General features: G+C 37.5%; 1 protein-coding gene and 2 long non-coding RNA genes across 4 annotated transcripts; all 3 read left to right on the forward strand.

The window, feature by feature from the left end:
- The first annotated feature begins 2,115 nt into the window (after positions 1-2,115).
- On the forward strand, positions 2,116-35,086 carry LOC148802622 (uncharacterized). Its single transcript, XR_016082992.1, has 3 exons — positions 2,116-2,219; positions 30,262-30,495; positions 30,615-35,086. It is a non-coding gene; the product is annotated as an uncharacterized LOC148802622 (long non-coding RNA).
- Positions 35,087-50,665: 15,579 nt separating this feature from the next.
- LOC104611142 (protein neprosin) lies at positions 50,666-53,716 on the forward strand. 2 transcript variants are annotated; one of them, XM_010278073.2, is made up of 7 exons: positions 50,666-51,217; positions 51,552-51,638; positions 51,750-52,007; positions 52,146-52,310; positions 52,431-52,484; positions 52,592-52,738; positions 52,982-53,716. In XM_010278073.2, exons 1-7 carry the CDS (start codon positions 51,038-51,040, stop codon positions 53,357-53,359), a joined length of 1,269 nt encoding a protein of 422 aa, XP_010276375.1. In that variant the 5' UTR covers positions 50,666-51,037; the 3' UTR covers positions 53,360-53,716. The 2 variants fall into 2 exon arrangements, with proteins under 2 accessions (XP_010276375.1, XP_088753675.1); XM_088897549.1 differs by lacking the exon at positions 51,552-51,638 and having other exon boundaries at positions 50,892-51,217.
- Positions 53,717-64,963: 11,247 nt separating this feature from the next.
- LOC148802623 (uncharacterized) lies at positions 64,964-67,727 on the forward strand. The gene is made up of 2 exons (XR_016082043.1): positions 64,964-65,706; positions 67,180-67,727. It is a non-coding gene; the product is annotated as an uncharacterized LOC148802623 (long non-coding RNA).
- Positions 67,728-72,089: the final 4,362 nt, after the last annotated feature.

Genomic DNA, 72,089 nt, shown 5'->3' on the forward strand with positions numbered 1-72,089 from the left:
TTTATAGAAATATTAAAAATTAGAATTTGAGGCTAAAAATGTTTTTTTTTTTTTATTTTTTATTTTTTATTTTACGAAAATAGTGGGGCGGCGCTTTGGGACGCATAGATCTCGAAAAGTTACAAAAAATAAAAAGATCACTCAAATCGGACATCTGAGTGTAAAGTTATGACCTCCGAAAGTTTGCATACATTGAGTGTGCAACCCGCAACTTGGTGATCGAGTCCAATGGGTCAATGGTTGAATCAGACAGGTTGATCGATTCTTGACCAAGTCAATGATTTTTAATAATCTGACGGATCTTAACTGAATCAGACATAGAATCTTAACCGGGTGACGGTTTGAACGATTCGATCGGCCATATCACCAGCGGGTTGAAAAACATTGAAAAAAACAACTACGAAAAAAAAAATCACTTTTGTTTTAAAGAAACTAAAATCAATCATATTACCGAACACCCCCTAAACCTCAATTATCCACTTGAATTTTCAATAATATCATTATACATCACTAAATTTTAACCAAGAAAAATCAAACAAATTTTCATGTTTTTAATTGATAGATGATGGGCCTTTTAATTCATTTTATTTTTAGTAAAATAAATTTTTATACAATTTTATTAATTTTCTTTTCTTTCTTTCATTCTCAAATCCAAGTATTCGAAACCGGATCAGGGCGCCTCACAACGACTTCAAAGACACACCCCACCGTGCATTGCAAGCATCAGCAGACCCCAATTCCAATATCCACGAGGCAACCACATCACACGCTTTTCTACTTAAATGAGAAAATGACCGATCCATTACCTTGTCAATAAGATCTGACACCGCACATCTCATACATAATAGGTCCCATTTTTATGATGGATCCCACGTTTCAATCTTTACAATGAGATGTACGGTGTCAGATCTTATTGATAAGTGTTGGAATTGGAACGTGTTTTGATGGCAATGATAGGACATCCCACTCCGAATTTTATCCGCTAAAAATTAAACAAACAAACAAAAAAAAAAGGTCAACGAAAAAAAAAACTCAAATCCTCACGGAAAAAACCAAAATCCATTATTGGTTTCCGGGTTTCCCTTTCTTTTCCATGTTCTCCTTGGTTTCCTCTGTCGCAACTCGCAGCAAGAAGAATCGAATTATCGAAATGAAGATTTGAATCGAAACGAAAGAAGAAGCGGCAGCATCAAAAACACGAGAGGGCGAATTCAGAGGAGAGATGGTTTTCAACAGTCTTCTTGTGGTGGCTGTAGCAAACCTATCGGCGAATGTGTGTCAATACATAGCTTGCAATCCGGAGATATTAACCAGCCAACAAGTATTGGAGCTCGTGTGCTGTTTACCGTTGCGGCAGTTGGGCCGTCTAGCTCTTTGCTTGTGGACTTTCTTCTGTTTCCCGCCACCCGATTCCTACTACAGTTACTCATCCGATGATTCTGATTCCTCCTCTGGTTATGATTACGAGATTGACGATTCGCATTCCGATTGATTACGCCTCTCTGTACAGTATCTCTTTCTTGTTTTTTGTTTTGATTATGATATAAACCTAATGTCCTCATGATGTGTAATTTGGAAAATAGATATATAGCGGTTTTGGTTCTTGCTTAGAAGGGGGGGGGGGGTTAATAGCTGATAAGCTTCACTCCTTGATTGATGTATAAGGTTATTATTGGTTTTTCTATGTTGATTTTGTTGTTTGACTTGCTTTTCCTCATGACATGATGAAGATACTGACATTGGATCGAATATCCATATAGTTTTCTATTTGGGTCTTTCGTTTGATGGCAATTGTTCTCTAGATTTCGACGTGGTTCTAGTCACGACTATATTTTGATTGGATGACAATGCATCAGAATGCATCAATGTGTGGTGATCAACTTCGATGAGTTTACCACTAGTTTTTCCCATAGGAGCTTTTATAATTATAAAGACTTGGTAGTTTTTGTTCATTTTGAAGTTGAATGCTTCTTAAGTATTAACATGATAATGACCAGGACCATCAAGTCGTTTATGTAATATGTATAATTGAAGACAACAGCGACAAAACATACAATATATTTATATTCTAGTTTCTATCATTTATGTTTCAGGTATCCAATTTCTGATATTTATGCAGGTTCCAGTTCATTCTCTTGAAACCCTAACCACTTGAATTCTTGTCATTGGGGCTATTGCAGCTTTGGCCAAATTAATTATTGTGTTTTTTCACGTCCTTGGTATGTTTGCTATTTTTTATTTGTTTCTTTTTACCCCTTATACAAAGTATTACAGATAGAGTTTAGCGTTCTGTAGCAGTCAAGTGAACTACCATGTTAAACATTTCATCATACCTCAGTTTTTTGAAGAATTTAACTTGCTTCCTGTTTATTACATGTTTAATCATTATAAAAAGCAGTTTTTTTTTTTCAAGAATTTCCATTATGTTTACTTAGAGCCCCCCCCTATAACAGTGTAGATTATGCCATTCTAAATGCCAATGGCACAGTGAACATGGAAATCTAGGCTTGGCCAACATTAAGGCGGTGTTTACTAATCATAATGGTGTTGCTGTTTGGGCTTTTAGCTGTCCAATTGGGAGCACAGATCAACCATTAGATTAGGTGGTTGCCCTCATACATTCTAGGGCAATGCTTTAAAATGCAGAGGTGTGATGCGAGGCATTCTACTACCCTAAGGCATGAATGGTTCATGCCAAATTTGGAGGTGTCGTATGAGGAGAAGAACTGAAGAAGAGGTACGCTTGTTGCTCGAAAAAGAAAAGATTCAGAGTGGATTTGGGTGATTACCAAATTTGTGAGTTCTTGCTAGTCGAAAGAGGGACTAAAGGCTGTGGTTTCTGGTAAGTTCTTCCATGTTCATTCTTCCAGTCCTCATCAGCCAGTGGTGATCTGCGCTGAACCTTCTGATGGTGATCATGAGGTGGTTGAATGTGGGGCTTCATCTAAGGAGTTAGTTGTAAAGTCGGGTGATCCTTTTGTTAAGCCAATTAAGAAGGGTAGGGATGGAGGTGTTGATTCGAGTGGGGGAGGTTTTCAAGGTGTGGAGGTGGGCAAACCCAGGGATGGGAGCTTCTTGAAAGTATGGACAAGTTTTTAGTTGCTGAAGTGTTAATTGGAAAGCTGAGTGTTGATCTGTGACGTGGGAGGAAGGAGCTGGAGATTTGCACGCCAGTTGCTTCAATGTCAGCTTTTTTTGATCAGAAATGGTAACTTTCATCAAAATCATAGATGAATACAATAGTGTCAAACACTTAGAGCCTGAGTGTTGATGCCAAACAAATCTCAAATCGTACAATACAGCCCAAAACAAGCTTTCCCTAAGAGTCCCTTGCTTTGCCAAATTGGTAGCCACAACATTGGCTGATCTCCTTACCCATTTGAAAATTACACTGACTTCCCTTGCTAGGTAAAGTATTTCCCTCATTTGTTGTCTAAGGGTCCACACACCCAAGCTTTTTTGTCTGCAGCCATCCTAGTAGAAGTTTAGAGTCTCCTTCTACCTCAAGGTTTTGATATCCACATTGCTTAGCCAATCTCATACCTTGAAGTAGAGACAGAACTTCAACCGTTAAGGAGTCTCCCACACCTATTAGGCCAGAATAAAGTGCTAGCATCCTGCCCTCCCCATCCTTGGAAACTCCTCCAACTCTAGAGGGCCCCGGGTTTCCCAAAGAGCTTCCATTGAAATTCAATTTTACTCTTTGTTGTGTTGCAGGTGTCCAAAGGGGCTGAACCACACTTTGTGTAGCTAAAGAGTTAGCTACTCTGATCATCCCCTTAGGATACCTTTAACTGGGAAATTTTTGAACAACTATGAAGTTAATAACTTGCTCCTTAGTTCTTTACACTCCTTGGAATATCCTGTTATTCCTCTTTTCTCATAAGGACCAAAGGATAGCAGCTCTTGTTGCCCTCCACATTATTTTGCCCCTTTTCTTTGGTAATGTGAAGAAACTTGGATAAAAAGAGTTGTCACATTCAGAGGAGGAGTCCACCTGTAACCAAACAGAGAAGAAAACTAATTCCACACAAAAGAAGCAAGAGGATAGGATAGTAAAAGATGTGTAATTGTCTCTCCACAGCCCAAGCAAAGGCAACAAACATGAGGGGAAATGTAACAATTTGGTTTTCTTCTCTGTAGCTTATCCAAAGTGTTGATTTTCTAAAGTACCACTTCCCAACAAAAGGTGCTTATTTTTGGGGTTACCGGGCTACACCAAACTTCCTTTGTGGGGAAGGATCCTAACAGATGAGAGGAATGGAGGAGAGTGGCAAAAAAGGAAGCACAACTGAAATAGCCTGAAGGGGAAACTAGCCAAATTCTATTATTTGAACAAGTGGGGTCTAGAAAAATAGTACTGAGAAGGGAAATAAGCTCATCTACCAACCCTAATTGAGACTCTCTCAGTCCTCTCCTCAAACCCAAATCCCAAGAATTGTCATTACCATACATTGAGGATATTACTCTCCCTTTGTTAAGAGACAAGGAATAAATGGACGGGAATCTATCTTTTGGAGAAGTATCCCCAAGCCAAACATCTTCCTAGAACCCCACTTTATTGCCTGCACAAGCATCATACCTGATATTCAAGAGGAAGGAAGGTAGCAAGCTGCGAATTGCTTTCCAAGGAAACGACTATGAATCTGTGATGCCCTAGGATCAAGACCAGCATCCCATCCATTGTTTGCCATGCCATGAATGCTTACAATCACCTAATGCAACAAGCTTTCACGTTCCAATGGCAACCTCCAAAGCCATTTTCCAACAGAGTTGAGTTTCTTAATTTGATATTTTCTATCCCTAAACCTCCATTATCCTGAAGGAAGGTGAAATCCATCATATGGATGGCCGAACCATGCTAGATGGTTGGGCGAAATTTCAAAAATTTTCTTTCAACCTCTCGAGAATCGTATTCATTGATTTAGAAAAATTGCATTTTTCAAGGATCGTTCTTGCACCGAAAACGGATCAGATCTGAAACCAAACTAGAGGGAGAAGAATACCTGATACGGATTCCATAAATGTAGCTCCCAAAGTGGTAGTTCACGCCCAAATCAAAGCCCAAGAATTGGGGAGGTGAGCACGGTTTTTCTCTGTATTTTTCTTGCAAAAATTAGATGTGGAACTGATCAAGATCAATCCAAGAATTGGAGGTTGAATTAGGGTTTCTGGGGCGACAAGAGCAGAGAGAGAGCTGAAAGTAGAGTGATCTGAAGCAGATTGATCTCTCTTTTTTAATCCTTAAGAAGCACAACTCCTAATCGAATTAGGAGGTTTGTAATCCAAATCTTTATTTGGATCTGGACTCTATATTAAGATAGGTCTTATCCTCTTATGAAAATGGGTGCTCCAAACCCATATCCAAACCCATATTCGCCCAAATCACATGACAGTTTTAAGCAGTCATGCGACCACTTGATTAATCTAATTAATCATGGGCTTTAGGCCCATTTAGCAAGTTGCTCACGTCCCTAGGTAGTTGCTGACCCATTTAGGTTCAATTTGTATGGCGTGGGACCCCAACAATGACCTTACATAAGCCCACATGGGTTCGACGCAACCTCTGAGAAAAGGCCTGGCCGAATTCACTGTTAAGTATAGTGAACCCCTGAGTCCATCAGTATGGGCTCTTAATGGGCCCAACATTCACAGCTAAATGATCCTTGAGTCCAGCCATCCTATGAAGGCCCAAGGATAATGGACTTAAGTAAAATATAGCCCATCAGGTAAACAACCATTAATGGTCTCTTACACTTAACCTCTTAGCCCACAATGATCAAACATTGCCCAATAGGGAAGGACCTCTCCCTTGGCTGCAAGGTGCAGTGTTGCACTCTTTGATTGGATGGGTCCCGGGAATTAAAACCTTTTGCAAAACCTTTTTCTTAAAACATAATGTATATATTTTCATATAAATATATTTTGCAAAACAAATCTCAAACACGGGTGAAATCGACTGTCGACAGTTTTGGTTTCCATTAGAGAGAGTGCAGTCCCGATCATTCACTTTGTTCGACAAAGGGCTGATCCTGTCACTATGATCACCCACTAAAGTGAATTCTCAGATTGCCCCAACATACCCAGGTTTTGACCCCCAAAGGATCTCATTGATTGGTATATCAAAGACAGTCCAATCAGTGGTTTAAAAGGCGCACCTAGGCGCTCAGGCGAGGCACATTTTAGGGTAGGCGCCTTGCCCAGGTCCTAGGCGTAGCCCATTCAAAAGGCGCACGCATGGTGTGCCTAGGCGTGCGCTTGGTGCGCCTTGCACCTTAGCCCAGGCATGCGGCTTTTGAAAATTTGCCGCTTTTTCCCTTTTTTGAGTCTGGCCGCTGGGCCGGGGGCTCCGCTCCCAGACCCCCGTGCCATGCCCCTCGAGGCTAGCACAAACAAGTCCATGTTAGGTTCTTAAATTCTTAGATTTCACACAAAAAATAATAATTTTATAGTTTAAATTGCTTTTAAGAAGATATTTTATTAAGATGAATGAATGGACAACATTACCAAATAGGGGGTTCTTGAAGCTCACCAACATGGACTTGTTTGGGCTTGCCTCGAGGGGTGTGGCACAAAGGTGGCTCATAGAATTAGGAATGTAATATATCACATTAGCTACTTGATGCAATTGAGAAAAAAAAAGAGTGTGGGTTTTATATGCTTGAAAATGTTTTATATGTTTGATTTCATTTTTAAATTCTCATTTGAATATGCTTTAAATATTATATTTATGTATTTTAATTTTAGATAATAGGTTTTTTGAAACATTTATTTTAAAACTTAAGTTAATATATATATTAATATTATGTTTTATAATTTTTTGATTTTTATTGAATTTTTGGCATTTTTTTAAAATTGTGCGCCTTGCCTAAAAAAGGCGCGCCTTGCCTTGCGCCTTGTGCCTCAGGCGCAAAATGGCCCTTGCGCCTTGTGCTTTTAAAACACTGAGCCTGATCCGACATGTAGTGCAGTACCACAATCAAGTCTAGGGGTTAGGTGTAACTTTCTAGTTTTGCCCATCAGTCTCCAAGGTCCAGGGCATAATTGGGAAGTGGTCCGGGTTCAGTGCTTCAAACAAACACACACTACATGTGCTTTGGTTCCAACCCTAGCAGTTGAGACAAGCTGCCCCAACTTCTTTGGCAGCACATTAGTGTTAGCCTTGGCAGGATAAACTCCTCAAGTCTATCCAATGGCTAAGAACATTCTGAACTAACACGAGTCTCATAAGTGTTTAGTTTAAGGGGTAATTACACAGAAACACACCAATCATAATATGAAACAATTATGTACTATGATTCATTTACAATAAATGTATCTGTACATCAATCTGATTGGAGCTAAGGGCATACTCTGTCTAACATATCCTTGCTCCTAGACACTACCTTCCACTTCACCAAGTGATCATTCTTTGTATTTCTTGGCTCCCACAAAAAAGTCCCTCGTTAGTTTCTCTAGGTGATTGGTAGGCTTGTTCATGGGCCGGGTAGCTCGACGGCCTGACCCGACCCGTTATTTTTCAGGCTTGGACAAAACTTCAGGTTTGCGGGCTTGGGCTCGGGCTTTAAATACTAGGCCTGATCATTTTTCGAGCCGGGCTCAAGCTTTCTCAAATAAGCCCATCCGGGCTTGAGCCTAGCCCGATACTATTACATATAATAAAAAAGCATTTATATTATAATAAATATATAAAATATATTTATTTCTTAAATTATTAATAAAATAATAATTTACTATTAGGAAATACAAATTAGTTTATTAATTTATTAAGTTATTACTACACTAATATAATATTAATTTATAAAAGTACACTTAAAATAAGACATTTTGTGTACAGGTCGGGCTTTGGGCTTTATATAAGGGCCGGGCTTGGGCTCAAGATCTAGGCCTGATGGTTGGGTCGGGCTCAGGCTTGGGCTTGCATACTTTTTGTTGATAAAGAGGCAAAGCTCGACCCGGTCCGATACATGAACAGGTCTAGTGATTGGCTACTTTACTGGGGATCCTAAAGGTAGATAGGTAGTAAATTGGTAGATTAATCAAAGTTGACTTTATTAGAGTTATTCTACCCTTGAAAGAGATGTAGCTTCTCTTCCACCCCACGAACCTCTTTGTGAATCCTTGGGTTCCTCCTAAAGGTAGTTCCAAGTACTGTAGTGGCCAATCCTAGCAAGGTTTTCTAGTTCCTCTCTCTCTCTCTCTCTCTTTATTAATCCCTACTAAACAACTTTTGTTCCAGTTCACTCTAAGATTGGAGATCCTTTCAAAGTGTGTCACCAACCTTTGGAAATTAATTATTTCCTTCCTTACCCCTTCACAGAAGATAATAATATCATTTGCAAATTGTAGATGAGTGACCACTATTGAAGTAGAGTTAGAATCCATCAGATGGATGACCGAACCATGTTAGATGGCTGGCTGAAATTCAAAAATTTTTCTAACCCTTTCGGGAACTGATTTCTCGGTAAAATTTGAAATATGAAATTTCAGGATCGTTCTTGCATTAAACCGGACTAGATTTGAAACAAAGGAGAAGGGAGATTATACTTGATACGAAGACCACAAATTGCAGCTCTCAAGGTGGTAGTTCACACCCAATATCAATCCTAAAACTGGCCTCCAACAGAGAACCGATTCAACAATACTTGATTTAAGCAAATCTGCTATCCAACTTGCTTGGATTGAGTAGGGTAATTGAGCCTGCTATTCTTGTGTGTTTTTCTTGCAAAGACAGAGAAGAAAACTTATCTAAATCAGTTGTTGAAAGCCTAGGTCGTTCTAGGGTTTCTTGGGAGAGGAGAGAAGAGAGAACAAGAGAGAGAGGTGTTCAAGTCTAGTTCGCCCTCTTCTCTTTTTATCTCTTAATGGAGCACTCTCCTAATCTAATTAGGAGATTATCCAGATCTGAATTGGATCTGCACTCTTTTAACAATTAAACATTATCCTCTTAAGAAGATAGGTGCTCCATACCCAATATCAAATCCAGATTAGACCCAAAGCACAACTGTTTTATTAATCTTATTAATTTTGGGCCTTTGGCCCATTTTCTTCAAAGACTCACGATCTTAGGTGTTGCATGGTCACTTTAGGCATGATATTCTATGGCGTGGGACTCCACAAAGGTCTCACTTAAGTCCATAAGGATCCGACCCCACCTTTGAAAGAGGCTAGGTCAAATTCATTGTTCAGAGCAATGAACCCCTGAGCCAATCAGCATGGGCTTAGTCTGTGGCCAACATTTACACCTAAATAATCATTGGATTCAACCACCCTATGAAAACCCAAGGATAATGGATTTAAGTGAGATAAAGCCCATAAGGTAATCAACCCTATAATGGTCTCTTACATTCAACCTCTTGGCCCATAATGATCAAAACACTGCTTGACAAGGAAGGACATCTCCCCTGGCTGCAAGGTGCAATGCCACACTCTTTGCTCAGATGGATCCCGGGATTAAAACCTTTTGCAAATCTTTTTTCATAAAATAGTAGTATATATAATGTATAAATACATTTTGCAAAACTAGATTTCAAATACAGTTGAAGTCCACTACTGACAATTTATGTTTCCATCAAAGAGTGTAAACCCTGATATTCACTTTGTTCGTCAAAGGGGCCAATCCTATCACTATGATCACCCACTCAAGTGATTTTTTAAACTGCCCCAACATGCCTAGGTATTTGACCCTTGATGGATCTCATTAATTGGCACATCAAAGACAGTCCAATCCAACACCTAGTGCAGTACCATAATCAAGTATGGGGTTATGTGTAACTTTCCATTTTTGCCCATCTATCTCCAAGGTCTAGGGCATAACTGGAAATCTGCCCGGGTTCAGTGTTTCTTCCAAACACACACTACATGTGCTTGGTTGGGGTCTAACACTAGTAGTTGAGACAAGTTGTTCCTATTATTTGGCAGTACACCAGTGTTAGCCTTGTTAGGATAACTCCCCAAGTCTATCCGATGGCTGAGAACATTATAAACTAACACGAGTCTCATAAGTATCCAGTTTAAGGGGTAATACACAGAAAACATACCAATATCAACATGAAACAATAGTGTACTTTATTCATTTACAAATAAATATTTATGTACATCAGTCTGATTGGAGCTAAGGGCATACACTGTCTAACAACCACCACATTATTTCGCTTGACTCTTCATCCTCTAAGACAGTTATTTGCATAAGCCCTTGGAGTTGCTTCAGTGTCAGATTTGAAGAAGGCAAGATCTTTGAACAAGACTCATATTGTTCACATTACTAAGCTTTTCCCGCGTCTTAAAGATGGTATCGTTTGGGCTGGGCCAACTAGTAAACTTAAAAGGATTTACAAAAGGGGAATCAAACCCAAAGGGCAAAGATCTGATTTTCTTGGAGGGAACGACCAGGGTTTGAAGGTTCTAGAAAGGGAGTTGGATCTTTTGGTGATCCCTTTAGTGGAGGAGTCAATTAAAAGTAGAAAGTTGGAGCAATCTAGAAAGGAAGATAAGGAGGAGGAGGGAGAGGTGGAGTCAAAGGGGGAGGAGGTGAAGTAAGGAAGCATGGATTTAAAGAAGCTTGTTGATAGGAAGGTGGAGGTTGGCAAATCTTTGGGGCTGTTGTTGTTGTTCTTTTTTTTTTTTTATCAGCAAGGAAGGATTAATTTTATTAATATGTGAGAAAACAAGTTACAGAATTACAATAAATCCCAAGTTATCAGTCCAGCCCCAAAAGGAGACTACATTAATGCCCAAAACAACTTTGGGGATGTTCTTCTTAGGAGGTGATGCTTTTGTTAGAAGGGCTCTTGAGGAGTTTGAGAAGAAGAGTAAGGAAGAGAGTCTTTCGAAATCTTTAAGAGGGGATGGGGGAGGAATTTGGAATGAGGAAGGAAGAGAGGAAGCTTTTTATGTTGATTAGGTATAATTATCCATGTTAGGGATCTTGTTGGGCAATATTCTGGCGATTCGGTTGATCTCATGTGTGGTTCCTGTTGCTGCTTAGTTTGTGTCTCTTTTGTTTATTGTGTGGGTGAGTTGTTCTTGGTGAGTGATGGAGGATATACCAAGTTTTTAATTTGTTTTTTAATAAAATATTCCTTTTACTTATCAAAGAAGAAGGCATGAAATATAGCTCAGAACAAGAGGCGTAAGCCTCCTCAAGAGGAGGAGGGGGAAGAGGAGGAAGGGAATGGAGTTGTTGTTGTCTCGAGGCATATCCCTCATGCAAAAGGTGCTTGAGGCGTACATTGCAGAGGCTTCTATGCTTCCAAAGTGCACCTTGCCTTGGGCCTCCATGTGTTCTAGGGTTTCCAGGTATATGCAATCTCCTCTTCTTATGATTCTGAGTGATTCAGTAACGCTATTATGTGGGCTAATAGGCGTGAAAGAGGCCTTGGAGATTGAAATATTGCCTTGCTGAAATCAAGGGCATTCTTAAATCATCCTTAAGGCTCAGTTTGGAAAGAATAAAAATACAAATATGTACAATATAAATACATACGAAATAATACAAAATACAAGGTTTTGCATTCTACAAATTTGTATTTGTACTCCTTCCAAACTGAGCCTAACTAATTGGAGGTGGCTTCTTAGGGTGGTTAGTGGAGAATTAGCTAGCACTGGTATGGAAAGAACTTTTTTTTTTGTTATGGTGATAGCTTTGCCTTTCACATATGTGTACATTTTAAAGATGGAGCCTAACTAATTTTAATGCAAATCTTTGTTACTTCCCACAAAAAAAAAAAAAAAAGGATCATACTAAATTTTTTGTACGGAAGTTCACCTCTTTTGGGACTTGGAGGTCATAGCTGTACCTTTTTTGCTTAGAAACTTTGTCAATTAATGCAACCCTAGTAGCATTAGATTCATGGAAAATGGAGAAACCAAGAAATAGTTTAAGATTAGGGGTTGAAGACAACATCCATGGAGTTTTCTAATCCAAGTTTTTGTTTTTTAACTAGAGTTGTGTTAGACTTTAAGTTACTTGTCTTAAAGTTGCTGTATGTTTAACGATCTTGTTTTTAGTAGGAAAAAAGGCTGGCCAACCAATGATTTAAAGGCACACAGGCGAGGCGCATTTTGGGGTATTGGCCTTGCCCAAGTCCTAGGCGCACCCCTTTCAAAAGGCGCATGCTTGGTGTGCCTAGGTGTGCGCCTTTTTAAAATTTTGCGCTTTTTGCTTTTTTTTTTTGAGTCTAACAGCTGGGCCTAACATAGACTTGTTCGGGCTTACCTCGAGGGGTGTGGTACAAAGGCAACTCATAGAATCAAGAATGCAATATGTTTTACATCACATTAGCTACTTGAAGCAATGCAATTAAGGAGGAAAAGAGATTGTGGGTTTTACATTCTTGAAAATGCTTTATATGTTTGCTTTTATTTTTAAAATTTCATTTCAATACGCTTTACATGTTATGTTTATGTATTTTAATTTTAGATAATAGGGTTTTTAAAATATTTACTTTAAAATTTAAGTTTATATTTTTTATTAACATTATGTTTAATATTTTTTAAAAAAAATTGGCATTTTTTTGAAATTTTTGATATTTTAGCTTTTTTTTTTTTGTAATTTTGCGCCTTGCTTAAAAAGGCACGTGCCTCGCCTTGCGCCTTGTGCCTCAGGCGCAAATTGGCCCTTGCGCTTTTTTTGCGCCTTGCGCTTTTAGAACACTGGGCCAACCCTCTTACAGTCTTTCTAAGTCGATAAATATGCATCGTATGTAACTAGATAGTGAAGAGATCTGAATATGCAATAGAAGTTGAATGGTTGCTTTTTCTTATGAGATACCATCTCTCCTATGATATTTGGATACAAGCCTAGCATACTATGATACTAGTATTGGATGTCATGGGTGCTCAATATGAAACCATGCACACGCATATTTTATAATGTTAATAATTTTAAAATGTCTATGTTTGATGTATTTTAACAAATCATATAATCAAACTTTTATATATTAGAAAAGGCCATTACTCAGTGCTGATCTCAGGTTCTCAGCCATCTAGGGCCCTGGAAGGGTGGACTGCATATGGCTCTAACCTTTAGGATTTTAGAACAAAGTGGCCACTTTCAGACTTGAACCCATATTCTCATCTCTGTTAGCCTGAAATTTTACCATAATGCCAAGCAATAGCCCCTTAAATACCTGTATTCAAAAGAATATCCCCATTTCATTAGGAAATGAGTACAGGTATCCTATTTAATATACTTAACATGGCTAGGGAGGAGTGCGTTACGTTGCAATTGAGCCCTCCCAAATTGGCTTTTGGAGCTTTAGTTTTGTTGTATTACATTAATTATTGGTCTTTTTGAGCTTATCTTAACTGATATTTAGCCTTTATGGTCTTGCTATTCCTTCTTTTGAGGGGATTTGACGCTGAGTCTGGATCTGCTGACCACAAGATCCTACAACCTCATATCAGGAACATCAATTATGGGGAGGTGTTCCTGATGTGTGGCTGTAATGTTTTGTGGCCAGCATTTTATGGTAAGTAGATCTGAACTCCTTGATGATAGTGTCTTGTTGACTTTTTTTGATCAACTAACAAATTCTTTATTACTGATAGAAAAGAGTTTCAAAATCTGTAAAATATGTAGTGGAAATTCCTTTAGTGGGTTATGGAGACAATGTGCATTGGAACAAAATGCAAAGAGTGATTTCATGCTTTTATTTCACTGATGATGTTCTCAGTCTTGATTAATGGATCACCATAAGGATCCTTCCCTAGATTAAAGGGGGTTGAGACAAGAAGATTCATTGTCCCCATTTTTGTTTATTCTCGTAATAGAGGTTTTTAGCAAACAATTATAAAGCTGGAGATGGACCTAGTTGAAGGCTTCAATTTGCAAATGATTCTATTGTTTCAATGGAGCCACAGATTAGTGAGATAAATGTGGCAAAGGTGATCCTAAGGATCTTGAAGCAGTTTTGGACTTTAGTATCAACATAAGTGCATGCTTGCATGGTGATAGGTTTGGAAACATTGGATGAAGATGTAGTGGAGAGGTTGCTACAAGCTTGGGGTTCATAAGTTTCCTTCATTTCTCACATTTGGGTCTTCGCATGGGAGTAAGGCCAAGGATTATGAGATTATGAAGCTAAATCATGGGAGGTGGAGTTTGTTCTTTGAAGCCTCCCAAAATGATGAATGTTACTATTTTGAGTAGTAGCTTAGTGGCAAGGAAGGAGATGTAGAGAAATTTCTTATGGAGTGGGGAAAGAGAAAGAATTCCATTTAGCCAAGTGGAATAGGGTATATAGACTTGGGAGGATTTGGGTTATGGAATTTTAAAGCCTAAGGCAAACAAATGAGGCTCTTTGGGAAGTAACTGTGGCAATTTGGTAGGGGAACGGGGCTTTGTGGAGCCTTTTCAACCCATTTTTTTTTATCAGCAACAGAGAAAAGATTTCATTAATTAGAAGAAATATAGATACAACAAGAAGTTGTGAAATCCAGCTCTAGAAAGCTGATCCAACCCAAATTACAATTGTGCCCAAAGCAGCTGTGTTCTTTGAACCCCTTGCTTAGCTAAAGGTTATCCGCCAAGCTATTGGAAGTTTTCTTCACCCATCTCACTCGGATTGGCATCACAACACTAGGCAGCCCATACAACACTCAAAGTGGTTGGAATTCTGCAAGATTTCTGATTGGAAGATGGAGCCAGCGAGAAGATGGAGAGTTGAGACAAGGATTTAATTGAAGAAACTGATTTTAGAAGAAAGGAGAAGCAAGAGCCTATCAGTTCTCAAGTTAAGAGAAGGAAGAGCAACTATATTTTTAATAGGAGAAGCTACATAGTGGCTGAAAGGGTTCATCGATGGAGCACGACTTTCAGTAAAGAAAAACGGGTGGTTGAGCTCTCTGGAACTTCCAAGGAGGTATTAGGTAGTTCGGAAGTACAACAAAAAAAGGCTGGTTTATGGCTGTGGTGGAGATTTTTGGCAACAACAGGAAACAATTGGTATGCATCCCAGAAGGTAAACAAGGGTCCAGTTGGTGCTCGTTGACTTAGAAGCTGCAAGAATTTTTGGAGTTGAAAGTGAATGTTTCAACCGAAGGAGGAAGTTCTAAGAGTAAGGGAGTTAAAGAGTTAGGTCAAGAAGTGATTGCAAGTAGTGAAAACAAAGTGCGGAATGTGATACTGGAAGGAAATAGAGAAAGATGGGAAAGAGCACTGGTTCTGGAAGCATGCAAGGAGGATATTGATTGGGGATTCATAGTGAATGTTTTGAAAAAGAAACTTCAAGTGGCTATAGGGGTTATGGTTGTTCCTTTTGACAGAAAATGAGCATTGTTGAAAGTTGAAGAGAGTTTAGTGGATTTTGATAGGTTAGACACTGAGATGGGTGTGATTCTGGTGCGGAAGTAGTCAACTTCCTGCAATAGCAAGGTGCTTCATAACGGAACCTTTGTTATCAGATTGTTTGGTTTGCCATTCGATCTCTGGAACGAGTCAGTGATGGAGAAGGTTGTGACCATGATAGGAGGGTTCTTCATTTCCTACAATTTTTTGAATCTTTGCTCGACAGAAGTAGAAGTCGTTGGAGTGAAGTTAGAAGAGGTGCCTCGATCCATTGACGTCTTCTCGAATGGAGTCTGGTTGAAGGTGTGGATCGTGTTAGAACATGAAGCGCCGCTATGGGGGGATGGTCGAGAGGTTGAAGATGAAGCTGACAAGGCAGGGGAAGGCCAAGTGGCAACCAAAGTTTGGAAGAGCGTCCGGTGGTAGAATGGCTAGGCGTGGAAGAAGTATTGGCAGAGGGAAAGAGGAATAAATCTCAGTCCTCAGAAAGATAAAAAAATATTAAATGATGTTGGAAAGAGGAAAGTGGAGATTGAGAAGCGAAAGGGTAGGTCTCCTGTAAGATCGAATATTTTTGGTGACCCGACTAGGATAGATGACTCAAGAAAATTAAGTGGGTCGGGTCTCAGGGGTGAGGGCTCCGAACCAGGTGGGATTTATGGAGATTATTAGCAACTCGCCAGATGATCTCGACGAGTATGCAATTAGAACTGAACTGAACTCGAGTGGTGGTAGTTTTGTCATTAAAGAAAAAAACAAGGACAGGTTTGTTCCATTCGAATGAAGAAGCACTTCTTCAAAAAGTGCTGAAAAAAAGCCACATCCATGTCACTTTTTTAAGAAGTACTTTTTTTAATAATAAGTACTTTTTACCCTCTTTTTTACCAAATACCCATAAGTACTTAAAAACCACTTAATGTGTGGTCCCATGTCTTAAAAGAAGTACTTGTTTAAATAAGTACTTTTAAGTGTTCTCAAACAGGGCTGAAGAGAGCTTCAACGTCTACTCCAACTCTGCATAGATAGAGTCTGAGATCAGACTAATGCAACAGGACAAGAAGGAGGATGGGGAAGAATGTTTGGGCACCAAGAATGGACACAAAGAAGGTTTGGAAAAGATAGAGGGAGTGGTGGGGGGAGAGCGAGAAGTGGTAGGGGAAGGAAAGAAAGTGGAAGAAATTCTTTTAACCTTGCTGGGAAGAAACGAAGATAGAGCCACTGAAGAGGGGGAGAGCTTAAAGGGAGATGAGGGGATCGAGACTAAAGGAGCAACGGAAATAAAAATTGTGGAAGAGATATGGGGGAATAAAGAAGGAGAAGGGGACATACGTGTAGAAGGAAAGGAAGGAGGGAAGAAGGATTTGGAGATTGAAGGAGAGGGTAGTGAAGGTGAAGAAGGTAAGAATGGGGGGAGTTTCGAACATATAAAAGGAAAAAGTATAGAACTATCCCTTTAGAGGAGTTTGGAGAGGAGGGGATGGAAGAGGATTCTGGGGAGGAAAATGAGTCTGAACCGATGATCGATGAGACCCATCTGGTTGAAAAGACTGCTAACATCGAGGAAGTGGAAGTCGGCAAATTATTGGGTTTGTTTTTTCTAGGAGGGGAGGAATTTGCAAAAGAAGCCTTTAGATCTGTGGAGGAAACAACAAAGAAGAATGAAGGTTTGATAGATTCTGTAGTTAATTCTAATTGCGATAATTTAACCAAGCAAGAGATGGGGGCAATTGTCGGAGGTTGCGAGGATTTCATAGAGAAGCCAGAAGGAGTTGAGGGATTGGTGGTTGAAGACAGGGGTCAAAAACTAGGAGGGAATTCCAGTGATTTAAAAGGCGCGCCTGAGGTGGCTAGGTGCACAGGCGAGGTGCATTTTAGGGCATGCGCCTTGCCCAGGTCCTAGGCGCACGCCTGGTGTGCCTGATGCGCCTTGCGCCTCAGCCCAGGCATGCGCCTTTTTAAATTTTTGCACTTTTTGCTGTTTTTTTTTGAGTCTAACGGCTGGGCCGGGGTCTCCACCCTTGGACCCCCGACCACGCTCCTTGAGGCAATCCCAGACAAGTATATGTTAGGGTCTGGAATTCTTATTTCACATAAAAAATAATGATTTTATAACTTTCGTTGCCTTTTATGAAGATATTTTATTGCAATGAATGAATGAACAACATTAGCAAATAGGGGGTTTACACTACTATGCTCCGCTCTGCTCACCGAAGCTCCGAGAACCCCCTATTTGCTAATGCTTTTCATTCATTCATTGCAATAAAATATCTTTTTAAAAGGCAATGAAAGTTATAAAATCATTATTTTTTATGTGAGAAATAAGAATTTCAGACCCTAACATAGACTTGTTCGGGCTTGCCTTGAGGGGCGTGGTACAAAGGCGACTCATAGAATCAAGAATGCAATATGTTTTACATCACATTAGCCACTTGAAGCAATGCGATTAAGGAAAAAAAGGAGATTGTGGGTTTTACATGCTTGAAAATGCTTTATATGTTTGCTTTTATTTTTAAATTTTCATTTGAATACGCTTTACATGTTTTGTTTTTGTATTTTAATTTTAGATAATAGGTTTTTTAAAACATTTATTTTAAAATTTAAGTTCATATTTTTTGATTAAAATTATGTTTAATATTTTTTGATTTTTTTGCATTTTTTTAAATTTTTTTGAATTTTCTGGCATTTTTTTTAGCTTTTTTTGTTAATTTTGCGCCTTGCTTAAAAAGGCGCACACCTCACCTTGCACCTTGCTCCTCAGGCACAAATTGGCCCTTGCACTTTTTTTTTGCGCCTTGCGCTTTTAAAACACTGGGGAATTCTGAAGCAGCAGGGGGAAATCTAAACACAGCCAGAAGATTCAGAAATCAAAGGAATAAAAGATCCCAATAGCAGATCCCAGTCTTTAAGGTTTTCACAAGGTTAAAGGGTGGACTATTCAGAATGGGACCTAACAAGCTCGTGAGAAAACCCAAAGGATCAGTTAAAAAGCGACAACAAAACTGTACTCAAAAAGCTGAGAAAGATGCTTGAAGTGGCAAGTAGGGGTTTGGGTGTATTGCTTGGGTTTTTGTTGGGCTTCGGGCTATTGTGTTATCTGGTTTTTTCGTCTTTTTTGCTGTCTTGGATTGTTATGGGTAAGGGGCTTTTGTTTAGTTGGGTCTTTTACTTTGATGGTTGATGTGGGTTTGTTTTGTTCTCATCGGGTTTTTGTTTGGGTTTGTCTTTCTTTCGGGTGATTGATTATCACCTTCCTCGTAATCTTCTTTTTTGCTTCAATAAATTTTATGATTATCTTCAAAAAAAAAAAAAAAAACTTTGAGAGCCATTTAAATTTTCTGAGATTGTTTCTCATCTGCCATGTCACCCCTTCACCCTTTTGCATCCAGTTTATCACTGTTTTCGAGTCTCCCTCAATAACCAACCTGTTAATACTCACTTCTTTTGCTTTTTCCACCCCAAATACTGCAACCATGAATTCTGGTCTCGCCACATCACCCTGTCCCACTGGACCAGAGTAGAATTTCCATCCTCATTTCTAATAACCCCTCCTATGCCTGAGGGGCAGAAAAAGATAGGGGAAGATGTATGTGGAAGGTAGTATGTGCAGCCTTGGTAAGGTAGTAGACCATGTGAACACACACCACATATTAGGCTACCTTGGTAATTCTTGATTGTCGTAGTAAGGTAGTAGACCTCATAGGTAGCCTCTATTTTCCCATATGTTAGTCGCTTGTTTTTATGTCATTTGGGGCGGGCAAAAGGCATGTACTCATTGGGTGATTTGATTTTTCACTTGATTGTTAGCATTTCTGTGTTTTATTATAGGGTTGCAAGAAAGTGTTGTGGCTATATGAACTCATTGAAACCAATTCATCAAGACATGCACTCATTGGGTGATTTGGTTTTTAATTTGAACTAATTGCACATGTTAGGCTACCTTGATCTTTATAAAGTGTCATGGTAATGTAGTAGACTATGTGAATGCACACAACACATATTAGGCTACCTTGCCAATTCTTGATTGACATAGAGGTATCCTTTATTTTTTCATATTTTCTGTGTTGTTTATGTCATTTTGGGTGGTAAAAAGGGCAAGCACTCACTCGGTGATTTGATTTTTCACTTGATTGCTAGCATTTTTGTGTTTTATTGTTGGGTTGCAAGAAAGTGTTGTGATCATGTGAACTTATTGAAACCAAATCATTCAGGCGTGCATTCATTGGGTGATTTGGTTTTTCATTTGAACAAATCGCTTAACATGTTAGGCTACCTTGATATTTCCAAATTGTCATGGTAACATAGTAGATCATGTGACACATCACAATACATATTAGGCTACCTTGGCAGTTCTTGATGTCATAGTAAGGTTGTTGGCCTTAGAGGTAGCCTCAAATTTTTTAAATATTTTAGTGGGTTGTTTTTAGGGAGAATGACTGATAACCCCAGGGTCAGAATTTGTAGGCTCAAAGTACATTTGGGGTGGGTTCCAGCTCGGAATTGATGCCAATTCACGGGCGGGTATGGGTGCATAGAGTGTGGTTTTTGGACCTTCTGAATGTTTATAGCTTTGCAGTGGGAATCAGAAATCTGCATTAGGCCTGTCCTTACTTTTCTGTTGTTTTTATGTCATTTAGGGTAGAAAAAGGGAAAATACTCGATTTTTCACTTCATTGTTAGCATTTCTGTGTTTTATTGTTGGGTTGTAAGAAAGTGTTGCGACTATGTGAACTCTTTGTAACCAAATCATCCAATCGTGCACTCATTGGATGATTTGGTTTTTCTTTTGAACTAACCACTTAACATGTTAGGCTACCTTGATATTTCCAAATTGTCATGGTAAGATAGTAGACCATGTGAACATATGACAACACATATTAGACTACCTTGGCAATTGTTGATTGTCAAAGTAAGGTCATGGACCTTAGGGTATCCTCTATTTTTCTATATTTTAGTGTGTTGTTTTTATGTCATTTGCGGTTGGAAAAAGTGCAAGCACTCACTTAGTGATTTCACTTCATTTTTAGCATTTCTTTTGTTTTATTGTAGGATTGCAACAAAATGTTGTGATCATGTGAACTTATCAAAACCAAATAATCATGACAGGCATTCATTTGGTGATTTAATTTTCATTTGAACAAATCACTTAACATGTAAGGGCGCCTTTTTTTCATACTTTAGTGGGTTATTTTTATGTTGTTTGGGGTTGGAAAAAAGGCAAGCATTCATTGGGTGATTTGATTTTTTTTTGATTGTTGGCATTTTTGTCTTTTATTGTGTGGTTGCAAGAAAGTGTTGTGACCATGTGAGGTCATTGAATTTGAATCAACCAGGCATGCACTTGTTGAGTGATTTGTTTTTTCATTTGAACTAATTGCTCAACATGTTAATTTATCTTGATATTTATAAGTTGTCATGGTAAGGTAGTAGACCATGTGACCACACACCACATATTGGGCTACCATGGCAATTCTTGAATGTCATAGTAAGGTAGTAGACCTCACATGTAGCCTCTATTTTCCCATATGTTAGTGGTTTGTTTTTATGTCATTTGGGGTGGGATAAAAGGCATGTACTCACTGGGTGATTTGATTTTTCACTTGATTATTAGCATTTGGTTTTTCCTTTGAACCATCATCTAGGCGTGCATTCATTGGGTAATTTGGTTTTTCCTTTGAACTAATAGCTCAGCATGTTAGGCTACCTTGGCAGTTGTTGATTGCCATAGTAAGGTCGTGGACCTTAGAGGAAGCCTCTGTTTTTTCATATTTTAGTGGGTTGTTTTTTATGTCATTTGGGGTAGGCAAAAAGGCAAGCACTCACTGGGTGATTTGATTTTTCACTTGATTGTTAGCATTTCTGTGTTTTGTTATATGGTTGCAAGAAAGTGTTGTGACCATGTGAACTCATTAAAACCAAATCATACAGGCATGCAATCATTGGGTGATTTGGGTTTTCATTTGAACTAATTGCTAAACATGTTATGCTACCTTGATATTTTTAAATTATCATGGTAAGATAGTAGACCATGCGGAAACATCACAACACATATTTGGCTACCTTAGCAATTCTTTTTTTTTTGGGAAAAGTGTAACTTTATTCAAAATAAGGAAGGAGTACATGAGAAGATGTACAAAAAGAAAACTAAAATACTCTTAAGAGTTATGCACGAAAAGAGCTATCATTAAACATGTAATCCCTGTGAACACCAGCCTTTTAATAGGCCATTAGCTACAGTGTTTAGCTCCCTAGGAATTCAGCCCATTTGTACATTCAGAGAAGAAAGGATGTCTGTTTGGTTCAGTCAAGTAATGAGCTAAAGTCCAGGGGCCACTGTCAGCCTACCTTGGCAATTCTTAATTGTCATAGTTAGGTAGTAGACCTTGGAGATAGCCTCTATTTTTCCACATGTTAGTCGGTTGTTTTTATGTCATTTGGGGTAGGAAAAAAAAGGCAAGCACTCATTGGCTGATTTGATTTTTCTGTTGATTGTTAGCATTTCTGTGTTTTATTGTAGGCTTGTGCCTTGGAGCTAAGCCAAAAGAAGTTGGATTTTGGAACTCAATGTGAGCGAGGTTCTCCAAGAATTTAGGTAGCTGGAAGAAAGGATATTTGTTGTTAGGTGGCAGGGTCACCTTGATCAGTTCAACCTTAGCTTATCTACCTACTTATTATTTGTCAGTCTTCAAGGCTCCAATTAGTGTTTGTAAAAGCATAGAGAAGATGATGAGGGATTTTTTATTGGAGCCGGGGGGTGGAAAAGAAAGATCACAGGATAAGCTGGGAGGTTGTGTTCAGAAACAAAAAAGAAGGGGGGCTCGGTTTAGGGAATATATAGAAAAGGAACATAGCTCTACTTGGGAAGTGGATGTGGATATTCCCTCAAGATAGGCATAAGTTGTAGACAAAGGTGATAGTGAACATTCATGGGCTCTTAGACAATGGATGGGATGCTGGTCTGCTGTCTAGGGCAACCCTGAATTCACATTGGAAGGCTATAAATGCAATCCTACCTTTGTTCCTCCCTTTTATTAGGTACAATCTTTATAATGGTAATGGTATAAAATTTTGGGAATATATTTGGGTAGAGATCTCCCCCCTAAAGGATCAATTTCCCTCGCTATATGCCCTTTCAAGATTTAAAAATGAGCCAATATCCAAATTCTTTGTTCAATCATCTTCAAGCAATGGGGTCAATTGGGATTTGGGTTTCGGAAGAGGTTTCAGAGATTTAGAGCTTTAGAGTGTACTTAACTTGTTGCATTTGTTGGAGGGAGTGTTCCTTGAGCCATCTTTACCTGATAGCCGAATTTGGACCTGTACTACCTCTAGTTCTTTCTCTTGTGATTCTTTCTTCAAAACTTTGTTACAATACTTCTCCAGTACTCTGCCATCTTTTCTTGTGAAGGAGCTGTGGTGCAGACCTATTCCACCAAGGGTTGCTGCATTTTGTTGGGAAGTTGTACATGAAAGAACTTACACCCTTGATTTACTTCAAAGAAAGCGGCCTAGTTGGTGTTTATCCCCTCACTGGTGTGTGCTATGTAACGCTGATGGTGAGAGTTTCTATCACTCATTTATTTCTTGTTCTTTTATTACATTTGTTTGGGAGTGGTGCTTTTCTTTGTTTGGGTGCAGGTGGAGTCCTGTGAATGTACAAAGCATGTTTGATGCAACTACTTTTCTTGGCCAAGAAAGAGGGGGAGAATTATGTGGAGATGCCTAAGAGCTGCTACTTTTTGGATGATTTGGGTGGAGCGGAACTCAAGGATTTTTCTGGATTAAGAAAGAAGTAAAGAAGCAGTTAAAATAAAAGTGGTGCATTGGTTGGAATCCTTGGAAGGTTTCTCATATGTTTCGGCAAATGATTTACTAAGGAACTGAAGGCAGTTGCGGATTCATCTGTGCATAAGACTGTCACAAGTCATCATTGGAGCCCACTGGATAGAGGATTTATTAAACTCAATTTCGATGGTAGTACCTTAGGAAACCTAGGATCTTCTGGCAATGGAGGTGTATTTAGAGCTAAGGAACTGGAAGGCAGTCGCAGATTCATCTTGCACTTCTAATTGTCGCTTAGTTGTGTAGGTGATTTCTTTTCTTTTTTTTTTTGAATAAAAGGCATGAATCCTAGGGTAATATCTTGTGTTTTGGCAAAAATATTTGGGATTGGTTTGCTTCTTTGTTTGGGTGCAGATGGATATCCCCAACTAGTTTGCAAAGCTTGTTTTCCTCTTCTTCTATTGAATGCCCAACAAAAATATCAAGAATTATGTGGAGATGCGTGAGAGCTGCTGTTTGTTGGACATTATGGGAAGAAAGAAATGCAAGGATCTTTTCGGAACAGGAGAGAGGCTTGGAAACAATGGTAAAGCTGCTTCATATAAGGGTAATACATTGGCTGAAGACAATGAATGAGTTCACAGATTTTTCAACAAATGATATGTTAAGAAATTGGAAAGAAGTTGCTAGCTCAATTTCAAGAAAGAAGATTTCGAATCTCATTTGGAACCCTCCACCTCCTGGTTTTATCAAACTAAATTTTGATGGTAGTAGCATGGGGAATCCAGGGCCTTCGGGTATTGGGGAGGTACTAAGAGATGAGAGAGGTCATGTAATAGCTTTGTTTTCTGGCTCAATTGGAGTGGGAGACTCCTTGAGGGCTGAGGTGTTAGCAGCCTTGGAAGGGGTTCAAAGGGCCAAAGAAATTAATGCTAAGAAACTGATTATAGAGGGAGATTCTGCGATTGTAGTGGACTGGTTGAAAGAAGACACTTCTAAGATGTGGAGCTACAACAATGAGAAGAGAAAATTTAAATGGCTGATCAAGGATATGGAAGTCCAATGTACTTGGGTAAAAGGAAATGCTAATTCCTTTGCTGATGGATTAGCTAGACAAGGGGTTAATAGGGCTTCTGGGTTTTGGACTCAATTGTAAGTTTTTTGTGTTTTTAAGTCAGATGTATTCCCATACCTTGGGGAGCTAAGAATTTTTAGCTCCCATTCTTTGTAACTTTATTCCCTTATAAATGAAATCTGTGGTTATTGATAAAAAAAAATAGCAAGCAGTACCATGTTTTGCTATTAATTATATATAATCTTCATAAAAAATGTTTAAGCTTCATTTGAAACATAGAAAATCAACATATTCATGAAAAAATGGAGGAAATAAACGAAACTTGAGAAAATAGAGGGGCTGATCCTCTATTTTTGTCCAAGGAAAAATAAAGGAAGAAGGGTGCAAGGCAGTATTCATGTTGGTTGAGCCCTAACAAATGAAATAATAAAAAAACTATTTTTAATTAAACTGAATAATTTTGTTTAATAATGTCTATTTTATTATTATAAAATAAAAAAGTTAACAATGTAAAAGTATATTCTTAGAGTAGCACATTGGGTAAAGACAATGGAACTTATCTGACTTCATAGTAGATGATATTATTAGGAGTTGGGAGTAGTTGCAGGATCCTCATTAGAAAACCAAAAGGAAAAAGGATTGGATGCCTCTGGAAAGCGGATGGTTAAAGCTGAATTTTGGAGGAAGTGGTATGGGCAGTCAGTCCTAGGCCTTTTGGAATTGAGGGAGTAATAAGATATTAGATATGAGAAGGGAACTATTATTGCAACATATTCAGGTCCAACTGGAGAAGTAGATTCAACAAGGGCAGACATTTTGGCAGCAAAATTTGGGGTGCAGAAAGCCCAAGGTTTCTGCCAACAAGGGCAGACATTTTGGCAGCAAAATATGTGGAGATGGTGGTAGTAAGCTGGCTACTGAAGAAAAAGCAGAGTGGTTTGGAACTTCAGAAATGAATTCGGATGGTTCAAAAAGTATTCTAAAGACATGCAGCTACGAACATAGGTTTGCAAACAGTTTGGCCGATGCTTGGGCTAGAGAGGGGGTCAATGGAGAGCAAGTATTTTCATATTTTGGGATCAAAATGTAAAAAAAGGTGTGCTGGGGGTGAGATAGCAGAGAGGCTATACTCCTATGTATTCACAACCTCCTGTTGTAACTGCTTTAATTTTTTTAGTGAATGAGCCTTTTTCATTGTTGTTGATTAAAAAAGTCAAGAGCATTGTGTAAAAAATGTCTTGGTGATTAAGCAAGGTGACCCTTCATGAGTGCATTATCGCCTAGGCATTGTTTTGACAACTATGTTTCCAATTTCAAGCTCAATAGGTTGGTGTTTGCAATCATAGTGGGCCTTCATTTGTTGTTGGACTCCAAGCAAGTTACCTTTCAGCTCATGCAACACCTGATCTTGAGTTAAAAGCAACTCATCTACTGTGGCTATTGAAGTGGAGCCCTGTTTGTAGGATAGTATGGCTGGTGGGTCACGGCCATACAGGGCATTAAAGGGAGTCATGCCTGCTGAGACCTGGAAGGTTGAGCCATTATTTGGGTTGGTTGCCATCAAAACACCTGAGATACATCATACATCTTGATACAGCAGTTAACCACCTCAGTCTGGTTCTCTGATTTACGGGGTGGTAATTAGTAGAATGCTTGAGATGTGTGCCTTGAAGTTTGAAATATTCTCTACAGAAAGTACTCGTTAGGAGAGGATCTCAGTCTGAAACAATGGATTTAGGGGTGCCGAAATGCCATGCAATTTGGCGATATCTTTGACAAAGGCTTCCAGTTTCTACAACTTGGGCTGCAATATGGGAGGTGGTGGAGGGCAGAAGAATGGTCATATTTGCTTACGCGGTCAATAACTACCATGACTACTGACTTTCCAGCCAAGGGTGGTAATCCCGTTATGAAGTTCTTTGAGATTTGAGAGTTCTTTCTGGACTTGTTCTGATATCTATAAGGGCTGTAGGAGACCTGTTGGTCTCTGATATTCATATTTTTATTGTTGGCATACCTTGCAGCAGGCCACATACTGTTGTATTCTTTGTTTCATTCCCCTCCAGTAATAATGAGATGAGATCTTACGATAAGTGCAGAGGATGCTGGAATGCCTACCAATGGGTGTCTTTTTTTGATCAATAACAGTGAATTTTATTAAAGATTGAGAAAGTACATAAATAAGGTGCTAAAAAAACTTAACTCCCTAATACATCAATGTACACCCAACCGTAACCAATTACAAAACAGCCCAAAAAATAGAGTTTCTGTTCACCCCTTGCCTAGCTAAGCCATCTGCCAGTGAGTTTGCACTTCTCTTTACCCATGTACAACTAACTTCCTTGTCCTTACTCAGCCACTTAAATTTCCTCTTTTCATTGTTGTAGTTCTAGAGCTTGGATTTGTCCTCTTTTAACCAGTTCACTACAACTTCAGAATCACCTTCTATGATCAATTTCTTAATATGCATGTCTTTGACTCTTTGTACGCCTTCAAGAGCTCCTAATATCTCAGCCCTCAAGGAGTCTCCCACCCCAATTGGGCCGGAATACATAGCTAACAGATTCCCTTTTTCATCTCTTATCACTCCCCCTATTCCAGAGGGCCCTGGGTTGCCCAAACTACTGCCATCAAAGTTCAGTTTGATAAACCCGCTTGGTGGAGGGGTCCAACAAGAACTTGAAGCTTTCTTACCAGAAGTTCATTCTGCAATGTCCTTCCAATTCCTTAGCATCTCATCAACTGAGAACTCAGCAAACAAGTCCAAAGTTTTTAACCAATGTATCACCCTAATGTGAATAATCTCCAATATTACTCCCAAGCTTCTCTCTTTGTCTAGAAAAATCCGTGAATTTCTCTCCTACTAAACAGTCCAACAAACTTCAGCCCTTACACATCTCCACAAATCCGCAAGTTTCTCTCCTACCAATGGGTGTTTCATGAAACAATCTGAAAGTTCTGGTATATAAGAGGATGTAGCAGGGAGCTAGGGATGGCTATCTGTCCTTTGTAGAAGAGAATGCCATCTTTTTTACTATAACCAGATACTAATGAAGGGTCTTTCGTTCCATTTTCCTTGGATAACTACTAGGTCTATGTCTTGCTAGGCCTCTTGTTTTTTAAGGCTTCCAATAGAGGATAAGAGGGCTAAGATGTGGTTTAGCTAACCAATTCCAGGTTGCAAGACAAGGCATCAATGATCATGTTGGTCGAACCTGGTTTATATTCGACAATACAGTCATAGCCTAGAAATTTTGAGACCCACCTCTGTTGTTCTTCAGAGAGAACTTTCTGTTTAAGTAAATACTTTAAGCTTCGTTGGTCTATCTGGACTGCAAACCATTGGCCCAATAAGTACAGTCCTTATTTGTGCATAGCTAATAGAATGTCCATAAATTCCTTCTCATAAGTAGACTTAGCCTATGCTGAGAGTGAGAGCACCTTAGTAAACTAGGCTATTGGTTTTCCATCTTGCATGTGTACTGCCCCTAGGCCTAGTTCCAAGGTGTCTCACTCTCTACCACAAAGGCTTGGAGAAATCTGGTAAGGTAAGAACTGCTGTAGAAGAAACCACTTGAACGAGAGTTTCAAAAGTCCGTGGGGCTTTGTCATTCCATTTGAAGCATTCCTTCTTCAAGAGCTGGGTTAATGGGGCTTCCAGCCCATAGTGCTTGATAAATCAGTGATGGTACCTTAATAAGGCCCCAAGAACCCTCTCGAACTTTGGACTGTAGTGGGTCGGGCCCAGTTTGGATACAAGCTATCTTGTCTGGATCAGCTCTTACTTGCCCAGCTTCCACTATATGGGTGGTAAGTCACTGGAAACAAGAGCCACCATGTCCTTCAAGTGCTTGCCCTGTTATATTCATTGTAAAACTAATGGAGCATTTTCAATCTCTGGCTTGGTACTGAAATTGCGAATTGCTGCTTGGAATATTTGTTGTTCTGGTACTTTGCAGTACTCCTGAAGCTAAATAAAACATAGATGGTAACAGAGATGAGTATTCATCTCTGAAGCTGCTCATGGCAACAGCATAGAAATGGATAATGTTAACTTGACCATTGAACAATCTATATGGTTTCAAAAGGAATTGCATTATAAGAGATGCATCAAGGTTTTTTCCTGACTGGGAATCTTGGATTTGGTAATGGAGAATTCCTGTGGTGTTGGTTGGGAATCATTGACCCAGCTGCTGATAGCCATACAGGAGTTAGACTTAAGCTTCTGGTGTACCACATGTAAGTGCTTGTGTAAAAAACTTCTGGTGCTTAAATGCCTACCTGGTTGATGCCACATTTTTTTATCCTGACCTTTTCTCCATTATGTGCCTTATATCTGTCTAATTGTTTTTTTTTTTTTTTTTTTTTCTGGCTGAAATAATGCCACGCATGTGATCCTTATGGCCATCCATTGATTTGATGTTTTGCCTGGAAGATATTCTTGGTGAGCCCATCTGTATTCTAGGCCCATCAGCATGACTCTGCAATTTTACCTAAGGTTTCTCTTAACCAAAATATGGTTGAAATGTATCATCCAATCAGGGTGTATTTCCTTCAGTAAGCTTTTGGTTCTGCCTGAAACAGAGTTTTCCAGACAAAAAGGAGAATTTTCTTTGATTTTCTTTGTCAAATAAACATGAGTAAAACTCAATTTTACAAAGCCTTATCCCAAATATATGGGATTGGCTACATGGATCCTGTTTCGCCTTTCCATTATGTCTAGGGCCATATTTTCTGTTGAATTCTGAACCTTCAAAAAACCCAAGTAATGCTAATATATACAAGTAAACTTTCTTTTAATTTATACAAACTTGAAAAAGAAAATGAAGAACAAATTATGGTCAATAACTTCTAAATGGCTCAGGAATTGAGTTTGAGTATTTCAAATAAAATAGAAATAACCAAGTAGGAGTTTCTTGTAAAGAAATCTCAATAAAGACTGTTGCTTTGTCCAATGGTAAAATTTTGGGCAAATGAGCGTGAGACATTGGTCAAGTTTGAGAACAACCACTTTGTTCAAAAAATGTGAAAGGTTGGGTTTGAATCCAGTTCACCTCTCCCAAGAGCCTGGGTGGTTGGGACCAATATTGGGTAATGGCGCTATCAATTTCAATACTTGTATGTCTTTTCTGGAGTTTCTTGTAATGTGATGTATGCGCATAATAATTTCCCTATTGTAGGTAGAGCTATTTTACAGAAGAAATTAGAATTCCATTATATTGTGTTCTTCGAAGCCAGTATAGATTTTTTTAATGGAAGCAATAGAATTAAGGGATTAGGTATAGAAATTTTTAATGGTGGAATTTTCTTTTTTCTCCAAAGCCATTGCTTTCTATCCACCGTTGCTCATGGAACTTTTTGTGTAGGGAGAACAATTTCCACTGACCAGCTTGGTAAAATAATAAAATTCTCTGTTCTACCATACAAGTTGCTTTTCATTCACTTTTTGGGTTCATGCAATTTTCTCATGAAGAAAATTGTTTTAAATGTTCCATTGATAAGCTTGGTAAAATAATAAAGCTCTCCTCTGTTCTTATTCTTCTACCTTTAAGGTTGTTGCTTTTCATTTACTTTTTGTGCTCATTTCGTTGCTTCATAGGAAAATCAAGCTTGTATGAACCATTCCTAATCATCTCAATAAAATTATAAAGCATTTTTTTTTCATTCTTTTCCCACTTATTTTTCTTTAAGTTGTATATTATGCAGTACTGGTTATAGATTCATTCTCCTAAGTAGTGTGGTGTTCCACTTGAAAAGTCCCATGTTAATTTAAAAAAGATTCTTCCTACATACTGAGTTGAGATTTTAGTAGAAAACAAGAACTTGAGAGAATGCAGTTTCAATCTGAGGGTGGCCAAATGCTAAGGTTAGGTCTCTATTTTTAGCATACCCAATCCCATGACCCAAGACAGCTGGGACCAACATAGGGTAAAACCTTTTACAAGGTCATGATGGAATTTTTGTTGGGAGTGTACAGCCCAAGTATTATACTCTAGATCAAGGGTATTTCACTTTTTTCAATGAAAAACAATTTATGCTCCTTGCATTGTTTGCTGGTACACGCAACAGGGTGAATTTGTAAGTTTTTAACCTTCAGTATGCACTCTTGCCTCTGTAGATTTGTATTCAGAATGGGGATGCTATCAGTAATGACCAAATCTTGGGAGATAGAGGGGACCCTGGAACTTTGAAGGTTTAATTAGGAAACTCCTAGGGTTATCCTCTTCTTACCATATGGGTTTGCTTGTGGCTCTTCTTGCTTGATGCTGATGCTCAGTCTACCCCTTCCAAGACCATCACGAGGACTGGAATCGGGCAATAGCCTTTTTTATTGGATGATCATCATGCTGTGGTATGGATATTCATACAAGTGTCACTTGCTTCAGATGTTTTAGATGATTATGCTGATATAAAAACACTTTTGAGCCTTGTTAGTTTCTTTTATTCATACCCCAACATTTGTCTTGGCAGGTTTTGAAGTAGATCTGACACCAAAACGTTGTAGACTTTTTCCCAAGCCTGACCGGTAAATGACGTGTATTTGGACTATGAATCCCTTTATTCAACCCATACAATAAATGAACATGTTGAACTTGTTTCAGATTGGCCGACTCCATCATCTTGATTGGCCTTTCTTCCTCCCAATTTCATTTCAACTTCCAAAATCTTTTGATCAAAGTGGAGCAAACCCTTCGAGCTTGGTTGATATAATAATTGTGAACAAACTACAGAATTTGTTTTTCTTATTCTAGCCATGGAGAAATAAACAATTCCTTGCCCTGAGCTCTCAAGCTTACAATTCGGTGCATTGCATCACAACTAAATGACTAATGCGTCCAATTTACCTATAGAAGGTAAAGCTATTTCTATGATTATATCTGGGTAAATCATGTTCCATTTGAGGTATTTTCCAACATAATCACACACATATCAACCTTGTTGATGATGTTTGTCTCTGGTATTAGTATCAGGCAAATGAACTACGGGGTGTTTGGTACAATGGCGTTGTGTTGCTGTTGCATCCATCAATACAAACTTGTGAGAAATGTTATGTTGGGAAAATGGGGTCATGAAAACTTGGAGAAGCTCTGAGGTGTGTCTAAAGACATTGTCTTTAGAACGTTATTTACCCCCACTCAATTTTACTGAGTTTGCTGTTGGGTTACAGACAAATTTGTTCCTAAGATACAACAAAGCCTTGGACAAAAATCTGCAACCAACAAAGTTGAAGAGTCTTCGAAGAAACCTTCTGTGAGACGGTAATAGATCGAATTGAGAGAGATAAGAGTGATTTTTCGAAAACTTGTGTTCATTTGCTTGATTCACTCTTTAAATAATTTTTAAAGAGTAATGGAGCAGAGGAAGGTACTGATTCAGAAAATGCTCTTTGAACAGTCAATTTTAAACATTGTGACTATTAAAAGGTAGTTAACAGTTAATGATTGCTAACTTTGAATCACGCCCGATCAAATTGACTATTGACATCAATGGCTAACTTTGCATCAAAAGTCAAAATCGCTTTACATGGACCATGCAGGTGCACTCAAAGTGCGCCTCATTGCACTGTACACGTGCCCATGTGTTGCGTGGTATCAAGCCTTCATACTCTCTTATATTTCTAAGGAGTGTAAATAAGCTCCTATTTAAATACTTAAAACAAGTTTAGTAATTTTTCAATGTGTAACAAGTTGAAAACTGGTTTGAGTACAAGAAAAAAACTATTTTTTAAGATGTGTGCAATGTGTTTTTTCATATAATTGATCAATTAAACCCTATTAGATTTAACTTCTAATGAGATTAAAATTCAACAATCCCCCACTTTGATCGATCAAGTACATAGGTCTCTCGATCCAAACTATTATGACAGTTATGGATACAAATGGTGTTTTAGAATTTAAATCTATTATTACAGATATTTCAGAGTCTTGTTAAAGTTATTGGTGGTAAGTATTTAAACTAATTATTCTCGAGACAAATCGAAAATACCCATACACAAAAATATCCTGTCTTTGCAAAAGTTTCAAATTTATGCTCAGCATTATTATGACTATGTGTTCTTTTTGGTTTTATGAACAATCTTGAGAACAAACCCAAACTCTTATGAGAAGTAGCACCACTTCTATGTTTATATAGATGAAATTTCACTGTGTTCCGTTGACACATTTAAGAATTTCATTAAAAGTTTAACTCAACCATTCATCATAATGAACAATGTTTATGTTGTGATGTGAAAATTTTCAATGTTGGTGCTAATAGTCACATCGTAGTAATTTGTTGCCCGTTAAACCCAATACTGATGTTTTAGTTCAGGTCGGATTATCATTGCTAATGACTAAGTGAAATGTTTTAATCCCATTTCTTTAGTTGTCATTCTTATCAATTGTTTTGACAAACCTTTGGTAAGAGGATTAATCAAGTTTTTAATTGACCTCACATACGTAATAGTGATAATTCAATTTTGAATTAGTTGACTAACAAAGTTGCTTCACTATCACAGTTAAATGAAAATTAGAGACATAGGATTAGACCAAAGTTTTATATCTAATAATAAATTTCTAATCCATTTAACATTTTTTTCAACAAAAACCAAGGTTATGAATTTGGATTCTATGTTCAAGTGAGATACAAAAATTTGTCTTTTGAATGCCTAAGATATCTCATCCTCATCAAGGATGAAAATCCATTTAGAAGTGGACTTGTTATCTCCATTACTAGTAATCTAATTCGCATCAATGTACCCTTTTAGTATACCTGAATAATCAAGTAGAATAAGCCAAGTTTCAAGATCCTTTTAAGGTATCCAAGAACTCTCCCAACTTCATTCCAATGCTCTACATCGGGATTATTTGTAAACTGATTAAGTTTACTTATTGCATATGCGATATTAGGTCTAGTACAAAGTATAACATACATTAGACTTCCTATTGCACTAATGTACTCAAGTTGTGTAAATTGTTCTACTAGAATTTTCTATTAGTTTTGTATTAGAGTCATGGTGTGTTATATTGTTTAAATCATAAATGTTTAAATTTCTTAAACGTTTTTTCAATATAATGTGATTGGCTTAATGTATAACCTTACTATGCTTTTTAACTTTTATTTCTAAGATGATATCTATTTCTAAATCTTTCATCGTAAAGACAAAGGATAAATAGTTTTTAATTGCATTTATAGCAAGTATATTAGTGCCCACAATAAGCATGCCATCAACATAAAGATATACCATCACATAATTTTAGAAGACTTTGAGTAATGCATCTATTAGCATTATTGTGTTTAAAACCAAAAGTTATGATGTAAGAATCAAATTTATCATGCTATTGTTTGGGTGTTTGTTTTAAATCAACAGTGATTTAACTAGTTTACAGACTTTGTTCTCATTTTTCAAGAGGATACATTCCTTTAGGTGTTTCAATGTAGATTTCATTTAAATCACCATTTAATAAAGTAGTTTTAACATCCATTTGATGAACAAATAAGTGATAAATGGATGCTAGTGCTATAAGTGTTTTAATAGAAATTCTAGCCACTGATGCATAGGTGTCAAAGTAGTTAATCCTTTTTTTTTATTGAATCTTTTGATTATTAATATAGCCTTAAAAGTTTGTACAGTTTCATCAGTGTTGTATTTTCTTCTAAACACTCATTTATATTTATTGGTTTTGATTACTGAGTCAAGTCTACTAGTACCTATGTGTTATTTGACGTTATCAAATCCATTTCATCATTTATAATCGCCTTTCAAAAGACAATATCTCTAGAGGTCATGCTTTCATTGTAGGTATTTGGATCATTTTTAATGTTTAATACAATGGATATCTTATTTAAAACTTTTTCTTTGTCAACCTCAACCAAAAAGCACAATTGACTGAGTAGAGTCTTTGTCTTTGACTTCTAAGGTTCTATTGTTGGTGTTACAGTTGTCACTTTTTTTCAATCTCATTATTACTAATAGGTATCTTTTTTTGCTAATTGGTATTATCAATATGTATTGAGATATGAGTTTTTCTTCTTGATTCTCTGTCATTTTCTGTAGATTCAGAATATAGTTTATTTTTAAAGAATTTAACATCTCTATTTTTAATTATGTTTGACTTTAAATGTAGAAGCCTATAGATCGTATTATGTTCTACATATCTAATAATTTTTTTTTTTTTTTGCTTTAAGTCATAACTTGGTTCTTTTAGGGTTTGAAACTCTATAATATGCTAAACACCCTCACACTTTTAGGTATGTTACGTTAGGCTTTCTTTTTGTCCATAATTCATATGGACATTTATTATTAACTTTAAACAATCCTATTATGTAAATGGCAAGTTGTTAGAAGTACTCCCCCTTACAGGTTTAAGGGTATATTAACTTTCATCAACATATAGTTTATCATTTTTGTAAATGTTTTGTTTTTCCTTTCAACTAAACCATTTTGATAAGGGATATAGGGAGAAAAATATTGATGTACTATTCCAAATTCTTCATCCTTAGTTCTCATAAGATAGATATAGTATTTTGAAAAATCATCAACAAATGTTATGAAATATCTCTTACCTCCTCTAAGTAATACACAATTGAGTTTACAAATGTCAGAATGAATTAGTTATAAAAGTTGAGAATCTCTCAACACTTGGGAAAAGTTTTTTTTTGCCATTTTAGATTTTACACGTCTCATTTATATTTTAATTTATTACTATAAGTAATTAAACCAAGTTTACTCATATTCTTTATGGATCTAAAATTCAATTGTCCTAATCTATAATGCCATAAAGAAAAAGAATCAATAATATAAACGGAATTTTTTCCTTCATTAATATACAATTTGGATATACCATTACAATCATATCCCTTTCTAATAAACATCCCATATTTAGACACTGTTAGTTTGTTAGATTCAAAAACATTTAATCACTTTTTATAGACAAGATTTACTAAGACCAAGTTCTTTCTAATGTCAGGAACACGAAGAACATTTAGGAGAATTAGTGTCTTTTTGGAGGTGAAGTTCAATTCTATGTTGCATCTTCCAATAACTTTGGCACATGGTTGGTTTTTCATCTGTACTTCTTGGTCATTAGCCATTTCTTCATATGTCTTGAACAATGACTTGTCATTGTAAACATGGACTGTGGCGCCTGAGTCAAACCACTATCCGGAAGATGATTATGTCATATTCACTTCAGTAATCATGGACATTAGATTGTCTTTCACCATGTTTGCATACTTAGTTTCACCTTTACGATGTCGACAGACTCGTGCATAGTGCTTATTTTTTCCACAAATATAGCAGGATTTTTTCTTATTGTTGCTCTTGTTGAAATTCTTGTCATTCTTTACTTGTAATGTAGGATTAGTCTTCTTTGATCAATTTTCCACAAAATTAACCTTAGAGTTTAGCATACCGTTCAGGGTCTTATCACTATTGTTTCTAATCTGAGACTCTTCTTCAATATGAATATGTTGTTGAATTTGCTCCAAGGTAAGTTCTTCTGCCTTGTATAAAAGCTTCTTCCTGTAATCCTTCCAAAAGGGTGGAAGTTTGGTAATTATTGCTTCCACTTGGAAGGATTCAGGAAGAATGATGTCAATGGATTGAATTCTATTGAATTATTGCTTCCACTTGCAGTTTATGGTGAAGTCAAATTATTCTATGATATGATATTTGTTTGTATTTGCTTCTTGCACCTTGTATTTGAATCCCAAAGTCTTTCAAAATTCTTTTGGAGATGAGAGTTCCTCGTAGAAGTTGTAGAGCAGGTTTGATAAGGCATTCAATATATGTTATCGACACAAAAGTGAGTCATCTTCTCATTTTTCTCTTTCCTTCTTTAGATTTTCGATGTCTTTGTTAGTGGGTTCCGGAAGGGGTTGCAAATTCCAAATCTAGGAGATGGTACAATTTCAATGTGGTTAGAAAGATCATCTTGTCTTGCCATCGATTGAAATTTGCTCTATCGAATTGGTCAAGTCGAACAAAGTTTTGGTTCATTATTTTGATTGAAGTCATGTTTGCTTTTACCTCCATTGCAAAATAACATTCTAAAATTATTGGGAAAATGAAGTCACAGAAACTTGGAGGAGAAGCTCTGAGGCGTTTCTAAAAACATTGTCTTTAGAACGTTATTTGCCCCCACTCAGTTTTATCGAGTTTTCTGTTGGGTTACAGACAAATTAGTTCCCAAGATACAACAGAGCTTTGGGCAAAAATTTGCAACCAACAAAGTTGAAGAGTCCCCGAAAAAACCTTTTGTGAGACAGTGGCGGATCGAACTGAGAGAAACAAGAGTGATTTTGCAAAAACTTGTGCCCATTTGCTTGATTCATACTCCTTAAATAATTTCTAAAGAGTCATGAAGTACAAGAAGGTGCTAGTTTAGAAAAGTCTCTTTGAACAGTCACAATTTCAAACATCGTGACTGTTAAAAGGCAGTTAACAGTTAATGACTGTTAAGTTTGAATAGTGACTCTTGATCACACCTGATCGAATCGTGACCATCGAAACATCAATAATTAGCCTCACACCAAAAGTCAAAACCACCTTACGCAGATCACGGGGGTGCGTGCAAAGTGCATCCCTAAAGCGCCTTATTGCGCTACACACAAGCACACACACACACACACACATAGTGCGGTAACAAGCTTCCATATTCTCTTCTTATATTTTTAAGGAGTGTAAATAATCTCCTATTTAAAAACTTAAAACAAGTTTAGTAATTTTCCAATGTGAGACAAGTTGAAAACTGGTTTTAATAAGAGAAGAAAAAACTATTTCCCAAGATATATGTAAGTGTGTTTTTTATGTAGTTGATCAATCAAACTCCATTGGATTTAATCTCTAATAAGATTAAAATCCAACATGTTATACCATGTTATATATGATTGTCATTTCAACTAGAAAGAAACATTAAATTTGACTTTACAAGTAGAAATAGTAATTTGTATTGATCCAATTTAAAGTGTTTTATGTAGAAAATCTTTTTCACACAAATTTGTATTGATTAACCCAAAAGAGAATGACAACACAACACCATTGTACGAAATACCCCCAATTGACCAACTTCTCATAGACATTCTCTTATTTTTTTTTTGGCATAAACATAGATCCCCTTCAAAATGCTAAGGCTAAGTTTGAGAGTGCTTAAAAATAAGTTTTATTTGAATAAGCATTTAGTTTTGGGCCGAGACCACACCAATAACTACTTAACTACTTATTTGTGTTTGGGAAATAGGCCCTAACAAGTGCCTATTTTTATTTGAGAAGCCCAATTTTTGGATTTATTTTTAAGTATTTATTTCTTTTTTGGCCGGTCTTGACCTGCTACATTATTTTTAAAATAGTTATACTACTCCTATTTGAAATAAATGTTTTTTTTTTTACCAAATAATAGTAAACACTTAATCAACAATCACTCCCAAACTCCACCTAACACCCAACATTGGGATTATATCCATTTAGGGGCAGGCCGGATATTAACCACATCTTGGTCTCTTGGGTTGATTTCCGTTTCCGATCCTGTTGTTGTCACGGCTCCCGTAAGGTGGTACCCATCACGATTCACAACACCAGTGTGCTACAAATTGTGACCTTTTATGATCTCACCATGGTTCCGCATGTAAGCAGTTTCATAATAGGTTGGGAGATTTGATCAGTGTCCCCAATTGAGACAAGTGGGACCAGACCTTTTCAGTTTTCCAGCAGTGGATTCATGGGTGTGAGATGGGACAAGGGCAGATTTTAATCTGTCGTCATTAAATTAAATCTCTACGACTCTACCCCTATCATCATAAATCAGAGGCCAAATCAGCCTCTAACAAGATTGCCCCTCATAACATAAATGATGATATCATCATCATGAGGAGATGTTCTCAATACACGGCCAAAATATGCTATGGGGACGTTGTAGGGCAATCTTGTGAGGAACTGATTTAAATTCCATAAATCACCGAGTTTTAAACATGATCTGGTTCTGGTTTCGTGCAATTTTTTTTTTCTTTCCTTTTTAAACGTGATCGACAATAAATCAGTACTATTACTACTACTATGCTCAGGTCATTTTTTTGGCGCTATCTTCATCACGAGAGAGCACAGACTTCAACATCTGATCTGAGTCATCTGACTCGTGGAAGGCATGAAGAAACTCGTCTCTGCAGTCTCACGTTCAGCTCCACATACGCTTGTATAGTTGCATGTGCATATCTCAGAAAAGAGAAGAAAACTGTGATTTTCAAATCGACGTCATCTCATCGCCATCCAAAAGACAAATTCCTTGCCCGTGACCGTGATAGGCTTCCTGCTGAAGACTTGAAGAAGCAGTGTCCAGTGTGTATGAGCAACCTGCTGAAGAGGCAATGCATGTGTATGTGACCAGGGAAATCTCTTTTCAACCGGTTCTGTCTAACCAAAACCGACCCCAGCTTTGTTGGGAGTGAGGATGGAGTAGAGACAAAATAATACAGTGGGCTGAGCAATCTATCACATATATATATATATATATATATATATATGGCCATGTTTGGAATCAATGCCAGATTTTGAGAAAACGGTGCTACATTCGTAGGTTATTTTTTCAGAATTTTTTTTTTTTTTGTTTGGACCATTGTTGTTATATAGTCATTTTTCCATGTCATATCTGAAAAAATGACATTTTCTCAGACCACACTTTCTCGATTTCCAAGGCTTAGACCGAAAAAATGTTTTTGAAGTAAACAGCATGGGTTTCAAACATTGGCATAGTGAATACGTCAGTATCCATGCTCTACGCCTTATTTGTACATAACATTGCCTTGTTGGCTCATGATGGGTTGCCTGGCCTAGTGTTCATGATTTTGTCTCCAGTTCATCTGGTCCCATTTTGGACAATGTGATCCCTTGTAAGCAAAAACTCTACACACACTCTGCAAGTAGGCCATCCAATTGTACATTAAGAACATCTTCTTATGAATCTAAGATTCACACACGCATACACACGTCTTCCAGGTTTATAACTACACAATGCACAAAATTCTAGATCGGTTCTACCTCTCAAAAATAAAAAAAAAGAACATGTTTATGTTAATGTGAAAATGAATGTGTGTTTGATTTTATTGAATGGTTCTACATGTTGTTTCAAAGACATGATACTAGAAAAACTTATAACCAATCAACCGGAATCACAGAATTAGGAATCGATCAGGTGGATTTTCACTAAAATTTAGGGGGGGGGGGTTATGAATTGTGATTGGTCAAAGCCTTTGTGGTATGTCTTTTCTTTTTATTTTTTTGATAGAACCAAAATGTGCTACACAAATCACCCTTACAAATAGAGCTTAATTAATAAGGCAAATTACAAACATTAAGGAGTAAGAAACCAGAACTCAAGTGGGCTTGATTTGCAATCCAGTCAGCTACTTGATTTGCCTCTAAAGACATGTATGTATCTCACCTCATCCTCGAGCCGATCCCTGATCTGTGCACAATCCTGAATGATAGACCTAAGATTCCATAGATGACAGGAACTATTCTTGAGGCAGGAGATGACCGGCTTTGAGTCCCCTTCGATAGTAATCTTCAAATCCTTGAAGTTGGAGACCAAGTTATAGGCCTCCCAAGCCGCCCATGCCTCAGCATTGTTGACCCAGAGAGTATGAGTATCCTTTGAAGTCGATTATTTCACCAAACTTATTTCTTTCAACAACTGCCACCCAATCACATCCCATTAGCCAAACGAGACACATCAAAATTAATGTTGATTTCCCCGTCTTCAGGAGAGATCTAACGAACACTCCTCCACCTTTAAATTTCTGAATCCTGCTTGGAGTCATTAAAGTACTCACAAAATTCCGAAAAGACTTCAGCAGCTATTTCAAATGCAAATATGAAATTTCTGAATCCTGATCGGCAACTATGTTTATTGATTGCAGTTGACTGGTGAGCAAATTTTCAGATATCATATCTTTCCCATATCATAGTCAAATCTTTATTTGTTATGGCACATTTGGAAAAACAGAAATAATATAAATTAGGGATTTTTAGACTGCACTCCACCTTAGAATTCAGATTTAAACGGCATACCTACAACAATTCAAATTTATATACATCTCCACCTATAACACCCAAAGCCGCTCATGAATTGGCATCAATTCCAAGTTGGCACCTACCCCTAGGGGTGCTTACTTATCCAAACCGTGGGCCTTTTTTGTGAACCGAATCGGTAATACCAGTTTTTAAAAATCGGTAATTAGAACTAAACCGAAACCTGTTTATAATATTTATTATAAAAACTATATTCGTTGGTTTTTCAGTTTTTTTGACTTTATAATATTTATTATAAAAATATAATAAAACATTATAAATATATGTAAAATATTATATTTTAAATAATAAATAATATATAACATATTATATATATAATGCATATTTATTAATTTATAATATATATACATAAGTATATAGAAAATATATAGAAAAACATGTATATCGGTCGGTTCGATTAACTGTCGATTTTTTAAATTAGTTAACCGAATCGATACCTTCAATACTTTAAAAACACCGAACTGGAACCAAACCAATCGGTTCGATTAACCAATTTTTTGGTTTGATTTTGATCTATTTTTTTGATCGATTTAATTTTTTGGTTTTTTTTTTCTCACCCCTACTACTCCCAACTGTACGATGGAGCTAGGGTTTGAGAGATGAACTGCACGGTAAAAACCCTTAAAAATTATTTGTGGAATGTCTTTTCCGTATCATAGATTTTCCATTTAATCAAAGAAAAAATCATAAATTTTTCCGGAGTGATGATTCTGAATTAACCATAAGATTCTTACTACGTGTTCGTCAGTCATTAGCTCAAAAATTGAGGCGTTTAAATTTTCGAGACACTGATGTTGAAATGGTATGGTCCACTCAGTCTGTCCATTCCTGAACATTTTTCTTGGTAGTAGACTTTGGTCATGTGTCTCTCTCCGGGTCTTTCCATCTGCCAAGTGGCAACTTTCAGGCTAACAGGCCTTCTGCGTGGAAATTCACTTCAGTTGCTTTGAAAATGGAGGAAATGCTCCTCACGGTGGATGTTAATTCCACGTCATAATATTGGACATTATCCACCATCAAGAAGACCGTTTCCTCATAAGGAGCAAAAGTTATCTCAGTAAATGAACTGTAGAGGGTCATGGAGACTCTGCTCCACCTCCACTTAATGCCTCCAAAGTTGATACAAAATTTAAAAGGGATAAATTACAAAAACCCCCTTGGCCCCTTACTGTGTGGTCAATGAGAGAATGACAAATACACCTCAACTTTGATTTGCCACAAATACTCCTTGAATTTTTACTTGAGCTGTGTTTGGTTGCAGTGCAAATAGATTTGTATTAGTACAAATGCATGAAAGTGTAAATGTAAAAAAAAATGTAAATTCTTTTTTAATTTTATTTTGGATTTTATTGTACTTTGTTTCATGTTTTAATTTACTTCATTTGTAATGCAATCAGATAAAATAAGCTAAAATTTGAAACAAAAAATAGGTAAGAATTTACACTAAAATCATTTGCACTGTCATGGTTTTGCATCAATGCAAATTTATTTGTATTGCAACCAAATACAGCCTTTGCGATAAATACCTCTTTTTGTTAGAATTCCTTCGGTTAATTTTGAAAAAGAGTCTCTCATTCTGCTATTTAATTTATTTTAAATCTCCAAACTATCTTTTACTTCTTTGTTTGAATGATTTATGATTTAGTTTTCTAAATATAACATTGAAGCTCTCTTGTACATTGATGGTAGAGGTTTCTTTCTAATAGATATAAATTTATGGTTTCGTTTAATTTGGTTTTTCTTGAATTATTGGAGAAAGGAGTGGATAATTTTTATATTTTAAGATGAAGAGAGACATTAATGTGAGTGAAATGAATCGAGAATTTAAACAAACTTTATTTTCTAAGCCAATGAAATGATTCTTATTATTTTAGATGGTTTTATTTGGAGACAATGAAGGTATTTTTGGTCAATTAAGGTTTAAGAGAAAAAAGCGCAAGAAAAAGAAAATATGGAAAGTTTAGATGGATATTTTGATAGTTTAATGCATTCAATTCTATCACCTAATTTAAGGTTGGAGGTATTTGTTGCAAAGTAAAAGTTTAGAGAGTATTTATCACTGACCCCATAGTACAAGGGGGATCTTTGTAATTTGCCCAATTTAAAATTTTAATGAGAGGAATTTCAGATAAAGGGGTTTGTTTAGTCAAATCCAACCTTCAATTGATGAATTTACATCTGCACCTGAGAGAGGGCATCCCACAACAAATCCCCACCGTGTATTGGGAACATCTCCCGCTCACAACTTCGGAAGATGTTCCCAATGCACGCTGAGACGTGCATGTAGAGCATAGATGTGATCTCTCAATTGAGGTAATTGAGCATGGTGGATCTGATCATCACGTGGGGCCCTATGTATTCAAGTAGGAATCTGCTACCAATGCTACCAACCCTATCCATTGCACCCTCACATTGGAAGCATCTCACTTATCATTCATGGCTCGATGTATGACTGCAAATGGCTGGTTGTGATGTTGCTGGCACCATGTGTTGGTAGCTGATTTGAATTCTACGTATTCAGTCATGGTTTGGTCATTGATGTATTGCAGTATTGGGTAGGGATACATTACCAACAAATGCTCCCAATACTGCCCCAACTATTGCAGCCACACATTGGGAACATTTCCTTTATCATTCATGGGGAGATGCTCCCAATGTGCGCGACTATAATGGCTTGTTGGAATCATTTTATTACTAGTAGATTCGAACTCTAATGTATCATACTGTCCAAGGACACAACATTCTTTTCTTTTTCTTTTTCTTTTTTTTTTTAAACCTTGAAGATCAAACAAAGCAACTATGGACGAGAGGTAGTGCGACCCCACACATCACAGAAGCAGATATAACCTAGACTAGGAGGACACATTTGAAACGAATTCGGATTTGCTCTTCACAGAACACACCTCACACCAACCTCACAACACATTTAAGCTGTCAATTGGGAATATCTCCCCATGAATGATAACTTGCAATTGCAAGTACAAAGATGTTCTTGATGTGTGGCTCCAAGTGCTATAAGGTTGGTGTGAGAAGTGCTCTGTGAGGAGCAAATCCAGATTCACTTGAAACACTACTAGGGGTGGATTTGAGCCGAATACTTGGCCTTTCGAGCTCGGCTCGAGCTTGAGCTCGATTCGTGTTAGAGACTTGAACTCGAGCTCAGCTCGATTGAAAGCTCGCAAGTTTGAGCTCGACTGTAAGCTAAGTTTTTTTTTATTATTTTTTTCTAAAAATAAAAGTTATATATATAAATATATATTTTTTTAATTTTATATACAAAAATTTAAGAATTATAAAAATTATTTATTATTATATATAAAAAACAAAAATAGTTTTTTTTACATACAAAAAATAAGGATTATAAAAATTATTTACTATGATAAGCTTGGCTTGTGGCCACCCCTAAACACTGTAATATGAACCTAGATTCATTTGAAACAAATTGGGATTTACTCCTCACAGAGCACACCTCACACCAACCTCACAACACGTTTCAGTTGCGTATTGGGAATATCTCCCATGAAAGATAACTTACAAGTATAGAGATGTTCCCGATATATGGCTTGATCAAGTGCTATGAGGTTGGTGGGAGACGCGCTTAGTGAGGAACAAATCCATATTCACAACACTACAAGTATGACCAAAATTTGCCTGCCAGTCAGTTGCAAAGTTGGCTTCACGAAATACATGCTCACAAGAGACAATTAGGCCTTCTTGGCGACATACTTCATGACAATCCTGAATGAAGGTCAAGATGTTCCAGTGAGGTTTTTCTCTATCCCTCAGCTCATTTACCACATACTCAAATCCCCTTCAATGACAATCTTCCACCGATGAAATTAACCTCTTTGAAACTATGGGTGTCAATTGGACCAGTTTTGGATTGAACAATCATTTTGGATGGATTGGACAGACTGACAAGATACATTGGATTGGACCAATCCAGTCCAAAATATTTATTAGATTGGATTGGACTTGGTCTGTCCATAACAAATTTATGTTGGATTAATCCAATATCTGGTCCATTGATATAAGATAAGAATATATATGTCAATGGACCGGGTTTGGGTTGAAACTAATCTAAATCAAAATGAATTTGAAAGATTGGATGGTCCAAACATTGGATTGGACCGGTCCAAATTAATCCAAAACATTCATTGGATTGGATTGGACCTGGTCCATTTATAATGGGCTCACATTAGACTGGATCGAATTAGACTGTCCAAACTTCAGCTTCGTTGGTTATGCAAACACTAACATCCTAATATACAATAATACAACACCTTACCAAAGGAATCTCTTGCAGTTTGCACACCATTCCTCTCGACCAAAAGCTCAAAAGGAAATAAGAGCAACACACAATGGTACATGGATAGAGTTGGGATCTCCTGCTGCCGACAAAACACGTTCCAATACCATCTGACACCACACACTTTAGTATGAAACTAGGACCCGCCATGTATCAGATGTGCGTGCCAGATGATATTCGTAGGGTGTTGGAAAGTATTTTGTTGGCAGGTGGTCCAGAGAAGGGCAGTATTTTCATGGCTACCAAGTGATGTTTCTTGCCACATGGCAGTTGAAAATTCCTCTCTACACCTGGCAAAAGATCCCTCTACAGCCAAACAGTTCTGGGCATAATATTTCAAGCAAACATGCTAATTTAGTCTCTATTTGTTTGCAATGGCAACGCAAATTTTTATATCCTAAAAAACTGATGCAAAATTTGCACCACTTAATTCCTCCTTCAATTCTCTCTCATATAAAATGGGAATCACCACAACATCATATTGCACTCTACCCAAGTCAAAACAAATAATGCTCCTCCTACCTTCATTCTCTTTTATTTATATAAGGTGGGAATCGCATCATTTGGATTCTTAGACCAAATCAAATATGAGGCAAAAGTAAGTCAAAGTTTACACGCACCTAGCTTATTTTACACCAATGCAAATGAAATTCACACGGCAAACAAATTGAGCCTATTAGTTGCTGAGATTTGAATAATAATTGTATTTGGATAAATTTAATAATATATATTATAAATGTACAACCCAAAGTTAAAAGCATTGATATATATACATATCGGTGACTTTCCAATATACCCCTACAGGGATTATTATCGGGACATGATGATCGCCGTATTTACTCATCAATGCCGACACTTAGAACTATTGTCATGTGGGAAGCAAGAAGCCACGCCAGAATCAACACTGGTAGAAGTAGAACCCACCCGGGGATTAGTATATACACAAAAGCATCATCTTCCATTTGTTTCAATTCTGTGAATGAACAATGAATTGAAGGGCCATCACTAATGTGTTAGATAAATTAATGATTATAAGTGGTACCATGTTATGGTCCACTAATGTAAATTAATTTACCCAATTATCATATAAACTATATATAAACAGCACTAGCTGATGGTGGTGGGTCTCTTGGAGCTAGTGATGAACTACTTTCTGAAGATTTTGAGCTCTTTCCTTCTGAGCTTATGGATGTTGTGGTGTTCATCATCTCATTAATCTAAGGAATGAATACTGGGGGAGACCTGGATAGCACAATCATGGCTACTAAAAGCAGCAAAAGGGTTCCACCCATATCTCATAACTATTTCAATATATGAAACCCCCATCAAAGGAAAAAGGTGTGTGTAGATACCACTTTTTCCCTCTTGTTAAATAAAAGATCATGAGTGATTATTGGGCATCCCCAATGTTTCCAACTTTTTTCATTTGGTGGGGTGAGACTTGTACCAAGCTTGGGGACTTCGTCTTCTTTGAATTGGGGAAAGGTGTGAAGGCCATCCACTAGGTCATAACCAAACACACTTGTCTGGCTCTCACCATGATGGGGGGATGAGATAAAGCATCAACTAAAGACACTTTTTATGTGGATCTGTTTTGTCATTTGAGCAACTAAACAACCACCTTTTAATGCTTGAAAACCTCCTCAGAAAATCTTGCATTATCATAGGAAAAACAAAAAATTTCCCCCCTTGGATTTTGCTACAATATAAATGACTTCAACCACATCATTTTAAAAGATTCCCCACTACTTGGCCATAGACAGGAAGGGGGAAAAAACAGACACACACATCAATGTCCTAAGTGGGCCAAATATTTATGGGCATTGGACCATTAACTACTTAGTTGGGCAGAGAATACCATTGTGGGGTGGGATCATTTTCCCATAATTTAAGCAAATAGACCTTCAATCTCTCTCTTTCTCTCTCTCTCTCTTGGAGGAGAAAAGAGGTGTACCTTTTATCTACCCTCTACAACTTTGAACATCAACCCATGTTCCTATACAGCCCGGATTTACCTTTGACAAGGACGTTCTTTGTTGGATTTGATCCCAAAATTACTTTTCTGTTCTCGGGCTCCAGTCCCCACTTTGGTTTGGTCCTCTAGTGGTCACCAAGAAAGCCATATTAGCTAGGGTTCCTTGTTCAAATGTGGCTCAAACCAACCTCCATCATGCACAAGAGATTTCTCCCTGTTAACTGATTCTGTAGGGTTCTGATGACATGTGAAAGGGGTGCTGAGGCCTGAGGGGGCCACCTTCTTCACCATCAACGACAGTCGGTCGACGTTGGATGGCTTGATGACAAATGAACATGCAAACCCATGTCCACTCATGGCGATCTAAAGCAGTAAACAACCTCTGTACTGTCTAATGGACCCAAACAAGGCAGAATTTTGGTCACTCTAGCTACAAAATGGCTATTTAGGTGAAACAATTTACCCACCACATGCTTCCCTGTAAGCTGGTTAAATGTAGTTGAATTTGTTTTTAGCATTTATTCATATTTGATGAATTAGTGGCATGCAGATATGTATGTACGTATTGTACTATTGGTTAAGGGTCATCAAAATCATATATATTACGATTTAGGGTGACATGAGAATCCATCCTAACATATTTATCTTTAAAATACTTGACTGAAAAACTTGAGTATCATCATTTAAAAATTCGCAAATTGCAATATATTTGATTTTTGCATATGATATGTATCAATACTTTGAACCATGGTTTTGAGAGATCAACAGAAACCAAGGGAGATCAAATGGCAGGATAAACAGGTATAGATCAAAAGATCAATATCCCTAAGTATGCCACCGGCGACGAATGGCCGGCCAAAATCATGCATATACATATACTTGAATTGTGAAGGAGATCATGACACCATGGACTTTTGAGTCGCAGATCATGGCTAGAACACGACTCAAAAGCCTCTTTTGATCAGAAAAAGAATGAACAACCCATGGTGATTAGAGAACTTTAACTTCAAGCCTCAAAGGTAAAAGGAAAGGTAAAAGGGAATCACAGGGAGGTGGTAACCGAAATGTGCTCTGTTCTAGAGTGGGATAAAATGCATGTTTCTTTAGCAAAAAGGAAGAAAGAACAATGGTTGAGAGTTGAGACTTGAGGCTTAAGATTGAGCCCCCCACCCCGGACCTTGAATTAATCGACCCGACCCATTTCCATTCCTGATTGTTATGTGGGCCATACTCAATTCTCAACCATTAGAGGAGGGGAAACAGTTGGTGTTATCAGATTGTTATCTAATCCTGTTGAATTTGGATAGGGATGCTGGTAGATCCGACCCGAAGAATCCAATTGGATCTCACAAACGTCAATTTCAGAATTTGGATCCAGTACAGTATGATCTATGCGATTACAAAGCCGGGTCCTCTCAAGTTCAGTGGATGTGGATCCAGTTTCAGAAAATGCTAATGCCACGGGTGTACTTTGACATTGACAAATGGAAGATTCCATTTTAATGACAAATTGACAAACTTCTGTGCAGATGAAAATGGGCACAGAAGAAAAACCTGTGGCGATCACTTCCCCCGGCCTATACGAAAGATGTCACTGTCTCAAGTCTCAACTCTCAAGCACAAGGACAAGATTAACTCAATGACTCAGTGAGTCAGGATCAGATGGGCTCGTGCACCATCCATACACAGAATCTCATTCTTATCGCCCATGTGCTCACGACGAAGGTGGAGAGAGAAAGGGCGATGCTTTTTTAGAGAGAGAGAGAGAGACCACTGCGTTTTTTAAAAATCCAATGATGACTTTTTCTAGCTTTCCGCTTTGGATTCTTTCTGCACTGGCCTTGGCCGTTAGTGTCCTGCGACGTGCGACCTGGGTGAGAGTGTGAGACCTGAAAATAACGGCGATAGTTAACGGCGTTACGTAATCCAAACTCCGACCGTTACGATTCCCTCACAGTCCCCACGTCTTGGTTTTTGCGAGTGGGAAACGACGAGTGCGAGCGTGCGGTGTGGCTTTGTTCATCTAAAATGACGAAAATGCCCTCAGGGGTAAAAATTGTGGGAAGCGCATCCCCTGTAAAATTACGATTACAGTGCCACTGCCGGTCCGCCACCACGTATAGTAAACCTTAAAATAAAAAATTGGGATAAGTAGACTCAATTCATCTCAGAAATCTGAAATTACAGCCTCTCTTAATCTATTAGTAGCTTCTTGTATAACTGCATCTTGTCTGTGGATTTGGCATTAATTCATGGTCAGAATTTATCCCATCTGCACGGTGGAGTTCAAATTTCGGGGTTTTTATAGTTCAGTCCACCCCTAGGTGGAGCTAAGATTTTTAAAATTGGACCGAATCCTGCTCATGAATTGATGCTAAATTCACGATTAGAATGTGGTTTATAGGGAAGGCTACTAATAGATTAGGAGGGAACTGCAATTCAGATTTCTGAGGTGAATTGCAGTCCACTTATCCCTCAGATTTCTTAGTTGGACTGAATTATAAAAACCCCAAAAAATTTGACTTGTACTTGTGACTTGTGAGTATTTATTAGATAAATAAAAAAGTGATTCTGAGCGTTTGGTGAAAAAGTGTTTCTTTTAAATGGGTAATATAGGTATTTTGAAAGTTGCATAACAGGCTATGACTATGATGGGCCAGAAATGCAATAAGAACTGATAAAAAAGGGCTTACAAATAAGTAAATGGAAGGGATTCTTCAAAACAGGCTTATTTTATGGAATAAAGACTTATTCTGCCTTTTTCCAAAATGTACATAAGTGCTTATTAGTGTTATCTTGGCTTAAAATAGGTGCTTATTTGAATAAATGCTTACAAATAAATACTCCCAAACAGAGACTTACCTCTCTAAAATATTTTAATTGTGTTTATGATTAATCTAGAAATACCAATATTAATACATGTGATTCTGTTTGCAAGTCCTAAAAAGGAAGATTTTTGGATAGTTTAGATGGCCAAAAGATGTAATGAGTTTTTGGGATCTTGTTTTTAAAGAACCAGATTATTAAGTATCCTAGTGTCTACTATGATGTATATAGTTTTTAAACAAAATATTTTATATGTCAAAAGACAAGAAAAGTTTTGACAATTTTGGACTTCCCGAGCTTTTAGGGCATAGGTCTTTTTAGCTTCCTATCTTTATGCCAAATAAAGAAAAATTCCTTATTTCAATAAGGCATTTTTATCTGCTTCACCATTATAAAAAGATTGAATTTTTATAGTAGAGAGTTCAGTTTGACCACTGAACGAGAAAACCTCTTGGTTCATGTAATAGGCTTAGTGGTGTAATGTGGGTTGCACCAGCCGAGTGTTCAAATCAGCCCCCCACAACGTCCCACAGTACATCCCTGCCATGCATTGAGAATATCTCCCGATAATGACATCATCATTCTGGATATTGTCATCGGGAGATATTCTCAATGCATGGTGGGGATATGCTGTGGGATATTGTGTGGGGTTGGTTCGGTCTCGTACCAGCCACTTAGGCCAGGTCGGAATGGCTTGTATTATTTCATTTTCTTTCTTTTTTGTTTTTATTAAAAAAATAATGAAAATTTGAAGAAAAACCACAAATTCAATGATTGCAACAACAATTTCAAAAAAAATCTATCTTAAAATTTTATTTCATAAAATAAAATATAAAATGAATAAATAAAATTAAAAACCTATAATAAAATGATTAAATGACGTATCGGGCCGTGCTCTTGGCCCGTGCCGGACTGCCCCGTTTTACACCTCTAAGCAGGTTTAGGGTCCTGAATTTCCTGATAGATTTATTAAGGGTGTGTTTGGTTTGATAGGTAAAAAAAAAAAAGGAGTTGAGGGCTTCCGTCTTTCCCCTCTATCCCATATATAACCGTTGGGGTTCAAATTTTTATGGTTTTTGTCCAGAGGTTCACGTGGTGGTAGGGGTATTTAGGTAAATACACAGTGGGGTAGAGAAAAAGAAGATGAGGTCGAGGTCTCCAACAGCAATCTTCCCAAAACGACAAACGACTGTGTACAGTGTTTTACTGTTTTCAGATCAATCGAGAATCAATTCAACCGACCCATTTCCCCACATTGTTTATTTTATTTTTCAGCAATTTTCCCTTTTATTTTTTCTTTATTTTTTTTCTTCATCTTCTCAGTTTTTCCCCCTTCTCTCCTTTTATTTACCCTTGTCTCGTGTGTGAAAAAGTAGAGAGAGAAAGAGAGGGACAGAGAGAGTAGCAACAGTGCATCGGTGGCTTTGTTGGATTTTTGTGGAAACAAAACCCTCCCACTACTGATTAGAGAGAGAGAGAGAGAGAGAGAGAGAGAGGGAGAGGGAGAGGTGGGGGCGTAGGATAAGCAGAGTAGTGGTGTTGTTTAGTGGACAAGAAGAGTTGAAAATATCGGCTTCAAGGCTTCAATGCTTCAAGCCCATCCATGGTAGAAGAGGCTTTTTGGCTGCATTAAGCTGGTGGGTTGTGTTAGTCTGGCGTTTTCATCTGGGTTCGGCTCACCGGAGTTGAGGAGGGTGGGGTTGCTGCCATTCAAGGTTATCATGGCGGTGCAGTTTAGCAGCGGGAGGAGGAGGAGGAGGAGGGCGCTGATACTCCTACTTTGCTTCATGGTTCTTATCCCGTTATCGTGCGCCGCACCTGGTATGCGCATTTCGCGACAGAAGCTGGAGGTTCAGAAGCACTTGAGGCGTTTGAACAAACCCGCCGCGAAAAGCATCCAGGTTGATTTTATTTCCTTATTTTTTTTCTTAATTTTAAGTAACCTCCATTTCTCTCTAATGGGTTCTCCCATTGCCTTCTTTTTTATATTGCTGATCCCTTTTTCTTTTTCTTCTTTGCTTTTCTTTTATTATGGGTTTTTCCATTGATTTTTTCTCCCTTTCAACATGATCACTCTATACTTTTTTCTGTACTTTCTATACACTTTTTGTTTTATTTTCTTGATCCTATTATTTTTTCTTTTTTCTTTATCAACAAATCTTCTGGGTATTATTAGCAATGAGTATTGGATTTCTCATGGGTTGTTTTTTTTTTCTGGTTTTGGTCGAGTGACAGAGCCCAGATGGAGATATAATCGACTGTGTCCATATTTCTCATCAACCTGCTTTTGACCATCCTTTCCTGAAAAATCACACAATTCAGGTCTGATTTTCTTTTGACTTTCTAGTTTTTCTTTCTCATTTTTCAAGACTTGCGTCCTCCTCATGGGCTGATGTTTTTTTTTTTCCTTTTCTTGTTCAATGAATTTGCCAGATGAGACCTAATTTTCATCCAGAAGGGCTTTATGATGAAAACAAAGTGGCTTCAAGGCCCAGAGACAGACCAAAGACCATTACTCAGCTGTGGCACCTTAATGGAAGGTGTCCAGAGGGCACCATACCCATAAGGAGAACAAAGAAAGATGATGTCCTGAGAGCTAGCTCAGTCAAAAGATTTGGCAAGAAGAAACACAGAACCATCCCCAAACCAACATCTGCAGATCCTGACCTGATTAATGAAAGTGGCCATCAGGTAAAGAAAAAAAAAAGAAAGGAATAATAAAAAAGGAAAAGAGAGGAAAAAAGAACTTCTTTCCATCTGCTTTTGTTTTGCTTTGTTATCACCTTTTCTTAATACACCTCTTTTTTATTATTTTTTCGGAGTGATTAGCATGCAATAGCCTATGTTGAAGGAGATAAGTACTATGGAGCAAAAGCAACCATTAACGTTTGGGAACCCAAAATCCAACAGCCTAATGAGTTCAGTTTATCTCAACTCTGGATCTTAGGAGGTTCTTTTGGTGAAGATCTCAACAGCATTGAAGCTGGTTGGCAGGTATTATTACTTCATAGTTCACACTGTATAAAATATTTTGAAAAGAAAAACTAGAAACAGACATTTATATTTTTTCTTCCTTATTGATTTCTCTGATTGAACTTTTACCCATAAAACCAGGTAAGCCCAGATCTCTATGGAGACAACAACACAAGACTCTTCACCTACTGGACTGTAAGTATTCCGTATTTCCATCATTTCTTTGAGTTGGGTCACTTCAATCTTTACTACTCTCTCTTCATCCTCTAATGAGTTTCCTTCATCTTTCTAAAAAAATGCAGAGTGATGCCTATCAGGCCACAGGCTGTTACAACCTCCTCTGCTCAGGCTTCATTCAAATCAACAGTGAAATAGCGATGGGTGCAAGCATCTTCCCTGTGTCTGGTTATCGTGGTTCCCAATATGATATCAGTATACTTGTCTGGAAGGTAAAAACCAAACCACCCAAGTACCCAGCAGCTGCCAGCACAACCCAAAGGAGAAAAGATTGACTGAAAAATTACAAGAAAAAACAAGTAATACCCATAAAAAAATTTAAAAGAAACAGAAGGGCCAGAGAATCTCTGACGCCTGTTCATCTTTGCATGCCTTTTTTTACTGCGTATAATTTGTTTACTATTTAGTTATGTCATGAGTAATTGTGCTTATTTTAATTCTGGGAATTTCTGTAGGACCCAAAGGAGGGGAACTGGTGGATGCAATTTGGGAATGACTATGTGTTGGGGTACTGGCCCTCCTTCCTATTTTCGTACTTAGCCGACAGTGCCTCCATGATTGAGTGGGGAGGAGAGGTTGTGAATTCAGAACCAGATGGTGAGCACACCTCAACACAGATGGGTAGTGGCCATTTTCCTGAAGAAGGCTTTGGCAAGGCAAGTTACTTCAGGAATATCCAGATTGTTGATGGGTCCAATAATCTAAAAGCTCCTAAAGGGATTGGCACCTTTACTGAGCAATCCAACTGCTATGATGTCCAAAATGGCAACAATGGTGATTGGGGCAGCTACTTCTACTATGGTGGTCCTGGAAAGAACCCTAATTGCGCATAGCAGAAAGTTCCTAATTTCCCCCTTTGTCCCTATGTAACATTCAGTGTAACTTAATGCCTTCTCTCTCCCTTTTTTGTTACTTTTTTTTTTTACTATACACCCACCCCCTTCACTCTTAGGGTAGACTAGTAACAATCTGTATCATGTTTCTTTCCTTCCTCTCTGTATTGGGAAGTTTTTGACTCTTTGTTTTTCACTTGAAAAATCTCCACATAAGAATTTGGAGAGGGGGTCAAGTTTCATAAGCCCAAAAGGAACAAGCCTTTGTCACTCTCTTTATATGTATTTGTTTGCTCCTATCTCTGGAGTGGTTTGGTAATGGATGAATGAGATTTTGATGTTGGGTCCACTGAAAAATTGTTGAAAATGAGATGAAGGAAATTTAGAGCTAACCTTTGAGGCTTTGTGAAAGGTTCTTACCCTTTATTTTCCTAAGAAAAAAGCTGTCTGCCAATTTTGATTGCAAAGAGATAGTGGGAGAGAATATGGACTGTTTGAAAAGATTTGTGGAATATGGAGGAACATCCACTTGCTTTCCTTAAGAGCTTTCACAGGGTTCCTTAACTTTCTGGTTATCTCTTTATTTTCTATCAAACCAAACATTAAGAACATTTGTACGTCACGTGGACACAATCTAGACTTGTGTTTGCAAGGGCTTAGTTTATTCAGGTTCGTATTTTGCTTTTCTTTTTATAAAAAAGGATTTCAAAACTTGGAGTATGTGTTATCAACTAACTTTCCATGTTTTCAAGTTTTTCCCGGATTTATTTGTTAATCATGCATCCACAATCTCCAACTATACATTGTAACAAGTTTCTCAGTGGGTTTATTTACCAAAAAAAGGTTTAAAGTGGGTTCGGCTTGGCTCAGTTTGTTACAACATGAATGTTTTTGAAAATTACACAATAAATAAGTTCATGCTTTTTTTTTATTATGTTTATGAACAGTGAATTATGTTTTTGTTTTGAAACATAAACACGCTTTCAATTTGTTTCAAAAAACAATACACGTTTTTGATACCATCAAGGCAATGGTTTTCTAAAAACAAATTTCTGGTATTGCAATTATATGATTTATTGAACTTGATATTAAATAATCAGATGAAAATATGCACTTTACAAAAACTGAAGAGCAAGGTTTTAGTCCTAATTTTATAAACAAAAAAAAAATCATAGGTTTTGGCGATGTTTGGCATCGCCATGTGCATCCATTGTGTTTATGACTATGCATTGGAAATCGAAAAAAAATTGTATCCAATCAATCTACCAGACAAGATTCAAGCATAATTACTAGATAGCACTCGTATCACTAAAATGGGATTCACAATAGACACACACCAATATACCTGATGTTGCACGATCTGGGCACTTCTAGCTGGTTGTGACGTGGCTTCTGGTGGGAAAGGATGGCATCTGAGAGGAGGAGGAAGTGAAAGGTTTTGGGGGAATTATCCCGGTGGGAACACTCCGATGGCTAAGTTAGAATTGGAGAAAATCTCAAAGAGAGTAGAGAATAAGAGGGCTCAGAGTGCTTAAGCTTCAATACCTCTTCTTTGTGCGAGTTAGAGTTCTTTTATGTTGGAGCCTGGTCATACCTGGCATAACCGTCACCGCCCTTGCCGTTATTGCCAGGGCAGGTGTGGTAGGCGCAGGTTGCCGCCACAAACTGTCATCACCAGGTACGGGCTTGACAGACGTGTCATGCTCTCCAGAGGAGGCAAACAGAACGCCGCCTGGCAGGCGGAACGCCACCTGGCAGGCGGAACGCCACCTGGCAGGCGGAACGCCACCTGGCAGGCGGAACGCCACCTGGCAGGCGGAACGCCACCTGGCGAGGGATCAGAGCCCTGCCACTGGGTCCGGTGGGTACGGATGTCAGGCAGGGCTCCCCACGGCCTACCGAGCTACCGCGCCCTGGACTGTCTGAGGCAGGTTTGTCCCTATACCGAGGTGCCTGCACTGGGGGAAGGAGGACAGTGCTGTCCTGAGGTGCTCGGGACTATTAGCCACGAGCCAAGGTGCCTCCTCTTTGGGAAAGGAGAGCTCTGGGCCCCTTAGGGGGAGCTCGGGCCCCTAGGGAAGCTCGGGACCTTCCACACTTGGTGGGAGTCAAAATTGGCCAGGCGTCAGTCCCCGGCGAGTTGCTTAATTCGCCGAGTGGCCAGCGTTGGACTTGGCGTGTCTCTCCCATCGAATTACGATCGTGTTGTCAGGCTGAGCTGTTCACTGGGCTAAGTCATATACACGTGTCCCCGAGCTAGGAGGTCGGGCCAAATCATCCTTCATCAATACCCATGGATCGAAATTTCCATACGCATTCAGTTGTATCAGCCGATATGTATCATATTGGGAGGTTATAGATACACCTCTACAGAAATGTTTCAGGGTGTGACCTAGTTCAAGGGTATAGTATTGGGAGGCTATAGATACATCTCTACGGGAATGTTTCATGATGTGTGTGACCTAGTTCAAGGGGTAGATGAGACTTAAACTGACACCTCTGAACTAAATTGAAAAAAAAAAAAAAAGTGAATAGATATATAGGCTGGTATGCCCCAATTGGCCTATCATTTGTTTTATTTTTAAAACTTGCAACAACCAACAAGAACAAAAAAAAAAAAAAAAACAATTCATATGAGCATCCTAAACTCATCATTAAGAAGAATCGATTCCAAAAGAATAGTCCATTGGATTGGAATTGTTCTGGCGTTCAATTTTGCAATTATTGATGTTATTGAATCTGGTATCTGTGAATGTTTTTTTAATTCCCATCTGAAAACTGAATGCCTATTAAAATGGAAAATGTCCGCCGAGTTCAGAATTCTGATGCCCGCTCTTGTGGAAATGGAAATCGCATGCATGGGAAATGATAATGAAGGGAACACAAAACACAAGTGCCTAGAAATGCTCAAGATTCAAGAAATGTCTGGAAAATGCATTCCACCACCAAAGGAATTACAATTTCTTCCGTATTTCACTCGTTTACTTTCATCTGTTTCTCACTTTGGCAGCAGACAGCTAGGTAACATGTTTCGACCCTGGAGTACGACCTTTGGTGATTTGGATACGTTGCAGATGGAGACACAAGGTACGAGTACGTGTTTCAAGAGTTTATGTAGCTGTGACCATGGTTGTAGCATTTTCTTGCAATATCAAATTCTCAATTCTCTGGTTGGATCGCCAGGCGTGTTCATGTAAATGCTGAATATGGATTTTCTCCTCACATCATCATCCTTAAATTCAACGTTTTAAAAAACGACCCCGAATTGGAATCTTTCTGGTCATCGGTTTTTGGGTTAATAGTTTGATATTTTTGTTCGAATGAATAATCTATTTTAATAAAAAATTAAAAATAATAAAATAATAAAACAGCAAAAAACTATTAAACAGGTTGATAATTTTATCATCTGGGTCAATAAATTACTGATCAATTTAACGGTTTTTTGTTAGAGATTGGGTTTGGAGTAAAATGAAATCGGTTGCCTAAATGATTTTCAGACCAAACGGTCGGACTGTCCAGATCAATGACAGTTCAAAAACATTGCTTACACTCACATCACATCACTTGCTGAGAACATCTCCCCATGAGTGAAAACATATAAGCACCTGAATCCTGACGTGTGGCTGCAAAATACGCTGTGACTACTGGTTTGAACTCTATCCGGTTTATCCTCTTCCTACTGCAGGGCTCCGGTGGAGCAAGTTTCAGTTCAGCTGTTATCCATTGCATGGTAAGAAAGTCTCAAGCAGTGCATTCTTTTATTGTTGCAACATAACCCAATGGATCAGAGATAGAGTTATGCATTTTATTGATACGTATCATGTTAATGGCTTTCTAGTACGTCCCTTCAAGGGTTGTATCGAGTTAAACACTGGTTTAGAGGGTAGTTGGGCCTTAAATTGATTCCTCTGAATCGATTTCGAAAAAATAAATAAAACTTAAAAAAAAATACCAATACAGGCCAATATGCTTGATATGCCCTACTAGCATCTCGGCTTGTATTGATACTTTGAACCTTGAAAATGCGATACTTTTTAAAATGCAAATCAATGAAAATAAGTAATTCATGAGACATTTTTAATGTAATTGATTGAAATTTTGATATAATGTATCATAAAAGTTTCAAAATGAAGTGTTGTTATTGGGTTACTTTCAAAGCTAATGCATCATAAAAGGTATGTTTATTTTTGGTAATCAATTCTAGAGGATACGATTATCAATAAGAAAGAAATAGAAATTTGTAAAATTCCTTAAGAAATTTCCCTTTATTTTTTTTTGTTTTTCTTATTTTCTAGCAAGCGAAACACAGCCTAATGTATGTATGTGTGTATTATTTATAATAATTTATTTTTATACTGTTATTTAATATCATAAACAAATTTTAAAAAAATACTAAATTTTAAAAAAATACTAAATTTTAAAAAATCTTTCAAAATTTCAGCCAAAATAAAGTTATCCAATATTTTTCATATTTTTGTTTAGCTGGTTATACATAGAATCAAAATTCTCACCCACATTTGAAACCATGATTCACCTTTCTATCTCAAATAAACGTCGGCATAAATCCCTGGTCTGCCACAAGTAACGTCAACCTAAATCTGCAAGCAGTCCCGATATGCTCGTCACACCAATCTCATGGCACTAGTCACACATTGGGAAATCATCTCCTGTACATGGTTGTTTTCATTTATTCTTTCCGATGCACGAATGCAACATGCTGTGAGATTGGTGTGAAGAGTGCTCTGTGAGGAGTATATGATATCTGGACTCATCTGCTAGTGGCCAAACACTGCTAAGCACATCACGATTTTGTGCCACCTATCTTCAAAATATGCTATGTGAGGAGCATATCTGCCACATGCCCGTAAGGGTTGTATTTCATTTTTCTTGGCATAGTATAGCACTTTTTCAGCAACAATCTATAGGTATGTTCGTTTGCCCTGAAATCTGACATTTGAAAATGCAATAATTACATTAAGAGGTATTTTGATATTGGTGAACTTTTTTTTTTCCTGTCAATTCTGAATGAAGAGAATATTGTTCTGAATTCTGAATTCTGAAAATTATCAAATATCCATTTTAATTTCATATACAGGTTTTTATTTGCTTTTTTCGGAGTATCACTAGAAAACAAAATATTGTATGATTGCACTTTAAGAGATAAGAGATAAGAGGAAATGAATAATCATTTTTTTTTTAAGTTAAAAGATTCTTCTTAAGAGATAAGAATTAAGAGGAAGCGAACAAGCCCATATAACCCTTTTCAAAGGTGTGGTGGTGAGAAGGCTCCAAACCCACATCTCTTCGGGGCTACCCAATTTACATATCAATACACTTTGTGTATTCACAAGTGACGTGATCTAAAGGATGCATTGAAATGAGCAAAGATAAAACTTTTTTCTTTTTAATTTACTTGTGTGGAAGACATGCGGCATAAATACCTCGACACCGAATCTGCTACCCACCATACTACCTACATAAAAAACCACAGTTGTGCATCAGAAACATCTCCTCATGAGTCATAAATTATAACATACAAACACCGGGGATGTTCTCAATGTATGGCTGCAATGTCTTATGGGTATGCTTGGATAGTATATCTAAGCATACAAATACTAACCAACAAATGCTGTGCCAACCAATCATTACAGTGTGGCACACTAGGAACATCTTGCCATGAATAACAAGTGAGGTATTCCCAATGTGCACTTGCAGTGAGTTCACATCTGCGCCCCACAGTCCCATGGCACATCCCGCTATATTTAAAATATAGTATTAAAACCGATGATGTCATCATTGAGAGATGTTCAATACATGACGGGGATATGTTATAGGATATTGTGTGAAACTGATCTGAACTTAGTTGCAGTGACCTATTAGGACAGTGTTGGAAGTGTTATATTGGAAGTAGATCTTTACCTCAAAATTTTATATTACAGCATTTATTACTAGCATATCCCAACACACAACACAATGTACAACACAAGAGAGGTGGCATTGACATGTATTAGTCTACACTTGGCCCTCAGCAGAAGCCATGATGGCTGTCATGGGTAGACCCAAAGAGGTCACTACAACAATAATAAGTTGAGAGAGTACCACCATCACATCAGCAAAATATGGATTTAGTGCCTTACAACCAGAGGCTCATTGCTTTAGATTTACACGGCAAACAAACAGAGCCTTACAGCCAATCCACCACCACCAGTGTCCTTCCATGGCCAGAGTCGAGTCCAGAGATGCCAATAGCGATATGTCCTTCGAAATGCCATGGCTGATACCCGTCTTAATTAAACTTCCAGTATACATGTCCATCACTGAAGCAGCCCCACCCACTAAGAATGAAGTCTGAGCAAGTGAGTTTGAACTCTGGAGGATGATTTATTGGAATCTTTGAAACTTATTCACTTCTGTGGTGAAAACTGAAAAAGAAATCTGAAATCCCATAAAGCTCAATAAGCATTTTGGGCAAACATCGAATGGTTAGAACTTAATGCTGCAGGGTCTACGCATTTCTTAATACTGCTGCATGCAATCCATCGCCAAGGTTCAAAGTATCAACACATATTAGTCTGTATCGGCTGATACGTATCGTTTTGGGGATCCCTCCGATATGTTCCTATAATGGGTGTATCGGAGTCTGACCGGTTCAAGGGGTGGAGGAGCATTAAACCGCCCCCCCTGAATCGATTTCAGAAAAAAAATTAGAAAAAGTAAAAAAAAAAAAAAACAGTATCGATTCGTTTGACACACCCCTACCGGCGTATTGGGCATATCGATATTTTGAACATTACCCATGGCAAAGCTTCAGGAAAACGTTTGTATTAAAGTTGTATTTAGATTCCAGAAAAATATTTTGGAAGGCAAAATATTTGTAAAATGGAAATTAACATTATTATATTTTTTTTGAATTTCTGATGTTTGAATTTGCAAATCAAAAACAAGCTTAAAAAATGGGCTTTTGAGGTGGATTGTGGAGAATTGAGATTTTGATGAATCAAAAGTTTTATTGGATGAAAGTCATTTTACCTCATTCTCACTTGAGATTTATATGGCATTTTACTTTCCTTAATATTTTCCTGGCAACCAAACATCAGTCCAGAGGCTCAATTTGTTTCCAAGGGGTGTATCGGGGTTCTGACTGGTTCAGGGGGTGGAAGAGCCTTAAACCGGCCCCCCTGAACCGATTTTGAAAAAATAAAATAAAAAAAAAGCCTATAAAACGCTATCGATATCATCTGATATGCCCCTACCGACATATTGGACGTATCAATATTTTGAACTTTGGTGCAAATACAAACGGATCTTACATGTATGAATTATGAATGATGCATATTTGTATTTGCGCTCTTCCTAAATAGAACCTAAAGCTGCATTTGGAAAGAGCACAAATTCAAATACATAGAGTGCAAAACCTTATATTTTGTATTATTCTACATATATTTGTATTTATACTCTTTTCCAAACCGATCCTAAATGTAAAAAACATACATTGAGTCAGAAATGAAGCTGAAGAAATTAAGCTATATGAAAAATAAAACATTTCCTTTGAAGTATGACGAAACTTTCTCCTAGTGGGGCTGCTGGGAGTGAAACTTTCTCAAGAAATTCCTGAAACCATCAGTGCTATTATGTGTAATAATCAACACTGTAAATGTTGAATGCAACCAGACGGAGGGTAGTATATATCCTTAGGCTGGGCTCTTGAAGCCTAGATCGAACAAAATTCGCCCCTTGTGAGTATCACAATTCTCATATGGGGCAGTTGGGAATGTTTTGAACAGGTAGGAGATCAATAATGAATGGAAAAAAAAAAATTCTGATCGGTCAAATTGTTGGATGGTTGATTAGTATTGTTGACTGTCATGAAAGCTACCATTACATGCCTATAGGACTACCTAAAATAAATAATGGTCTGCGACTCTGAGTACCTTCAGAAAATAAGCATAAGGACAATGCCTTAGCAATGTACCGAGTGGGGTCTGAATGAGAGGAGACATTGCTCACTCTGATTTTGAGGTTTAAACAACCCAATTTGAAAGATGAAATACTCATCAGGTACTGTTACATTGTATAGGACTCATCATACAAGATATGTCGGCAAGATTATGACTTGGCGAATAGGTCATAACACTTGTATCCTTTTTGTGAGATGCCATTTCCAATAAAAGGGTTGAATTTGTTCTTTGTGCAGGACCACGATCAAATGGGTTAATTTAATATGATTTTTTTTCTTGTTGTGAGTTTCAAGAACAAATTAAAATCATCGTATTTGAAAATAAATTGCTCTTGAAACAAAAATATAAAAAATATGTTTTTGGTAAATGTGTACATGCTTTTAGCTTTTAAATATGAAATAAAAAATGTTTTAATTTCTTTTAACTTTGGTTTAAAGAGCGAGTCCCCATCAACTGCTGCCATGATCTCACACCATACATATCATATATGACGGGTCCCACTTTTTATGGTGAGATGTATGGTATTAGATCAAATTGATAGGAGGTTGTAACATGTTTTGTTGGCAGAAGATCCCAACTCTTAAAGAGAGCATGTTTTCATTTGGTGATTTTGACATCATGAATCATACATATAATATTATTATGCTATTTTCTTTGGTAAACTGTGATGGAGAATGGAACCCTATATTCTCTTCGGTAGATAAAGAATATTACTTATTAAATAGAGACAATCAATACTAAGGGTCTGTTTGGGATTGTGTTGATTGAACTGTATTGACTGAGCCACTTTGGGGAGGACTTTAAATCCATTTGGGAGGGGTTTGTGTTGATTCAGCTGTAGTGGTTGAGCACTTGTGTTCCAGAGAAACTACTGGGAGTAGCTTCCTATTTTAGTCGTGTCTATTGTGTTCTAACGATCGATTTTTTGGATTTTCATCAAATACAGCTTTTGGTCTTTGCGTGTACGGCCCAGTTCGAAATGCGAGAAGTCATATCTTGAAAGCTCTCCCAAACAGGCACTAAAGATGGTCAATCCTAACCTGTCTTTTCTACTTTGAAGCTTCTGTAACTGTTGTCGGCTGTGATTTGATCCTGACCCTGATATTCAAAGTAGATGGTTAGATGTACCTGTTTACTGTTGGGGAATTGAACTGTAGACTCAGGGTGGAGACCATTGAGGTGTATCAAATGCAGAAAGGTTGTACTGAAAAATTACCCATGAATGTGTGGTTGAGGAGAATGGAGGGCCTAATTAATAGTTAGGAATACGTTTGTATAGTGAGCGTTTTAGATGTACTGTGAGAAGCATTATTGGTTGTAGCACCAAGCAGCTACTAGAGTTGCATCTTGGTTGGTTGGGCTTGAGATTTATTAAATTTTTAATGGGCCTGAACTCTAATATGAGTATGATATAGTTGAAATTCTTCAATTTGGGCAACAGCTGCGTTGCTGTTGCAGCATGTAAACGGATTTTATAATTTAAGCTCCATTCGGAAGGAATACAAATAGAGCGCAAAATCTTATATTTTGTATGATTTTGTACTGTATATATTTATACTGAGCCTTAAGAGCAAACACCATTAATCATTAAAGGATAGAGGGTTTGGACAAGTAGTGATGAAACCGCTTGCAAGTAAATCGAAATTCTAGGGTCCTTTTGGTTCATGGTTGTTATCAGAATTGAAATCTCTTAGGCTGCCTTTGGAATCAGTGTAAAACATTATCGGTGTAAAAGTATATCGGTAATGTTTTACACTGACCCGTGAAAGTGACCGTTTTGTTTTTTGAAAAATGTGATGGGTGAAGAGTATGAAGCTTTGCATGGATAAAATCGATGTAGTATTTACATCAATAATCGATGTAAAACTTTATAGTTTGATAGGTTTTACATCGTTTATCGACGTAAAATTCCACTCCATCCAAACATACACAAAATTGAACCGGAGTGGAGTTTTACGTCAGTCATGATTACACTCTCCTTCCAAGCACAGACAAAATCAAACCAGTGTAAATTTTTACACCATTCTTGATTTACACTGAATCCAAACACAGCCTTAAAAACCAAAATTTTGAATCTTGGTTCTCTCTTTCTATTGCTCTCTAACTTGTTTGTGAATGAACACACACGCACACACACAAACAGAATTCTAGTTTTTTTGTCCACAACCACGGGCAACTGAAGAGTGGCGATTCCAGCTAGAAATGCATCAATGCCAAAACTGAGAGTTTTTCTTCAACCTTTCATCGATTTTTGAATGAATAAATACCAAATATTTTACCAACTATTCGTGTTGAATACAATCCTATTGACCAACTTCCCCCTCTCAAAATCCAAACAATCAACGAATCCATAATGACAAGTCAAATAAAATATTAATAAAAGCCAAACAATTTATACATACATCAGGGTCAATAGACCCATCCAAAACCGGCTGACTCATTCGACCCCCAGCTTAGACCCAAGCCCAACCTAAATATTTAATTTTTTTTTCTCAGGCTGGACTTAGGTAGGGTAGATTGGGTTTAATGTCAGAATCAGTTCCGGGCTTCGACCTCAAAATCAACACTGAGTTGGGCCTGGGTTAACCCAGAACCTCGCCCAACACATCCTAAGTTGCACCCTTAATGCTAGAATGATAGAGTGAAATAATTTTGGGAGAAGTACAAATCAGCCCAGCTCAGAATTTACTAGGCCCAAAGTACACTGCATCCTGTGTCTCCGTACTTTTCCCAGTAATTTATCGCATTAGGGACTCTTATATTAAACTGCAAATTGAGATATTTTAATTAAAAAGAAAAAAGATTTCTTTTGGGAAAATGATGGTTCAGCCCAGGGTCAGAATTTGTAGGTCTAAAGTACTGTTGGGGTAGGTGCCAGCTCGGAATTGATGTCAATTTACGGACAGGTATGATGCATAGAGTGTGGGTATTTGAATGTTTATAAATCTGCAATGAGATTTAGAAATCTGCATTGGGCCTGTCCATACTTCTCCATTTTTTTTTTGCTTACATAAGGGTTAAATATTATCCATAGGTTTTGTGAAATTGACCAACTGTACCCTTATTATTTGCAAAATTACTTAAAAGTAGCCCTAACAATAAGACAACATTGTTAAGCATGAACAAAATGATACATCTATTATCCTTCATTATTCTTCAAATTTGCAAAACATCACTCGACACAAATTTTCTTCTTTTTCTTCTATTCACAAAAACCTTAAAGTTGTGTTTGGTTTGAAAGAAAAGGTAGGAAAACTTCATATAGGTTTCCCTACCGTGATGTTGAGCATTAAAGCCAAATCTTCCTTGTTGTTTGGTATCATTTCTATATAATCCAATTTTCGAGAAAATCGGCTTTTGAGTCTCTGTGGTAAGGGCTTTTTTTGCATTGAAATATTCAATGCTACCTCAAATGTGATGTCATCCTAAAACAAATCAGAATCAGGAAAATCAAGGAATCACCTAATATGGTGAGCCAATTTCAATAATCGATTTTTGTCTGATTTCTGAAAATCACCAAAATCAGCCAACCAAACAGAAATTTAAACGCAGATTACTCTAATGATGACGTGGCTTTACGTGGCGTCGGTTCATGATATATGGGCTTCTAATGGAGTCCAACCAACCTTACTGCTTTATTTTTGGCGAAGAGTGTAAGCTATTGTTTTCTTTCAAATTAAGTCCATTGTTTGTTCCGACACGGCCCTTAGGCCTCGGTCCATCTGGGTCTGTTCCAGAAGGCCCAGAACGACCCACATTACACCTATAGCCCAGAGCCCGTTACGCGGGTTTTGATCCCGCGCTTCCATGTTCAGAAGGACGCCGAGAGACCATCTCAGCTGCCGGATCATAACCGGAGGGACGCCGGACGCCTCCTCCGAAAGAAACCGCTCTGCTCTCACTCCCACTCCCACTCACAGTGTAAGGGTTTCAGTATTCTCTCTCCTTTGTCCGAAGAAATCGAAGGAGTAGAAGAAGATAAAAACAAAATCCAACTCATTATACCCTGTACAAACCCTAATTCAGTTGAACCGATTAATTTTTCCTTCATCCTCAGATCGTCATCTGAAAGTTTCGGTTTCAGAGATAAAATTCATGTATGAATCGTCCCTTTACATTTGATTGATGTCTCAATGCTTTGTCACGGTGTTGAAACGGCAGTGTGAAGGTAAAAGCGATCATGAGTTAGGATAGCTTATATTTGAGCCTTTTGCCTTTTATCTCTCCATGTTGCGAATTGGAAGAGAGGGGAGGATCCATGGAACGAGACAAGGAAAATCGTCTGGTTCTAGTGGCTAGCGTTCTTTCTGGGACGCTTTTCTCCATCCCGACTTTACTCTCGTTTTCTATACTTAGATCTGTGAATCGGCGGCCTTGGCGGATTTACAGGTTTGACTTCCTTCTCTTTCCCTTTCCCTGTCGTGTGGTTTAATCGAAGTGATTGTGATTGAACTTATAATTTTGCAAATGCTTTTTTTTTATCGGTAACAGAAATTTCATTGATCAAATTATATTCTTAGCAGAAGTTTTTCAGTTGGCAATTCATGCACTTTGTCAATCTTATTGTCTCAGTTTCTTTTAAGTTTGATGACTGTTGCATCAACATTTTCATGTGTAGACCAATATGCTGGTCGTTTACATTAACTAAAGAACGCATCCATACCGTATTCTGCTGATCTCACACTTCCGATGAACTTTTTTTTAAATTGTTAAAAATTGTGATGGACTATGTTGCTTGGTTCCTGCTCAATTACATGTAGATGAAATGACATGAGTTCCTCTGTCCTTAAACGTATGGGAAATATATTTCTATAAATTCTTATTTATATATTGGTACCTTCTGCATTTATTGATATTCTGATTGTGGAATCTAACATTAGGCATGAAGTGATTTCCCTGATCCCTTTTGAACAGAGTTTTTTATATCCCTGGCTATTTTTTACTCAGAGGTTCCTGTGTTACCTCCATGTAAGGTTTATGCTGCTGTTTGGCACTGAATTCTGCACGGTTATTATTAGTATTGACAAAAAAGTTGGATGAGGATCTGATATGCATCTCCAGCCTTTTTAGTTAGTTGCATGAAGGCACATTTGACCCTTTTAGTAAAAAAATAGTAAAAAATTACTTATTTTAGTAATTTTCACTGTTTTGCGAAGTAAAGAATGCAGTTGCCTGTTAAGATGAGGGAGAATTCTTTCTTCTTTCTTCTTTCTACCTTTTCCATTTCTTCCTTTGTCTCTTGGATGGAAAAGTAATACATGACAATTCAAGTGCATTTCTGATAAAAGGGTTTAAGTGCATTCCTTGAAAGAGATGCTCTTCCAGCTATGTGTGAAATTAGGAATCTTAGTTGATTGGAACCGTTTAGCACTGGAAACTTATCATTCACAAACTTGGGGATGAAGAGGAATGCATTTTATCCACTAAGATTGTAGTGATTTTCCAAATAGGGGTCATATTCTCTAGAGGTTGATATTTTTTAATGTATTGCTAGTTATTGGAGAAGGAAGGAAAGAATTTTATCCTTGAGGATAGTCATGAAATAATTAATTGATAGGAGGAAAATGAAACTGCCATTCTTTCATTGGTTATCAAGGTGCAAATATGGTAACCAAATTACAAATAAAAAAAGAGGGTAACATAATTGGTCATAATATTTTATTTAAATGTTATTAATGGTGCCATTCATGATAGTATAGGTGCTTTAATGATCTGAGGTGTCACTATGTTTGGTGTATTCTACTTAAAGAATTGGTGCCAAGACTGCGACAATGTTAATTTGCCTAGGAAGTTATTTAATTTAAAATAGTCATATTACTTACTAGGTTTTTTTTTTTTTTGGTTGGGCCTGTAACTTAACAGGATACAAGACTGACAGAGCAGAATGGTGAAACAAGATTCATGTAGCCAACCCCATATAGTGGGACATAGCTTAGTTGGTGAAACAGGATTGTGACAATATTAATTTGGGTAATAAGTTATTTGGTTGGGCCTGTAACTTGACAGGATACGGCACTGACAAAGCAGAATGGTGAAACAGGATTCATGTAGCCAACCCCATATAGTTGGGACATAGCTTAGTTGGTTGATGTTTTGATTTGGTTAATCTAATATTATTTAGTTTATAAACATATTTTCATTTTGCACATCCTAGAGTATACTATATAATGAAAAGGAAAGACCTTGGGAATATGGGAAGAGCTTATTGGAAGGGGAAAGCTTGTACAAGGTGAACCACCAAGAGCTTATCGGAAGGGGAAAGCTTGTGCATAAGCTGGCTGATCTAGATATGTTTATTCTTGCTATAGTTTTCTATTAGCTAGGATGGAAAGTAACCATACTTGGTTTAAGTTCAACCTCTTTCATGGTTTGGACTGCAGCAATAAATATGAATCAATTTATTACCTTGTTCAGTGTCCTTCCCTATACTCCCCATTCATTCTTTTCAGTTAGCAGATTGGGATAACCCATTACCGAACTCAACACTTGCCCCAAGTATGTGTGGCTATTTGATTACATCAGCTACCTTTGAAGAGTGAACAACGTCAAGCAAGTAGGTGATCAGAATTATTCGATTTCATGAATTTTAAGCAAGTCAAGGAAGTCACGATGAAACAGCATATTTGTTAGAAGAATATGAACATTAACTATGCATACTGTGAATTACTATGAAATCTAAGATGTCAAGGAGCTTCAGCGAACAGTTCTTTCTAAGTTGCCTAAATTATGATCCCCTTGGAATGTTTATTCATACAGCCATTTGTTAAAATGAACTGTTCGCTGAAGCTCCTTGACATACAGACATTCAAGAGCAAGAATTTGGTATAGAATATAACCTAGCATTATGGAAAGATTCTTCTCTTCTGATTCTCAGAATCTGGAATGCAAATGATGATTGTGCACTGTGTAGACACTGTACCGAGGTGTATTTGATATCTTGCCGTGAGATTACATAAAATCTTTCTCTGGTGTACGGAAGGAGCCTTGAGTATTTATAAAATAGAATCTTTGGGCTCTTCTCCTTTCGTTTTCACATGCCCAATGCGTGTGGAAATTTAAATATAAAACCAACATACAAAACCCAATGGAAATGCATATTAAAACCAAAGTGTAAAATTCCATGTTAAATGTAAAAACCAACATATAAAATTCAATGGGAGATGCATGTGTAAAAACTAAAGTGTAAAACCCAATCTCACCTTATTGAACTACCATTTTTCTTTTCTTTTTTTTTTTGATTAAAAAGCAATTCCAGATAAACAGAGAAAAACTAAATGCAGCAGTTAAGAACTAACCAAATCTTGGTTAGCTAAAAGTTGGATCCATTCAGGCGGATCCTCTAGAAACAACCCAGATTCTTTTAGCCCTTTCCTAGCTGACTTATGGGCTACCATATTTTCACACCTACCAACATGCACAAAATGAGTAGAAAGTCCAATTGTACACATGAGAATGTCTATGCACAAAAAATTTGCATCCAGAGCCAGGTCAGCTTTTCTCGTGTTCAATGCTTGGACTAGAGATAAATTGTCTAGTTCTACCAGGATAGACTTGTCCTTGTAGTTGCTCAGAACTTCCAAGCTTCTTAAGAGCTTTTGCTTGTATTGGCGATGCGGCATTAGATTTCTCAAAAATAGCTGCTAGCACAGTCCCAGAAGAATCCCTCAGGACAGCCCCAAAACCTGAGCATCCTGGGCACAAAAAGCTATCATCAACATTTAATTTAAGAAATTCTGGCCTTGGTGCTTTCCAAAAAACAACTACCCTTGCTTCACTCCCTTGGTGCTGATGAGAAGAATCTTGCAATCCGGCTTGGGAAATCTTCAGCCTTTTTCTCCGCATCTTATACAAAACAGATAAATTAAAGCTCGGGTTTGGGTCAATGTTTTCAAAAACCTTCAAATTCCTGCTTTTCCAAATAATCCACATGGCCAAGAAAGAGAAAGCAATCCTATATTTTTTAACATTTTTATCATATGAACATCTGGTGAACTAGGCAGAAAGCCACTTTTTAAAGGAGTTCAAATGACTCCCATTCAGAATTCTAATCCCCAAATGACTGCCAAACCACATAGCTTTTGCATGATGACATTCAAAGAGATAATGCATAATTGGTTCAGAGCTGCTGGAATAGACAGGACATGTAGCACTATATGCCATTTTTTCTTGAATAAGTTCTCCTTTACTGCAATTGCATTTACACAACATTTCCAGATAAAGTTTTTAATTTTTGGACCAATTTTAGTTTTTCATAACTCTGACCATTGACTTTTCTTTAACTCCCCATCATTACCACCTTCTTCCTTGAGAGGAAAGCTTCCACTTTTCAGAGCTTTAAGAACAAAATAACCAGATTTGACTGTGTAGTGTCCATTTGGATTGAGAGTCCATCTGAGCTTATCCTCCCACTGACCCTCTAACAAGTTTATACTGAGGATACTTCTTGTAATTGGGTCACAGAAATTGGCCCAAATTAAACTTTCATTCCATCTTCTTTCATTTCCTTCCATCAAATCCTTCACCCAGACTAAATCAGGATTATTTGGTATGGGGCCTATAATTTTGAATGATTCAATATTTTGTAGCCAAGGATCCTCCCAAACTTTGACCTTTGTACCAGAACTTATTGCCCAACGTGCTCCTTTTTGGATGACCTCTCTAGCTATTAGTAGACTCTGCCACCCCCAAGACCCATGTTTTGAAAAATTGTCAGTTAGGAAATTTTTATTCTTTATGTATCTGGCTCTGATCACTTTAACCCACAGGTTGTCCTCTTCTTCGCACACTCTCCAAACTTGCTTGGCTAGCAGGGCCAAGTTAAAGAGATAGGGGTCTCTGAAACCCAAACCACCAGCTAATTTATTCCTACTCAGTCTTTCCTAGCAAACCCAATGGGTTTTCCTAGTTCCTCGGGATCTCCCCCACCAAAATTTTGTTTGGATGCTTTTCAACTCATTACAAACGCTTATGGGGAGTAACAAATAGGACATGGTGTAATTTGGGATAGCACAAACTATAGCCTTGACCAAAACTTCTTTCCCTGCTTGTGAGAGCATAGCTTCATGCCAATTTGATAAGAGTTTCCTCACTTTTTCAATTAAGAAGTCAAAAAAGGCCCTTTTGGACTTCTCCACTTGGGTAGGCAGTCCTAGGTAAATAGAGGGAGTTTGCACTCTCCTCATTTTTAGAAACTTGGCTAGGATTTTTTGAATTGTAGGGTGCAAGTTCCTACTGAAAAAAAAAAGAAAAAATCAACTTTGAGAAGTTTACCTATTGACCAAAGCTTTCCTTATACACCATTTTTCTTAACTCCTATGTAAAAACCATGTGATGTTCATAAGAATTTCCTAATTACAAAAGTGTCATTATTTATCTCGTTGATTTTTTACTAATTACAAAATTGTCATTATTTATCACCTTAAGTTTTTTATTAATTACAAGAGTGCTATTGAAAGCAATCATTAATTATAAGAGTTCCATCAATATGTAATTACAATATTGTCACAAAATTGTTATTACTTTCTTTATACTTATCATCTATTATCCCTCCTCTCTCTCTCTCTCTCTCTCTCTCTCTCTCTCTAGGGTTGTCAATGGTTCAAGTTGGACCTAATGGACCCAAACCAATTGGGTTAATTCGGTTTTGGTTCCTAATATATTATCTCGATTCTTATCAGGCTGGAGCCTATTCCACCCAGTCACGAATTATAAATATATTATTTATATTGCATTTTTATAAATTTGTTATATTATTTATTTTTTATAAAAAGCATGTATATATATGATGAAAATAGTTGAAAAGATACTTATAATTTTTGTTTTTCTTTATTTAAATTGTTATGTTTTAATTTTATCTTAATAATTTATTAATTTAAAAAAAAAATAAATCAGATCAGATCAGATTTGAAAATCCCACTTCCTCATTGGATTTGAATTCATACCCATGTTTTATCATATCCGATCAAATCTATAATTAATATTGTCAGATGATATACCTTGATTCGAATCTGATTCGATTCGTTTGCATCCTAGCCAATGGGTCAGATTGAACCTAATGGACTCAAACCAATTGGGTCAATTTGGTTTGCATCCCTAGCCAATGGGTCAGTTTGGCTAGAGTAGGGGTGAGCATTATTCGGTTAAAATCAAAATACTGAACCGAAAATTTTGGTTTTAGTTTTTTCGATTTTTGGGTATTTTGGTTTTCAGAGTTAGAAATTTGGTTAACCGAATTAACTGAAATTCATTACATAATATGCTATATATTTATATATTAGTATACTATAATGAAATTCAATTTCATTATATACATATATTATGAAGGTTCAAAAAATCAACACGTATTGGTCGATACGTATCGTATTGAGAGCCCCCCCCCCCCCCCCCCCGATATGCCCCTACAGAGGGTGTACTGGGGTTTTGACTGGTTCAGGGGGTGGAGGAACCTTAAATCAGCCCCCTAAGCCGATTTTGAAAAAATAAAGAAAAAGTAAAAAAAAAGTACCAATACTGCCCAATACGCCCCTGCCGGCATATCGGGTGTATCGATATTTAGAACCTTGTATATTATAGGTCAAAATATATAATATTATATATACAGTAATTAAATTTGGTTTTTAACCGAAATAATCAAAAACCGAACCAAAAATTTCGGTTTTCTTGTAATTCAGTTTCAGTTTTCATTTTTTATTTTAGTTTTTAAAATTTTGGTTTATTCAGTTTGGTTTTTAACCGAATAAACCGAATGCTCACCCCTAGGCTAGAGTATTGGG

This window comes from Nelumbo nucifera, chromosome 2 (genome assembly GCF_055504915.1).
Source record: "Nelumbo nucifera cultivar China Antique chromosome 2, China Antique-T2T, whole genome shotgun sequence".
In the NCBI taxonomy this organism is placed as follows: Eukaryota; Viridiplantae; Streptophyta; class Magnoliopsida; order Proteales; family Nelumbonaceae; genus Nelumbo; species Nelumbo nucifera.

Bases quoted from the DNA above. Each gene is read 5' to 3' on its own strand.
- LOC104611142 (XM_010278073.2), top strand. From the start codon at position 51,038: ATGGCGGTGCAGTTTAGCAGCGGGAGGAGGAGGAGGAGGAGGGCGCTG. The intron at 51,218-51,551 runs GTTGATTTTATT...GTCGAGTGACAG, and splicing joins CCGCCGCGAAAAGCATCCAG to AGCCCAGATGGAGATATAAT. The intron at 52,008-52,145 runs GTAAAGAAAAAA...CGGAGTGATTAG, and splicing joins TTAATGAAAGTGGCCATCAG to CATGCAATAGCCTATGTTGA.